Below are 72089 nucleotides of genomic sequence, written 5' to 3'. Positions count from 1 at the left end.
ATGTTTTGTTTTTCCACGTGGTAGAAGGACATGGTAGGGTACAAAAGGGCTCACACAAAACAGAGCTCCAAAGTGAAATGCCTTTGCCACGGCTAGATGGACTTACACAGAGCCTACGGGCTGTACTTGGAAAACCCTCACTGTATAAATCTACCAACCATCTCAAGGGCAGCAGAGAACACCAAGTAAGCTTGAGTTCCTGTTGAAGGTCACAAGAGATCTACTAATGGTCAGGGTGAGAGAAGGCTCGTCAACAAAATCCTTGTAGGTTTGATCAACCCTCTGAGCATTGATGGAAGGTGATTCTTTGTCTTTCCTGCACAGCTTCATGATGCCTGACTCCCTTGCACAGCTCCTACTCTTTCTAGACAGTGGGTTCTCTTCTGAGGCTGTAATCCAACAGTTCCCTTTCACTCCAGTGAGTCTATAGATTTCCTGGGTGGAACTTTGATCCAAGTTTAGTCCATGCCAGGAAGGGAGCTGACAATCAGTCTTCTCAGATGCACTGGTGCGTGTCTTGTATCCATTGTCGTGGGAATTCATGGCAAACCAAGCAAAGCATTTCTACAGTGTTTATTCTTAGGATGATCTGCCAGGTTCAAGTTTTGGAGGGCTCCGCCAGCCGGATATGATCAGGGCATGCTGGGGTCCCGGGCTGTCTCACACTCAGACTTGCAATAGAGACAAATTCCCCGGGCAACCTTTCTTTTCAAAATAAGCTAATCAATCTCCCATATAAACATCACTGTGGGGCTCAGAAGGTTATGTTTTTTAGAATATAATTGTATTCTTATTTTTAATATCGTGTACAATTTAATCAATTCTTTATCAAAATATTCACATTGATTTCATATCTACAGGCTGTCTGTCCTCAATATTCTCAATGCAGGTCTAATGAAAAACATACATATTAAATCTTAAAAACACTTCACGCCTCTAAACATTCATAAGTCATACCGAATACATCTTAAGACTTTTTATACATCCACACACAAACTAAAACAGATCTATATCAACATCGGTCTTGAGTGTGTTCATTATATGATTTCAGTCTTGAACATTCTTGAATTTTTATTTATACATATTTATTTCTCTTCTATGGCACGTTTCGGCTTGAAATGCCTTCTTCAGAAATGCCACCAATCAAGACCCCACTGTGCTTCCTTATTGTGAGCAGCCCGGTGGCAGTGGGCTTGCTTGCAGGAGCTGAGGGCTACGACTGAGCATTTTATGTTACTTTTAGCGCGTTGTCACGCTGATCAAAAGCGGCGACACGCATTAGCTTTTAAAATCGTATTTTTTTCTGTCTAACCTGTACTGAAATTCAACAGGTACCCCTAACCTCTTACCTTGTCTTTTAGGGGCCCAGCGGGGCTGGCTGGCAGCTGATTACACCTTAGGCGCCTAGCGGTAGTGGCCGCCATCTTGGATTGGGCTGGTTCGCCCGACCCCACCCACGCCACTCCCCCCACGCTGCTCCTCTATTTAGGAGTGATTCCCAGTCTCCCCGGCGATTGTGAGCAGCCCGGTGGCAGTGGGCTTGCTTGCAGGAGCTGAGGGCTGCGACTGAGCATTTTATGTTACTTTTAGCGCGTTGTCACGCTGATCAAAAGCGGCGACACGCATTAGCTTTTAAAATCGTATTTTTTTTGTGTCTAACCTGTACTGAAATTCGACAGGTACCCCTAACCTCTTACCTTGTCTTTTAGGGGCCCAGCGGGACTGGCTGGCAGCTGATTACACCTTAGGGGCCTAGCGGTAGTGGCCGCCATCTTGGATTGGGCTGGTTCGCCCGACCCCACCCACGCCACTCCCCCCACGCTGCTCAATCAATCAATCAATCAATCAATCATTGACACTTATAAAGCGCGCTACATACCCGTAGGGTCTCAAGGCGCTGGGGGGGGGGGGTGCCGCTACTGCTCGAACAGCCAGGTCTTCAGCTTCTTCCTGAAGGAGAGGTGGTCTTGGGTCAGGCGCAGGTCGGTCGGGAGGGAGTTCCAGGTCTTGGCGGCCAGGTAGGAGAAGGACCTTCCTCCTGTAGTCGCTCTTCGGATGCGGGGGACGGCGGCGAGGGCGTGGTTGGCTGATCGGAGGTGGCGTTTGGGAGCGTAGAAGTTGACTCGGCTGTTGAGGTAGCTCGGGCCTTGGTCGTGTAGGGCTTTGTGTGCGTGGGTGAGGAGGCGGAAGGTGATTCTTTTGTTGACGGGGAGCCAGTGAAGGTCTCTCAGATGTTCGGAGATGTGACTGGTTCGTGGGATATCGAGGATGAGTCTGGCTGAGGCGTTCTGGATCCGCTGGAGTCTCTTCTGGAGCTTGGGGGTGGTACCGGCGTAGAGGGCGTTGCCCTAGTCCAGTCTGCTGGTGACGAGGGCCTGGGTGACGGTCTTTCTGGTCTCGGTGGGGATCCACCAGAAGATCTTCCTTAGCATGCGTAGGATGTTGAAGCACGCCGAGGAGACGTTGTTGACCTGCCTGGTCATGGAGAGGGAGGAGTCCAGGATGACGCCCAGGTTTCGTGCATGGTCTGTCGGTTTGGGTGCGGTGCCCAGGGCGGGAGGCCACCAGGAGTCGTCCCAGGCGGAGGGTGAGGAGCCCAGGATGAGGACCTCCGTCTTGTCCGAGTTCAGTTTCAGGCGGCTGGTCGTCATCCACTCGGCTACCTCTTTCATCCCTTCGTGCAGGTTGGCTCTGGCGGCGGCGGGGTCGTTGGTCAGGGAGAGGATCAGCTGGGTGTCGTCGGCGTAGGAGATTATGCTGAGGTTGTGTTTGCGTACGATGGCCGCGAGGGGGCTCATGTAGACGTTGAAGAGGGTGGGGCTCAGAGATGATCCTTGGGGGACGCCGCAGATGACTTCGGAGGCCTCTGACTTGTACGGTGGTAGGCGGACTCTCTGTGTTCTTCCGTTGAGGAAGGAGACGATCCATTCCAGCGCCTTGTCCTGGATGCCGATGTTGCTGAGGCGCCGTACTAGGGTGCGGTGGCAGACCGTGTCGAATGCTGCGGAGAGGTCTAGGAGGATGAGGGCCGCTGTTTCTCCATTGTCCATCAGGGCTCGGATGTCATCGGTGGCGGCGATGAGGGCGGTCTCGGTGCTGTGGTTGGCTCGGAAGCCGGACTGTGAGGGGTCGAGGGATCCGTTCGTCTCGAGGAAGGCGGCCATCTGCTTGTTGACGGTCTTCTCGATGACTTTGGCTGGAAACGGGAGGAGCGAGATGGGGCGGTAATTCTTGAGTTCGGTGGGGTCCGCTGTGGGTTTTTTGAGAAGAGCGCTGAGTTCGGCGTGCTTCCAGCTCTCGGGGAAGGTGGCGGTGTCGAAGGATGTGTTGATGATGTCTCGCAGGTGGGGTGCGATGACAGCGTCGGCCTTGTTGAAGACGTGGTGAGGGCAGGGGTCGGTCGGTGATCCGGAGTGGATGGAGTTCATCGTGCGGATGGTGTCTTCGGTGCTGATCGGGGTCCAGGCGTGGAGGGTGGTGGTGGGGGATGGTTGTTCGGTCATGGTGTGCGTTGGTTGGTTGTTGAAGCTGTTGTGTATGTCCGCGATCTTGTTGTGGAAGTATGAAGCGAGGGAGTTGCAGAGGTCTTGCGATGGGGTGATGTCGTTGTTTCCTGCGCTGGGGTTGGAAAGCTCTTTCACGATGTTGAAGAGTTCCTTGCAGTTGTGTGCGTTGTTGTCCAACCGGTCCTTGAAAGCTGTTTTCTTGGCGGCGCGGATCAGCTGGTGGTGTTTCCGGGTGGCAAGTTTGAAGGAGGTCCTGTTGTCCGGTGTCGGTTCCCTTTTCCAGACTTTCTCGAGGGCTCGGCAGTTCTTCTTGGAGCTCTTGAGTTCGTCGGTGAACCATGGGGCCTTCTTGCTGCCGGGTCTGCTAAGCGGGGTCCTCAGTGGGGCGAGTTCGTCCGCGCAGTTGTTGATCCACTTCGTGAGGTTGTCTGCGGCCTGGCTGGGGTTCGCTGAGCTGGCAGGAGGGTGCTGGCTCAGGGAGGTGGCGAGCTGGTCTGCTGTGATCTTGTTCCAGCTTCTGCGGGCGGCCTGTTTCTGGTGGTGGTGGGTCGTCGTTCTCTTGAAGGTGAAGTGGACGCAGCTGTGGTCCGTCCATTGAAGCTCTGTGACGTGGCTGAAGTCGATGCTCCTCTATTTAGGAGTGATTCCCAGTCTCCCCGGCGATTGTGAGCAGCCCGGTGGCAGTGGGCTTGCTTGCAGGAGCTGAGGGCTGCGACTGAGCATTTTATGTTACTTTTAGCGCATTGTCACGCTGATCAAAAGCGGCGACACGCATTAGCTTTTAAAATCGTATTTTTTTCTGTCTAACCTGTACTGAAATTCAACAGGTACCCCTAACCTCTTACCTTGTCTTTTAGGGGCCCAGCGGGGCTGGCTGGCAGCTGATTACACCTTAGGCGCCTAGCGGTAGTGGCCGCCATCTTGGATTGGGCTGGTTCGACCGACCCCACCCACGCCACTCCCCCCACGCTGCTCCTCTATTTAAACGTCCCCCATGTGTCAGCGCAGCGGACGAGCGCAGCGGGCACGCCGTAGGCTCGCCGGAGTCAAGCCAGAGTCCTGCCCGTCTGCGCCCGTCCGCGGCAGGCCGGGGCAGGGGGCACCCCCCTATGTCCTCCCGCTGTCATACACTTCCTCTGACCTCCTCTCTCACTGGACCCCAGGCACCATTAGTCCTACTGTGTCTAACTCACTACAACACCTAAGTCTCCTTGTGAGCCCCCCCGTTACTCCACCCGCCGCTATTCAAAGTTGTCTCCCCCGGCCTTGTGCCGCTGATTCTATTCACTCCCTCTTGCCTGCCCCCCACACGCCGATTTATAACACCACTGCAGCGCTCCTTAACACCAGGTCTGTCGTCAGCCATCAGCATGAGCTATTCGATTATCTCGATACCCACAATCCGGATCTCTTGTTTCTAACAGAGACCTGGCTCAAGGCGGACTCCCTTCCCAACGTCTTAGCCGCACTCCCTCCCTCATACTCCATCATTCGAGCGGATCGCCCGGAGGGTAGGAGAGGCGGCGGAGTAGCCTTGATAACTCATACTGATTCCCACTTTCAAATCCTCCCCTCTCCCCCCATCCCTGAGGTAGACTGCTTAATAATTCGTGCTAGCTCCCACTCGACCCCCCTTACTGCCGTTCTCATTTATCGCCCCCCTCACGCAACTTCCAACTTTGTTTCCAGCCTTCAGGACATCCTTGCCACACTGGTTATTAACAACTCTTCAGTGTTGGTGTTGGGTGACTTCAATTTTCGGCCCAACGATCCTGCCGAAAGCCCCCTTTCTAAAGACTTCACCAGCCTTATGACCAGCCTTAACTTTTCACCCCTTGTTCATAGCCCCACCCATGTTCACGGCCACTCGCTAGACCAGGTTTGGACCCTAAATATCCCTACTACTCCCCCGGCCATCTCCCCCTGCCCCTGGTCGGACCATTTTTTAATCTCCTTTTCTCTCGCGTTAGCCCCAGTGCCCAAACCCCCTCTCCCTAAGAACACCTGGATCAGAAAATGGGGTAAGGCAGACATGCCATCTTTCTGCTCATCCCTAGCCAACTCCTGCCCTGACCTCTCAGGCCTCGCCGCCCCGGACCAGCTGACCACCATCGATGGCTGGCTGACCCGGGCAGGCGATGACTTTGCTCCCCTGAGACGGATCACGGTTAAGCGAGCCCATGCTGCTAACCGCTGGTTTACCCCTGACCTTAAGGAGAAGAAATTAGCTGCACGCAGAGCAGAGCGTGCATGGAGAAGAGAATACTGCCCCGCCAAAAAATCTACCTACCTTTCTGTGCTTAAAGTATATAAACAAAGCATACTTGATGCTAAGACCCTGTTTTATTCTAACAGGATACTGGCAGCTGAATCTCAATCCAGAGAGATTTTTGCTACAGTACACGAGCTCGCCTCTTCCAACAGGGCCTCGGCCTCGATTCCCCCTTCCCAACCGCTTTGCGACTCACTCAACGATTTTTTCGTTGATAAGGTCGCAAAGATCAAGGCTAATATCCCTTCCCCTTCCCCCACCTTCATCAATCCCTCCCCTCCCGCTATCACTTCCACATTCACTTCCTTCCCCCCTTTGACCACAGCCACACTTTCTCCCCTGCTCCAAAAGGTAAAGTCAGGCTCCCCCCTAGACTTTGCCCCTGCTCACATTTTGCGAGAAGCCTTCCTACACTGTCCCACCCCCCCCTCACACTTTTAAACGACTCACTCAACTCTGGAGTGGTCCCCACTGCCCACAAATTTGCGGCAGTCATCCCCATCCTAAAAAAACCCGGTGCTGACCCTTCATCCCCTTCTAATTACCGCCCCATCTCCCTTCTACCTTACCTGGCCAAGGTTCTAGAGACCCATGTAACCAGCACCCTGAGTACCTACGTGGAAACCAACCACTGCCTCTCCCCCCGGCAGGCGGGCTTTCGCCCCCTTCATTCCACGGAGAAGGTAGTGATCTCAGTGATGGACAGCCTACGCGAGGGCATTGATACCAACCTTCCCCAGGCCCTCATTCTCTTAGATCTATCCGCCGCTTTTGACACGGTGGACCACTCCATCCTTCTCACCCGTGTCAAGGCGGCGGGCATAGAGGGCCTGGCCTTCGCCTGGCTCAAGTCCTTCCTGAGTGATAGGGCTCAGGCTGTCCACCTTGCTGGTTTCACTGCTGCCCCTCGTAAGGTTGCATGTGGAGTCCCCCAAGGGTCCTCTCTTTCCCCTCTTTTGTTTAATTTATACATTTACCCCCTCATTTTTATGTTACAGCAGCCTGAGGTCACGGTGTTCAATTACGCCGATGACCTCCAGCTAATCTTCAACCTCTCCCACTCCTCCTCCTCCTCCTCCAACGTCCAATCCGTCATGTTGTTCATCCAGGATTGGATGAACTGCAACCACCTCAAACTCAATCCGGACAAGACGGAGTTAGTCTTGACCAGAGGTGGTTGCAGTCCTTGGTCCCCTTCCCACTGGCCCTCCTCACTTGGTGCTCCCCCGCTTCCAGTCCCCAAGGTCAAGACCCTTGGCATCTTCTTGAATCCTTCACTTTCCGTTCACTCTCAAGTTAATTCGGTTGTTTCCTCCTGTTTCTTTTCCCTCAGAATCATTAGGAAGATCTCTCGCTTCTTCTCCCTACCTGCCCTAAAAATTATAGTGATGGCCATGGTGCTCTCGCGCCTCGACTATGGGAACATCATCTATAATGGCGCTCCAGCTTACGCCATTCGCCGCCTGCAGCTAGTGCAGAACCAGGCTGCCCGCCTGATTCACGGCCTGCCTAAATACCATCGAGCTACCTCCCTATTGCAGGCCTTGCACTGGCTGCCGATGAAAGAACGTGCCTTGTTTAAGCTTGGTTGCACTACTTTTCAGGCTAAAATGGGCACCGCCCCGGAATTCATTTGTTCAGCCATCACTCCCTATACGCCAGGTAGAGAGCTTAGGTCCACTCATCAGGCCCTGTTAACCATCCCCCGCTTCAGCAAGAAAAAGACTGGCGGTACGAAATTCGCAGTGCTCGCTCCTGCGTTTTGGAATTCCCTTCCGACGGAACTCCGTATGTCATCCTCCTACATCGAGTTCCGGAAGGGTCTCAAAACTCTTCTCTTTTCCCGAGCCTACAATGCTTAAATCCCCCTCCGCTCTTTCCTGTTTCCTCACAACCCAACAGCGCCAAGAAACCGCATGGTAGAAGTACGCTATAGAAATGTTTTTAAATTCAAATTTAAATTCAAATTCAAATTCCTTAAACCTGCAAAATTCAACATCATACCTTGCTCAGCAACATCTTTTTAATTCAACGGTAAACACCACCTACCCTAAAGCTTTCACCAGACAATTCACCACCACCAGTAGCAAAAAATGATTGCAAACATATTTGAATTTTTTTTATAGAGATCATTCAACCTTATTTCCCAAAGTGCTCCAGATGCCCCCTCCAGTAGGCATGTTGTAAAGTGACTAGTTATAGCCCTTGTATTGGCTATCCACTTCAAATGTAATGGTATTGTCTACCATAATCAAGAGGATGCAATGTTGGTGGTCCTCAAAAAACAATTTACTGTAAGATATCCAAAGGGGAATGGAGGGACGTCCTTATTGTGGAACAAAGCAAAACAACCAAATAAATCAGACCCTTGCATTTCTTTTCCTTTCATAAATTGGAACTGGTGGTAACCTAATTTTTAATTTCATCCTCCTTACTCCCCCCATGTTCGCGTTGCCTGCACATTAATAGTAATTAACACGACTCATCACTTGGGTGAAATTCGCGCCGCCTCACTCCCGACCGCCATCTTGGGTGTGGGCTCAGAGACGCTCCCAAGACGCCTCTGGGGGTAGCGCTCTAGTCTTTCCGTGTGCTCTTTGGCAAATACTATTTAGGGGACTAGTTGGCTGCGCGCGGACAACTAATTGGATTGTCACGCTGCCGCTGCCGCTTTAGAATTACTGCTGCATTTTTAAACATTGTCGGAGCACTTTGCTCCTTTTTAAAATTGGACTTGTTGTGTTGTGAATTTCTTTTCATAAATTGGAACTGGTGGTAACCTAATTTTTAATTTCATCCTCCTTACTCCCCCTATGTTCGCATTGCCTGCACATTAATAGTAATTAACACGACTCACCACTTGGGTGAAATTCGCGCCGCCTCACTCCCGACCGCCATCTTGGGTGTGGGCTCAGAGACGCTCCCAAGATGCCTCTTGGGGTAACACTCTAGTCTTTCCGTGTGCTCTTTGCCAAATACTATTTAGGGGACTAGTTGGCTGCGCGCGGACAACGAATTGGATTGTCACGCTGCCGCTGCCGCTTTAAAATTACTGCTGCATTTTTAAACATTGTCGGAGCACTTTGCTCCTTTTTAAAATTGGACTTGTTGTGTTGTGAATTTCTTTTCATAAATTGGAACTGGTGGTAACCTCATTTTTAATTTCATCCTTCTTACTCCCCCCATGTTCGCATTGCCTGCACATTAATAGTAATTAACACGACTCACCATTTGGGTGAAATTCGCGCCGCCTCACTCCCGACCGCCACCTTGGGTGTGGGCTCAGAGACGCTCCCAAGACGCCTCTGGGGGTAGCGCTCTAGTCTTTCCGTGCGCTCTTTGCCATACACCATTTAAAGGACTAGAATGCAAGCGCGCAGCGGCGCGCCAGAGGAAAGCCCGTCTGCGCCCGTCCGCGCTAGGACGGGCCCAGGGGCCAGTACCCTTCGTCTGCCTCATATATACTCTGTGGATACCCTTCAGGCTCTTAGGACAGGTAATACGGGGCTAGACACTACAATACTAGCCAAGCTCCAGGAAGAAGCCTTGCTGCAGAGAGAAGGCAAACCCAGACGTTCTAGGAGTTCGCCACACCCCCTTAGGTCCCGAGGGCTAAAAATAGCGACGCTGAACACGCGTTCCTTGCAAAAGCACCAGTTGGAGGTCTTTTAACTCCTTGCTGATGGGGAGATTGATATCCTTGCCCTTACGGAGACCTGGCTAGGTTCTTCATCTACACCGGATATACTGGCGGCATTGCCTCCCGAATTTGACGCGCTATGGTATAATCGCCCCAATGACTGTTGAGGGGGGGGGTCGCCATTTTATTTTTAAAAAGTCTCAAGATGACACAGGTTGTAGCTGAAAACTGTGACTGTGCGGAGCTCCTGGGGATAAAAATCTCACTTAAATCCTCTTGTATCATGTTGCTGGTAGTGTACCGCCCAACACAGAGCTCGCCAGATTTTAATGACGCCTTCCTGGAGCTCTTGACGGATTTGGGCTCCAGGTATAAATCCCTTATGGTGGTAGGGGACTTCAACTACCACTGGGATAAGGTACCCAGAGACTTTTCAGAGGTAGAGTTCGAAAATAATCTTTCCTCGCTTAACTTACAGCAACTAGTAGTGGGACCTACGCATGTGAAGGGCCATTCACTAGACTTAATCTGGTCCCCCATATCCCAGACAGAAATAATTGAGGTTAGTCCCTGTATATGTTCAGACCATTTCCTGATCAAGTGCTGGGTTCCAGGAGACCCCTCACCTGCAGTGTCCAGTCAATTGTGGAGAAAGGTCCGGTCTTGGAAGAAGATAGAGGCAGACTCTTTACTTTCCACGCTGCTTTCCACTCCACGTCCCAAGATGAGGGAGACAAACCTAGACTCCGATACTACTGCCCTTATGGCCTGGATCCGTGCTGCTCTGGACAAATTGGCCCCTGAGCGATTGGAGAAGACCAGAGCAAAAGGAAAGGGAGCACCGTGGTTTGATGCCACACTCAGGGAAAAGAAACAAGCCCTCCGTAGGGCGGAAAGAAGGTGGAGACTCAGCTACAGCCCAGTGGAGTCAGAAACCTATAAAATGCTTCTCTCAACATACAAGGCGGATATCCTGGTGAGGAAGTCAGCCTTCTATGAGAATAGAATTAGAGGGGCCACAAACAAACAAAGGGAGACCTTTGCGATCCTAAGGGAATTAACGCAGCTGGATGGGAAGATTCCTGCTAGTGACCTACCCGACTGCGACACCTTTCAGAGGTTCTTTCTTCAGAAAGTACAGGAAATTATTAGGGATATCACGGAGATCCCAGCTGAACCTCTGCTGTCATCTTGTCCTGCTAATCAGGAGTCGATAGTGACGTTGAACAGTTTCCCATGTATTGATGAGGAGAGCTTGGCTGTGCTTGTCAGCCAAGTCAAGTCAGGTTCCAGCACAGATCCATGCCCTCCGAGAATCTTTTAAATGGCCCTGCCTGGTATTCAAACTCAGCTGTTGAGCCTACTGAACGATTCATTAGAGGCGGGCTATCTCCCAGTCCAGCTGAAGGAAGCTAGGGTCTCTCCACTCTTAAAGAAAGCAGAAGCAGACACCAAGGCTCTAAAGAACTATAGGCCTATCTCGCAACTGCCATTTCTGGGCAAAATCTTGGAAAAACATGCTCTAAACACACTGGCTAGCTACCTGGAGGAACATGGTTTACTCCATGCCAGGCAGGCGGGCTTTCGGCCTCAACACAGCACAGAACTAGCAATGGCCACTGTCACTGATAAGCTGAGAACCAGGGTGGACAATAAACAACCTTGTGCCCTAATTCTATTGGACTTGTCAGCGGCATTCGATACGGTCAGCCATACTATCTTGCTGGACTGTATCGCAAAGCTGGGAATAACAGGACAAGCGCTCAAGTGGCTTGAATCTTTTCTGACGGGTCGAACCCAGAGGGTGCAGCTGAGAGACCAGTTATCTGAGGCAAGTGATGTGACCTGGGGTGTACCCCAGGGGTCAGCACTTTCTCCCTTGCTCTTTAATATTTACTTACAACCCCTGGTGGAGGAGTTAATGCATAGGAATTGTCAAACTTTTAACTATGCTGATGATACCCAGCTATTGGTCCAGCTGGAAGATACAAGGGAAGCACAGGAATCGGTAAGGAATTTGCTCCGATTCACTGTAAATTGGATGACCAATAACCTTCTGAAAGTCAACGCTGAAAAAACAGAGGGGCTGGTCATCACAAACCCAGTCAATCCCTGGTGCGATCTGTTCTGGCCCCCAGAACTAGGTACAACACCTATTCCTGGTAGGGTGGTCAAAAGCCTGGGGCTAAAGATTGATGCAGACCTTTCCATGGCCCCTCAAGTCTCGGCGGTAGTGGGGTTCTGCACGGGGGTGCTGAGGCAACTGCGAAAGTTACCACCTATTCTATCAGCCCCCACTCTGCAGTCCATAGTGTCCGCCACAGCCATCCCGAGGCTGGATTATGGCAATGCTTTATACCTTGGCCTGCCGCAGAAGTTGTTGAGGAAACTGCAGGTGGTGCAGAACGATGCGGCCAGGCTGATCTATTCCCTACCTAGGAAATCGCATGCAACCCCACTTCTCCGGAAGCTGCACTGGCTGCCTGTTAAGTTCAGAGTGCAGTTTAAGTGTCTTTGCATGGCCCACAAGGCAATCTTCGGCAAAGCCCCAGAATATATTAAACAGCGCCTGAGGAAGTACATTCCAGGCAGAACCTTGCGTTCGGGTAAGGCCTCCAATCTGATTTCCAACCCAAGTAATTAAGGAGAGTATATCCACCCCACCCACTAGATACTGGAATCCAGCCACAGTGGGATGTCTGAGGATAGGTCAGAAATATTCCATGACCTGCTTTCAGGTCATAGAAAGGGCCTGGGCAGCTTCACCCCAGAGTCTCAATTCAGTAATGCCATCAACACAAAGGTATTCCAAGATGGATTCCAGTCAAGGACCTCATACATACAAATGTACACACACTCTACATCCATGTCTCAAAGGACACAATTGCATGAGACTTGCAGCAGGAGCCATTAAGTATCACTCTCCTGCAGATAACAGGCACAAATAGAATGAGCCTTCCACTATAAATAAATACTGCCAACACGCCCAGGCTCTCCCTGCCCAATTAGAGGACAGTAGTCACTTGCTCCTTGTGGTTGCACTTTGAGTAGAGCTCCCGACCTCAGATCCATGGTCTGAGATCTCAGTTCATTAACCGGGATGCCCTCAGTGAATATACTTGACTGTTATGTTTAGGCAAAAAAATCCTAAAGCTTGCAGGGACATACTGTGAATTGAGAGCTTTTTAATACTGGTCAGGGAAGGCTGCTCTCCGGAGCCATGTGGGGAACATTTATATTACTGATGAACATGGGTCAAGCCACTTATTCGTGTCTCCTGGAGTTAGGGGAGCGTATGTCATCATAACCTTGAGTTGTGCTGTAAAAGCCTTCATTTCTTGTCTTGTTTGAAATTACAAGATCAAAATGCCTATAAAAACACTGTATTTGGAACACTCATACTCTGTGTAAGGGAGATAACAGCGGAGAGGCTTCAGTACAGATTCCGCTGTGTCAACACAGCCTGTATTCTTGGCTGGGTGAAGTAGATGACTATCAGATTCCAAGTTTGTAGGCCCACTGAAAGCCCCTGCCATCCCTGAATTTCTAAGTAGGTAGCAATACTGAACTTAGTGCCGATAACAGGAATTTGGGGAAAATGGGATAGGATTGATAAACAGAAAGAAGAACCAGACTAGCGCTCACTCCCTGGCACCACAGCATCCCTATCAAGAGACAGCGCCTAACCTCAGAGAAGAGGTTAGTAGGATTTAACAGCTGCTTGATATTAGCCAAGGAAGTTTGTTTGGAAAACATACCGGTTTAGACAACGAGCATTGCATTGATGAGCATAAGCCAACCTGGAATCCAGCTGACAGCCCCAAGGTGCCGCCCACAATACGTAGTCAGATTCTAGGCGGTAAGCAGTACAAGGAGCATAAAAATGCAGAAGAAAGAGGAGGAGGCCTAATGGGAACCCAAGGGGATCTAGAAGAAATAAAAACACAACTTTGAGGGAACCAATGTAAATGTTAAAAAGCCAATGAAACTAACAACTCATCGCCAGGCCAAGTCCATGGGTGAATTGAGTTCCAAATATGGCACTGCCACCACTGACCTCAACCCAGGAAGTGAGTAACAGACTGTACTGCACTTAGCGGTCTAGTGATCCAACGCTTTTTAGTTTCCAGTGTCCTGTCTTCCACCCTCTCCAACCCTGAGTATCTTCCACCTGATTTTAATCCTGCCTTTTGCTTGAATCCTGACAATGATCAGACACACACACTGGGTTCGAGCTGATTGGCTAAAGCCCCACACAACATTTTCATGAGCACAAATTAGCAGGTTGCCTTTATTCTCATACAACACTGATTCATAACCTTACATAAGCAGGACAACCATTAATCTACTTTATAGTTTCCAATTCCTGATTTAGTTTTAGTTTGAGACCACAGTACAACATTCTTGTTTTTGCTTGCTTGAGGAGAAGTTGCAAGAGTGCAGCAATGGATTGATTCAGAGGAATTCAAACGTGTGTACTCTAAACCAAAGATTGGAACTTGAGTCTCCAAATCGCTTCAAATTGAGGGTTATGCACAGAACAATAACATTATTCAGCCAAGATGTTCACAGCACATTGGACTTAATTACATTCTTGTACATCTACACACGTCAAGCTCCTCTACTTGTAGGTGACAGATGTAACAGTGTGTTGAAGATGGAAGAAGTACTTGTACAACAAAGGAAGTATGACAACATAGGTTTATTGGCTCTTTAACAACTGTGAGGAACTCCCTGACTGCTTGGTCCTCCAACCATCCCGATCATGTTGTGTCTCTCGTGCATGCCCCGCATTCCAAGTTACCCACAACATCCCAAGACCACATTCCTCGGAGAACCAGAAGTGCATAGGTCAGAACAAATCTCCTTACTTTACAATGAAACAAACAAAGGAAGAAGGAAAATAACAAAAAAACATTAAAAAAACAGCACATGAAAAATATGCAAAAGGAACTAGGTTAAAAAAATATAGAAGATTGGTAAAGTACAAACCAGTTCAAATAAATTAGCAATACAAAAATGGCAATTTACCCCATAACAAAGTCATCAAATTTAGAAGGTGTACGTCATACCCGTGCTAGCCTCTTAGAAATATTACTCCCAGGATTTGTCTCAGCTCACTATACTCTTTGATACCTTACAAGCACCACCTGACATTCCACCACCACTATCACCATCCCTTCCCTTACCGACATCACACTTCTCACAGTACAAAGCCACTCTTCTTCTGCTCCATCTTTCCCCATTTGCTAACACTAAATGCCACCAGTGTACTTCTTTCATCTCCATCTGTGAGAAGAATTTGATCATACCTCCAATTTCTGTTTTCCCCTCTTACACGTAGTCCTCTCCCATTCTGATCACTCCACTCTCCATCAAGCACTGAGGCATCAATTTACTTTTGGGGACCCTGCCTCTTATCCTTCTGAACGGGATTTCACCCGTAAACCCATTCACAGTGGTATTGTAAGCCCACACCATGTCACCGGCACTCCTCACCACATCGTGTCTGCCTTGCATAGCCATTTGAAAGGTACCCTTTATGACTCTGTTCATACGTTCCGCCATACCATTCCCTTGCGGATTGTATAATGAGGTAAAAATATGTTTTATGACATTCCCTTGCAAAACAATCCGCATAGCATGGGATGTGAGCTGCATGCCATTATTTGTCACTATCATACCTGGATAGCCTTCTCTTCTAAAAATTGTACGTAACCTCTTGATGACATTGTTTGTGGTGATATTTCTCAAGAACTCCACCACCACCTAAATGTCTTCTAACACCATGGCATATCATTTGTCACCAGTTAAGATTTCCATTTGACCAATAAAATCAAGACACATCTTTTCCCATGCCTCTCCATCTTGACTTCCACCAAGCGATCCCATACCTTGTGTATCAACCTTGAGCCTTTTTCACTGTCTCTGCACAAGACACAATTCTCCAACCACACCTTAAAATCCGCATCTAAGCCTGGCCACCAGAACTTATCCTTGAGGCATCTCTTTGTAATAGTTTACCCCAAATGGCCCTCATGGGCCAACAAAAACAATCTCCTCCTCAACCCCTTAGGGCAGAGGTCTTCAATCTGTTTGGCGCGACCCCCAGGGGGGTCGTGGAGTCCTTGGAAGGGGGTCGCAGATTCTGTCAGAGTGCAGTTCCTGGCTTGGGCTGATCGAGGGTGTTCACGGTGGAGGCCTAATTCACACCGAGGTGTGAAAAACAGCAAAGCCTCATTAACAAGTAAAAGGTCTTCTAAAGACCTGTCAAGTACTCGGGTTTGGCTGTGTGTGTGTGTGTGTGTGTCCCTGAAGCCGTTTCGAACTGGGGAGGAGGGGAAGTGGGGGGGGTGGGGGGCGGACGGGGGCTGGGGGAGCAGGCTGTAGTGTAGCCCTTTGAGGTCAATGGATATTGCGCGCCTGGAGCTTTGGGTCCCGTGACACGTCCCCCGCCCCCAGCAGGGAGGCACAGAGATGCCCTCCCATGATCGGGAAAGAAGGAAGAAGACGCAGAGAGATAATGACCCCACCCACCCCCCCATGAGAGAGGCACAGAAGAGGTGGGTGGATGAATGATGGGTGGATGGATGGATGTAAGGATGAAGGATGGATGGATGTGTGAAAAGGTGGGTGGATGAATGATGAATGGATGGATGAAAGGGTGGATGGATGGATGAAAGAATGGATGGATGGATGAAATGGTGGATGGATGGAAGGATGAAAGGGTAGATGGATGAAGGATGTATAGATGGATAAAAGGTTGCATGGATGAATGATGGATGGATGGATGGATGTGTGAAAAGATGGGTGGATGAATGATGGGTGAATGGATGGATGAAAGGGTGGATGGATGTATGGATGGAAGGATGAAAGGGTGTATGGGTGAAGGATAGATGGATGAAGGATAGATGGATGGATGGAAGGATGAAAGGGTGGACAGATAAAGGATGGATGGATGAAAGGGTGGATGAATGGATGAAAGGGTGGGTGGATGGAAGGATGAAAGGGTGGACTGATGAAGGATGGATGGGTGTATGGATGGATAAAAGGTTGCATGGATGAATGATGGATGTGTGAAAAGGTGGGGGGATGAATGATGGGTGGATGGATGAAAGGGTGGATGGATAAAGGATGGATGGATGGAAGGATGAAAGGGTGGATGGATGTATGGATGGATAAACGATTGCATGGATGAATGATGCATGAATGGATGTGTGAAAAGGTGGGGGGATTAATGATGGGTGGATGGATGAAAGGGTGGGTGGATGGATGAAAGGGTGGATTGATGGATGAAAGGGTGGATTGATGATGGATAGATGTATGGATGGGAGGATGAAAGGGTGGATGGATGGATGAATGGATAAAAGGTTGCATGGATGAATGATGGATGGATGTGTGAAAAGGTGGGTGGATGACTGATGGGTGGATGGATGGAAGGGCGGATGGGTAAAGGATGGATGTATGGATGGAAGGATGAAAGGGTGGATATATGAACGACGGATGTATGGATGTAAGGATGAAAGGGTGGATGGGTGAAGGATAGATGGATGAAGGATAGATGTATGGATGTAAGGATGAAAGGGTGGACGGATGAAGGATGGATGGATGAAAGGATGGATGGATGGAAGGATGAAAGGGTGGACGGATGAAGGATGGATGGATGTATGGATGGATAAAAGTTGCATGGATGGATGTGTGAAAAGGTGGGGGGATGAATGATGGGTGGATGGATGGATGAATAGGAGGGTGGGTGGATGTATGGATGAAAGGGTGGATGGATGAAGGATGGATGGGAGGATGGGAGGATGAAAGGGTGGATGGATGTATGGATGGACAAAAGGTTGCATGGATGAATGATTGATTGATGGATGTGTGGAAAGGTGGGTGGATGAATGATGGGTGGATGGATGGAAGGGTGGATGGGTAAAGGATGGATGTATGGATGGAAAGATGAAAGGGTGGATGGATGAAGGATGGATGGAAGGATGAAAGGATGGATGGATGTGTGAAAGTGTGGGTGAATGAATGATGGATGGATGTGATGAGGTCTAACCGGCGCATTTACGGTTGGCAAAAGTTGATGATGAGGAGTACCAGTTTCTAGAAACTTTTGTCGGAAGGGGGTCCTTACCCCTAAAAAAGTTTTACATGGGGGTCTCGGCATCAAAAAGTTTGAAGACCTCTGCCTTAGGGGGATCATACTTCTCACCTCTCAGTACGAAGTCATCCATGGCTCCAAAACTAAATTATTCCTGTAACTAAATGTACCCCCTCAATTCCAGTTTTAAATCACCCTCACATCTCCACCCATTCCTGATACATACAACAAGATGTTTGATAACCTCATCATCTTTCGCTGCCGCTTGCCATTCCTCCTTGGTAATTAAATAGAGCTCATCTTCCAAAACATCATCAACTCCAGCAACAACGCATACTACTTCTTCATCTTCCAACTTACCATCCTTCTCGCATAGTGGTAACCTCGACAAGCAGTCAGCTTGGACATTTTTTCTAACTAGCCACATGTTCCAATCTGTAAGTATACTCTTGTAATCTAGCAGCAGTATGCATGAGGCGTGAGGAACCTTTGCACCCCCCCGGACTCAAAATCCTAATCAATGAACTGTGCACCCCTCTCAATCACTGCATAGTTGAGTTCTGATTTGTTGAGAGTGCGTGACGCAACAGGTTTTTCCACACCCATCTTTATTTGAGAAAGAACAGCAACCACTCCATGAACACTAGCATCCTCAGTAAGTAGTGTCCTCTTGCCAGGATCAAATGGAGTCAAAATGCCAGCCTTCACTATATCATTGTGATGTATTTAAATGCCTTACTCTGCACATCACCCCACTTAAATTGTAATTCTCTAAGAGGCTCAGTTTTGCCCACAAAGTTATGAACAAACTAAGAGTAATATTCGACAAGTCCCATGAACGACTTGAATTGATCTTTGCAGAAGGGAGTAGCTGTCAACTTGATGCCTCTCAATAAATCCTCTTTAGGCTCCACACCTCTCTCAGAAATAGTGTACCCAAGATAATCAATTTCTCATAACAAGAATCTGCACTTATCTTTCTTTAAAGTGAGGCCAGCATTAGTCAAAATCTCTGGAACCTTTTCAATAGTTTTATTGTGTTCTGCCTCACTCTTTCACTCTGTATCATGCCCTGAAAAACACTGTAAGCGGATGCCAGCCAAAACGGAAGCCTCTTAAATTGGAACTCCCCCTCCATAGTGACAAAAGCAGTGTACTTTTTTAAATTTGGATGTAACATAATCTGATGATGGCCGACCTTAGGTCTAAGTTCATAAAGAACTTAGCTTCATTCATCAACAGCACCATCTCAGAAATTCTGGGCAGGGGAAAACTGTCAGCAATATTTATTGGTTCAACGACCTGAGGTCTACACAAAACCTGAGTTTGCCATCCTATTTTTTAGTGATAACTACCGAAGATAGCCATTCAGACACCTGCACTGGCTCAATGATGTCCTGACTTTGTATGTCGTTGAACATTTCCTTTACATCATTCTGAATGACCAACGGTACTTCCTCACAATATGTCTCACAGGTCACGCTTCCTCTTTTAGCTTAATCTCATGCACATACCCCTCTAGTTTCCTTAAATCCTCTTTGAAGACATTTCCATATTTGTCCAAGATAAGTTCTGGACTACCCCCATTATGAACACTTAGAACTTGTTCTTCAGAACTGGGATTGAGAATAACATGCAAATCGTGTTATTGCACCCACCCCAAAATGGCTTCACTTTCATTTGATACATACATCTTTCCTTCTGCCTTTCTCCCCTGGAATTCATATTCAGCCTCAACAAAACCCTTGATGGATATTCTCTCTCTTCGTACCCTTTCGGTGAAATATCATTGTCGCGAAGCAACAATCCTGGCCAAGCATCTTTGAACAAACTGTAAGGTACAATAGTAAACATTGAACCCGGGTCAATCATTAGTACCACAATCATCACCATTGACATTGAAACTAGGTTTAGGTCTTTAAATTCTGCCCTTGTGCTCATACTCCACACAAAGCACTATGTCTGGTGAGGCAAAAGATTCATCCACAAAAGTAATTCAGTTCTTTGAAACATCTTTTGAAAAATCTTTGCAAACTCTCCCTACGGGCCCTTTCTTCCCACACTTTCTGCAAATTTTGTCTCTAGCATAGCATCCTACAAAATCGTCAGCATGACTCATGCTGCCACATCTATAGCATCAGTAAATATGCATTTGCTATCAGATGTCTGTCTTTGTTTAGGTTTACTAGATACAGATCTGTATTCATTATTTTGCTTTAACTTGTAGTCACTAGTTGCTAAATCTTTTTTATTGACCACATTCACTGTGTCCTATTTTTTCATTTGCACATTTTGCATTTCTCTCATACATGGGTCAGACTCTTCAACTATCTTAGCAATGAAAATTAGTTTAAAAAAAAGTAAAACTAAAAGTAGTCTCTCTTGCATCCTTTTGTTCTTGCATTGCACAATCATCTGATCTGTCATAGTAACAAAGTCACACTTCATTGCTAACTATCTTAACTGTGTGACCATCTGATCCACAGTTTCTCTTTCTTTTTGCAGTAATGAGTAAAACTTGTGATGCTGCATAACTATATTGACTTGTTTTCCATCATTTATTTATAGCCTGTTTTACGCTTACACATATGGATTGTCAATCGGCTCTCCATCAGCACCCATATCTTCCAGTAAAAAGTTGAAGACATGTTGACCTTCTTTACCTAAAGAATTCAACAGTAATGCCTTTTTCCTCTCTGCTGAGAATCTGAGGCAATCCATAGCCACAATGTAGTTCCCAAAAATAGCAACCCATTCTTCCCATTCTATGGAAGGGGATTCACCTTCTAATAAAAATATGGATGGTGGTGTAACCTTTGAGCAGTTGCCATGATGTTTGGGAATTAGTGAAACGATGTGACAATAAGGTGTGCAAGTCACCATAATGAGTGCCTGTACTGTGATAATGAAACTGTGCAAATCGCTGTAACAATATAAGTAAATCACATTAATAATCTGCAGCAACAAATATAGACAGTAAGGTGTGCAGATCACCGTGATGACAGCGTAACCATAATGTGTATGGCAACAGGTGTACAAATCACTGTGATGATCTGTTGATTTGACCAAATGAATATTTCCATCAAGCACCGGCAAGTATAAAATAATTTTGAGTATGGTGTGCAAATCACCGTGCTGATCTGCATATATATGGATAATAGATACAAGATGGCGTTACGTAAAGCGTCCAGCGAAAGCGTGAAATGACGACAGGTGCGCGAGCTAGCTGAAACGTCAAACACACGAGAGTGCTGGTAGGGCAAGTCTCTGCGCAGGATCATCCTTAACCGGTAAGCAAATAAAGAAAAACTGGAAACAGTACCTGAATTTTGTAGGATGAAGTACATGCGCTGAACAGCAATCCAATTAGACATGGCAGAGTATACCAGTAGAGTAGGGCGTTAACACTGACGAGCGTTGACCAGTGTGAACACTGGTGCTGTGTGGATCTGTTCCTCGAACAGGAGGAGGCCAGACAAATGGTCGCTAAATTGTTGTAGTTGGAAGAAGTACTTGTACGCTGAAGGTTTATTGGCTCCTTAACAAGGAAATCCCTGCCTGCTTGGTACACCAACCATCCCAGATCTTGTTGTGTGTCTCGTGAATGCCCCGTAGGGCATTCACGAGCCAGACACCAACATCCCAAGACTACATTCTATGGAAAACCAGCAGCCCTTAGGTCACAACACGGTGCCCTCCAATCGGCAGAGGTCATATTCGTATTTAAAGAGAACAGAATTGTTGTTAAAAGGACACAACTCACAGATGCACATGTTGAATACCAGTTCCCACTTCATGAGTAATATTATTGAGGAGCTAAATGTTTAAGCACTACATAAGATTTAGATGCTGAATTTGCAATCCCTAGCGTCATATCCTAGCTAAAAGTGTTGTTGTTAAATATATTCCAAACATAATACAATTACCATATTTTGTGATCAGCGCTTTTAGTACAAGTTTGAATATATTCTGAGGTTCTTATAGTAAGACTTGCCCTATACCAATACTTACGAGGTACTCCCCTGGACACAATATGTATAGCTGTGGATTAAAAAACACTGTTTTCATTTTTATTTTAGAAACTCTTTAATTCTCTATTCTATAAACTCTGATCATCCTTAGACATTCATTAGGGAATGTGCTAATTACTCTTTTCTATCAAGGCAAAAGTAAGATACGTTTAAGGTAAATTCATCAACAATGTTAATATTTGTATTACATAAATTCTATTTTAAGCTATTGAATGATTGTTTTTTTTTTCAAGGTACACCACCAGCTGACAAAAATGTGCTTTTTAATATATGTTTCATAATAAAAATAAGCATTTTATGTATTGACAAAAATTGGCATGTGTGAGATACCCTGTAATCCTTTGTATTATACGATGGTACACATGCCATGTGTTAGCGTTGAACATTCCTACCTGAGATTTAGTCTGAACTCCCCGGCCAATTAGGGATCTGTAGTCCGAGCATGGTGGGCTCTAGTAAGAGTAATATTCCTGAAGAATTGGTGAGTATGGCAACCAGGACACAGATGGGGATTGGGCAGTCAATGTCAGTTGTCAAGTTTTGCACTAATCGTGTGCAAAAGATCCAACAAAATCAATATCTCTCATGAAACAGAACATGAGACCCAGTGGTAGAAGCAGGAAAAAGGGATTGTGATAAGAGAGAAAATAGAGACACTGGACACTGCACTCTGCCTCATCACCTGTGGGATCAAGGAAGGATGCAGGCTGTAGTGAATCTTTACAAGGCAAAGAAACACCTAAAAGTACCTTGGCACTGAAACACTAACCATAACTGTAATTGTGAACTAAGTATATGTTGGTAATATCTCTGCATTACCAGTTCTCTGTTCTTTGAAAGGATACTGGGAACTCTTAAACGTTAAACATAAAAAACATAAGCATCTTGCTAGATACATATTTGTGCACACCTCTCCCTGTGTTACAATAACTACCTTAAAGTATATGGTCTTTTTGTGGAAGATAAATACACTTTCCACTTGACTGCTTGAAATTGAAAACATAAGAACATTATTAAATTCATATAGTTCCATGCACTTTGAAATATATGTGAATACTGGAATTCCACTATCCTATACACCAGTGCTTTACCACTTATATAAAAATGAATTGTCCTTTTAGAGACAGTCATAGGCCATCAAAGTAACTTTAGTAGAACATATAACCCAAGTCTGTAGAGTTCAAACAAATGCACAAAAATAGTTCAGAGTTTGTTTTCAAATCACGCACAACTTCAGAATTCTTATCTTAGAGAAAAAATGTCCATTATCAAACCATCGGGGAACTGGAGGGCTTGATGCTTGAAAACAAATATCCATGTAAAGGAGTCAGGCTGCAGCAAAATTGTAGCACAAATTTCCTGAAAAGGACGCCAAGCTCCATGAGGGAGATTTTACCCCAAGAATCAAGATGGCTGCTATCTCTCTAGATGTGCAAGAGTCAGTGGCCCAACGGAAATGTACTTTACTGCCGATGCTGTGCAGTAAAGCACGTTCCCAATGCAGGCACATTTTGAATCCAGTCAGAGGTCTGTACAGACCAGCTTGTACTTTGCTGGAAGGCCCTAACAATTGATGATCTCAAGGTACTTCTTAACTCCCACACAAACCTGGCATGATGGTAAGTGACATTTGCAGCCGGCATACTTACAGCGCCCCTTCCCAATGATGCTATCTCTGCAGTGGGGCTCCTGTTTATGATATCTTACATAGGTGTCTTGCAATAGTCATGGTGCATGAAGACCAGAAGCTGGTTACCATGATTTTTCTTCAGCACCAAAAGCCTTACAAACCACCAAATATTGCAGATCCCCTTGTACAGCTCTTTCATCTAAAATCATATGTACCTCATATGTATTTTCTGAATTAACCTCAAGTAACATAAGACATGAAACAATGCATGTTTTTGCAGAGCAAGGCGTTACCAAAGGCACATAAAAACAGGATGGATTTTTGTACACCAAGAAAGGTTCATTCTTTCAGTGATGGGATTCACAATTTACTCTGGTACAAATGGCCCACAAATTTAGGCTGTAATTTATAGGATTTTTCAAATGCAAATTATTCGTAAGCAACCACACTTTCTTCCCTACAACTTAGAGAGGTGAAGGGCAGCTTGTGTGATCAGCATAAAACCATTAAATGCCTTCTGTCTTTTGTGCAAATGTCTGCATCTCAAGTTAACTCAGTTAAATGTTTTTGTACAGCAGGAACAGAAGTTGACACAAACTGATCCAGAGGAAAAATATAAGGCTAATTACCACACAACCAAACGAAAGGTGGATCCCAATTGAAGAATATTACGTATTTGTATACGTTAACTCAGCTAACCACATCTTGCTCCAATCATCCTCTTGTGCTGATGCTTTATATCTTAGGTACAGGTTAACACATTGATTCAATTTTTCAGTCGTTCCATCTGCCTGAGGATGATAAGTAGTGGGCAGATGAAACTCCATATCCAACTCTTTCATTGGCCATACCAAAACATTCAAATGAACCGGGATAGTCTGCCTGTAATCAATACTTGCTAAACATCATGTAAACAAAGAAAATGTTGTGAAAATATCTGTTGTAATTCCTCAGATGTAGTGAAACGAGGCATAGATATAACTTCACTGGCCTTAGCCAAATGGTCTTCTGCCACTAAAATGATTGTACAACCATGACACTTGGGTAGTTATACAATAAAACCCATTTGTACTGTAAGTACTCATGTCCTTGAACCCTTCCAACCACTTCTCAGACCCTCTTCCTGCAAACTACCTAAAAGACTTCATACCGCTGCTACTGCCACTTTGGACAAAGATTATCAATGCCTCTCTACTCCAAGGAATTATTCCTGATATTCTGAAATCAGGACAAGTATTCCCCATCCTAAAGAAAACAATGGTGGACCCCTTAGACTTAAATAACTACTGACCAGTTTCTAACATCCCAACTCTGGCTAAACTCCTATAAAAATGTGCACTCATCCAGTTGAACAACCACATCGCCAATTTCAACCTGCTCAATAAATTCCAATCTGGCTTCCATGCAGGGCATAGTACTGAATCGGCTATGACCCACTTAGTAGATGACACACCACAAATTGCAGACCAGAATGAATCCTGCCTACTTATCCTGCTTGACTTATCCTCGGCCTTTGGTGCCGTCAAACATGATAATCTACTAGACCTCTTGAAATATAGAATGGGCTTATCAGGGTCAATACTAAAGTGGTTTACCTATTTTCTCCTAAATAGATCCCAAAGTTTCAAGGTCAATCAATCCTTGTCCATGGCCGTCCCAGTCACGTTAGGAGACCCACAGGGCTCCTCCCTCTCACCTACACTTTTCAACCTATTCATGGAGCCGATCACTGCTATCCTAAAAATATCAACTTTCACATGTATGCAGATGACACGCAACTATATTTAAAGATAAACTCTCCGGAGGACATCAAATCTATCAATCTAATGCTACAAAAAACTCAATCTTGGTTGACGGAAAACCACCTCAACCTAAACTCCCTCAAAACTGAATTCTTACTAATCGCTCCGCCTAAGCAATCAGCCATCATACAAGAATGTCTTAAACAACTTACAGCATTTAATTGCCAACCTCTTATAATTGAGTCAGCAAAATTACTGGGAGTAACTGTGGACAGTAATCTAACCATGCAGAAACATATCAGTGCTGCAGCAAAAGGATCAAACTTTTAGATAAACACCTTGAAAAAATTGAACACTTCCTTCCAGCAAACGACTTCCAAGCACTAGTAATCCCTAGACTAGAATATGGTAGTGCAGCTCTCTGTGGTCTCCCTAGATCTACAACTGCCCCTCTAAGAGCATCACTCAACTCAGCGGCTAGGCTCATCGCAGGTTCAAAAAGAAATTGCCACATTTCCCCCGACTTCAAAGCTCTCAGCTGGCTACCTGTCAAAGCAAGAATTCAATAAAAAATCACCTGCATGATGCACAAAGCCCTACATCACAACACCCTGAGCTATTTGGCCCAGAAACTTGAGCTCTCGTGCGGAAACAGATTCTCCAGGAGCGCCAGCAATCTTTTTCTGAAGCCACAAAGATTTGCCAAAAAGAAAAATATAATTGCGCCTTCTCTGGAATTGCTCCACGGATTTAGAAATTACCCCCAGAATCTCTCAACTGCCTCTTTCAAAAAAGATGTTAAATCTCTTCTCATGACGAAATTCACTTGATCATTGTATCTGACTCTCAGAACAACTAGCTGTAACGTAAGCCATTACTTTGAAATACAATGTTTCTTTTCTTCAACTAACTTACTTGTAAAGCACTCTGATACCCACAAGGATTATGTTTACGCTATATAAAAACTTCAAAACAAAATAAATTGATAACTATTTTACCAGATTGCGGGGACTGGTGCATCCAGCTATGGGCGTTTCGCAACATACTCCACTTGTAGTGTTTCCCTGTTTTCTCCAGAACATTCTGTTGGAGTGGTGTTTAACAAAGAGCGCTCTGGAGATTTTAGCTTCAAATAAGTTGAGGGTTTGCAGTTAAAAATCATTATCAACACTGGTGGTCATGACAGCCTAACAATTTGTAGTAGCAACATTCAGGAAAAAAATACAAATAACATGCACAAATCTATAACAATGCAATAGAATATTCAATTAGTTAACCAATTGGTTTGATAAACCTCTTTGTAGGAGACTGTATCACCCTACCCTTGAAAGAATTCCATCCATTCTCATTGGAGCAAAGGGTTACATTCAAACTATTTTATTGCTTCTAAAAAGCTTATGAGGAAAAATACCGGCAATATCTCATGAAATATATACTACCAAGCCATTGCCATCCAACCAAAATAAGCAAAGGAGAAGATCTCTATCAGAATTTGTTTGTTTGCATAATTTCTAGCTCCCTCATACACACATAAGTGTGTCTTGATGCTTTATAAAGCTGCTGAAGTAACCGTCAGAAACAGAGTTGAAATCGGGCATTTTAATACTGATAGTTATCAATAGCCATGTCTTAAGTTTAATCGATGTGAAATTGATGCTGGTTTCTCAAACAATCATTCTAGGCATTTGATTATGTAGAAGTCAAAGCAGAAAAGACATATTAATCTCTTCTCCCTATCCAAAATGTGGGTATTATGAGGACAATTTGATTTATTGAGACCTTTGTGGATAATACCATATCAACTTGTCTTGCTTTCAAGTTTGCTTCTTTATAGAGGTGTTCTCTAACTATTAGTTCCAAGGCTGCCCCTCTTCCCCCACACCGCGAAGAAAGGAATAGTCCCTACTTCAGGGACACTCTGAAGCCACATAGTCTATAGTGGGAAGAATATTACATGTTGGTTCTTATGATTGTTACAATGGCACACTCCACTCTTGTCCTAAGACACAATTGTTATCCACAGATTTTCCAAGCTATATAAAATGGCAACTATGTGACAAATTAATGCCCTATAAAAACAACCCAGTAAATGTGTAGACTCCGCAGTAACTGTGTAAAGGTTTCAACAACTCTTCCATAGCTCTAGAAATTATTCCCAGTGTCAAGGTGTATACCACAATATGCTGCATGGAGCATCAGTCTCCACGTAGGTGGTTGTTGAAGGTGAGTACAAAATTACTAAATATAAATGACTGAAGGTCAGTTATTCACAAATGTATTTTTCCCATTTGTTATACCCGTTATGCATAGTCAGTCATACATATAAGTGATACTTTTCCTTACTGGCCTCTTTTTGTATCTCTTCTAGGTCACAGGAAGGCACGCTATGCTCGAGGCAGCATCCCCTAGGGATAAAACAAATTGCACCAGGTGACTACAAGGAACAGCAGGAATCTCAAGATCTAAAGGCTCTTACTTTTCCTAAATTTCCATTATTTTTTCTCTTTCTCATCTCTTTTCTTTCACTAAAGAATAGGTATGGGGGAATAAATATTCACCATGTTTGTTGTTTTTCTTCCGTTCAAAAGTCTTCTGCTTTCTTTCTTTGTATTATACATGTGTTTCTTTCTGTTTTCCTTTCTCCTCTGACTGTACTTCATCTTTCAATCAGTCCCCTGAGGTTCCGTGAATTCTGAACCTGGGTCATAAAGGTCGTGGTTCTGTTACGATTTTGGTAACAGTGAACCGTAAACAGTGAGTTCAGCAAGTATGAGTGTTTTCATCATGTTACACCGATGGACTCACTGTGTATTTGAAGATTTAGTTCTGAACCATGGGTTCCATTTTGTGCATGGCAGCCATTTTGTAGTTGCCCTCACATAGGCTGATGACTTTAGCTGACTGCTGGATGACCTGAGTGAACTGACCCCGTTGCCTGAAGCTGACCTTGTTAGACCAGTTTCTTGCCCAGTAGCTGATCAAGATTAAGGATCAGAGCACAGGAGATTGTAAAGTTTGGTATGCACATACAAACCCCTTATCCTACCTCTCATCTGTTTCTGTTCCCTCTTTTTATGACCTGTTTACGATATGGGTTGTGCTGTTCTATTATGAGTTTGTCCAGCATTGTGCAAGAAGGAATGTTGGGTTTTTTGCATGCTTGCAAAAGCTAGGCCTGCCCCTTACTTTTGTGCTGAGTCATGTAACCCAAAACATATATAAGGCCTCTGTTATCTGTATTCCGCAGACTGCCTCATTCAATTGCTAAGGTAGCTGGGTGACGTAGCCTCACTTAATTAAGTTTAATAAAGATGTCTTTTTCATATTTCAGCTTCTGTGCCAAGTTCTTTATTGATATTAGTAAGACCCCTGAGAATGAAGATTTTTCGTTTTCCTCACCCAAAAAGTATAATTCCCATGAATATGTCAGATTTGAATGATGTATCAATTCCACATATAGAGCTCAAGTTCTTTATCTCTCTTTCTTGATGCATACGCAATTACACACAACCAAAGAAAAGTCCAATTATCTTGAACGTTTCTATTTCTGCCCCTCCATCACCCACCTGGCATGGCCACAGCCCTCTTCCACAGCCCTCTTATCCTGTGGCGGGATTATGGGTTTCACCGAGCCAAGATTCACATTTCACTCCTTGGTCAATGCGGATGGTTCCTCATTCTACGCCATCTTCCACTGGCTTCCACTCAGGCTGTTTCTCAAGGTCCTTGATTCTGCCCCATACCCTCTAACTTCTTCTGCTTTTTCCAAGTTTAACTCCTGGTGCGAGCGTCCTCTGTTCCCTTCGCCATTCCAATCACCTTTATTTTTCCTCTATGTCTTCTTGTCCACAACTCTCCTTTTTCCTCAGTGTCCACCCAGTCCGCTTATCAAGAGTATCCTTTTTATTAGTCCTTCCTCCCTTTCACGTATACATGTCCCCCTTTCTCTTTCCCTGCTTCTCTAGGGTTTTTTTTCTGTATGCTATTCTCATTATGTTGTCCTTTTATTTTAGGACTACTATTGGATCATCTATGGAGCCCTCGGGATGTGAGACCCAGCTGCCACTACATCTCTCCTCCTTTAGATTCTTCCTATCGGGAATACTTTGAGAACACAGGTATCTAGAAAGAAATCCACATTCCCTTGTTCTTTGCTCTGTTTATGACAAATCTGGAATTTAAATGGCTGTAAAGACAGGCACCACCTTTGCACTCTAGAAGTAATGCATTTATTCTTAGCCAACCATGTGAGGAGGGCACGGTCCCTATACAGAACACATAAGCGACTCACCAGCTGAGCATTTCATCTCCACAATTGAGTAATTTTTCTCATCAGGTGTAACTTCCTGCTAATATATAAGATGGGTTTTTCATTGACTTCTTTATCTTTTTTTTGTGAAAGAGCTTCACCAAACCTATTACTATTATCAGTCTGTAACAGAATGGTTCTAAAAAAATCAATAGACTGTAGAACTGATTTTGAGGAGATCAACTCTTTCAATTGCTCAAAAGTCTGAAGAATTACCGGGTGGGTTTAAAAGCTTATTAGTATTAATATTACTTTTAAAAAAACTGCTAACAGGGCTGCCTTGTTAGAACAATTTGGGATAAACCTGCAATATCCTATAGTCCCAGAAAGGCTTGCAGATCCTTCCTGAACTTGGAGAAAGAGACACTTTTTATGGCTGCCACTTTCCTAATCCTCAGTTTTCACACGTCCTTGTCTCCGAAGGAACCCCAGGTATTTGAACTGCCGAGAGGCTAATTTACTTTTTTTTTAAAGTATTGATTAACCCAGATAAGCCTAATGTGGAAAGAACCTTCACAAGATGTATATGTTGGGATCAAGAAGAGCTAAAGATAAATATGTCATTAATATAGGCATATTCCTCATGAGGTCTCAATAAAAAAAACTTATTAGTGACTGGAGCCCCATGTAGACTATGGGGTAATACTGTAAACTGAAATAACAAATCCGGGGTAGAGAAGATCATTTTTATCTTTATCTATGAGATGTAATGGGATTTGTCAATATCATCTACAGTTGTGATACATTGTTATGCTATGCAGATTAGCAGAATGCCCTATCACCCGGGAGGGTATCCTGATGCTGAGCAGGTGTGATCTAGTAGGATAACTCAAAAAACCAGTTTCAGCTTCTTACGGAAATCAAGAAGTGTGGAGGAAGCTCTAATGTGTAGCGGCAGGTCATTCCATGCTTTAGGACTGACGTAGGAGAAGGCTCAACCGTTGGATCTGGTTTTCCATATGCGTGGGATTTTTGCAAGTAGAAGTCTGGACGAGCAGAGGTGTCTAGAAGGTTTATGAAAACAGATACAATTTTTGAGGTATACTGGGCCAGTAAAATGTAGTGCATTATAAGTGTGGGTGAGGAGTGTGAATTGTGCTAGTTTGTCAATGGGAAGCCAGAGGAGCACCTTCAGGTAATTCTCCGAATCTCTCAATATTCTAATCTGTAAAAGGAAGTGGATAAGTATTGAATTTCAATGTCTGAATAACTCCTCTAAATTCAGTATAGACGTATATTGTTCCATAAGGTGTTTGGTACAAGAACAATGGGAGGATTCCAATTACTATTAGGGGTTTTCAAGTGCTCCTAATTCCAACATCTTCTTCACTTCCTCCCTGACATCTGCTCTTGAAGCCTCTGGAATTTGATTTGGTCCTTGTATAACAATATTGCCAGGTTCTGTAACTGCGGATTGTTGTTTAATCTGAGAATGTGTAGGATTTAAAGAAAAGAGTTTTGGAAACATCTTTAAACATAATTGCTTACTCTTAATTTTCCTTCACTCCTAAATGATCATCTGTGTTAACATGTTCATCTTTTAGGTCTGATAAATGCATTACCTCTGCATCTACCTACAATTTCTTTTTAACAAATTCAAAAGGCAAATTTGGGTTTCATTTTGTTTACCTTCCAAATCCAGTTGCTAGGTGACAGGAGTCACTCTTTTCATAACTTTGTAGGGACCCGCCACTAGACTTACCATGTTATTGCCTGAAGTAGGAAAAAAGGATTAATAGCCAGGCCCTTAGTTGGAATTCCCTCAGTTTTGCCTTTTTGCCATAACTACATGTATGTTTCTCCAGAGTTTTACCAATATTCTCCTCCAAAATCTCCTGCAACTTTACAATACAACTTCACATTTGACTCTCATATTCTAGACATGGTTTGATTCTTCCATACTACTTTCATTATATCCAAAAAGGTTCTAGGTTTATGGCCAAATAAAAGTTTGAAGAGTGAAAACCACATAATATTCTGTTCTTGGATTTGGATGGCAAATAGGGTTATGGGAAGCATTTTATCCCTATTTGTGTAAGTTTGAGGATCAAATTATAATGTTCGTTACACCAATCCATCTGTTTGTGGATGGTATACAGCTGTACAAATCTGTTTGATTCCTAATTGGGTAAAAATTGTAGCCATCAGTGTAGACATAAGAGCATTGCCTTGGTATGTGGGAACCTTACCTGGGAACAGACGTCTATAGTGGCATTAGCAATTTGAACAGGGTATTGCCTCTGAATATCTAATTGAATAGTCAAAGTAAGACCAGGACACATTTATATCCCTTTTTGGAAGGAAGAAATGATCCAATAAGGTCCATGCCAAATCACTTAAAAGGTTCATTTATAACAGGCATAGGACAAAGCTGTGCTTTGGAGAGTATATACCAACTGCATTTTTGACAAACAAAGCAATCCTTACAATATTGGTGAATATAAAAAATAAATACCTGGCCAGTAACATTTACGAAGTGTATTTTCTTTGTTTTGTCCCTCCCAAAATGGCCTGCTTATAAATGTGTGTGTGCTAAAAATAGCAGATTATCTATGAATTTATAGGGAACTGCCAACTGTAATTATTGCTTTTTAGTCCCTTTCCAATAGAATAGTAAATTAAGTTTCTGATGGGTCTTCTTCTTTAGCATTGGCCTAAGCTTCTTGGAAGACTGGATCTTCCCTCCAAATCATGGTCTCCTTCGCATATATTCTGTTTTAGAAAAACAGGCAATGAAGTAGTACCTTTTCTTTTCTCTTATCTTTATTCTTTCCTAGTCTTCCTTAAATTACTGGGTGATGTGCCTAGTTTTTCCAAGTCATATGGTGCTTCAACCCACCAATTGTGTGAGAATTTTCTCTCTAAGTAAAATATGGAGCCCTAGACAATTTGTAACTAAAATTTAAGTTTCAGGCAGTAACAGGATAATTCCCACCCAGACAGTCTTTTGAATATCCATTCCCTTTTTGATTTCTATTCCTGCCATTGTATACTCTTGTTGGCCTCCATGTACACATCGATGTCTATTGCGGTTCTCGGAATATTGGTCTCTGGTAACACCTACTGGAGATGGTTGTTTACACCCCGTATCAATTAATGCTTTGACTTCCATTCTATTAACTCGTATGGGGCAGTAAAATCTATGGGTCGGTTTCCCAGTATGATGAAAAGATTTATTAAAAACTCAAATTTTAATTGGTTCTTCTTCTCGTGTTTTTGAGCAGAACTGAACTATATGCCCCGTCCACCACAATCAAAGCATTGTGGTCCCTGACTAGGTGGTCCCTGTGTGGGGTGCGCCATTGAATGTAGTGGTCTCTTTTGCTTTTTATGGTAGGGAGTTTTCACTAGTTCTCCCAACTCCGCTTTCTTCTCTCTGATATTAATCTATTATTCATATATTCGTGCACCATAAACTCGGGCAAAGCAATTTCAATGGTCATAGGTAAAGTTATGTAACTCTGTTGCTTTAACAATTTTTGCACAAGGGGACTAATGGTATTTGAAAAGTAATCTAGGAGGCTGTCTCAGGTTTCAACCATTTGTCCTCCAAATGGTTGATGTGATAAAATCCAACCAGTTTTTCTTTCTCTCATCTCACTCTTTAAGTTTCTTTGTCAATTCATAACGTATCAAGAATGCTTCTTTTTATTTCCTCATAAATAGTTACGTCCTTTGGGATTTGCAGCTTGATATGCTGCTTGCCATTCTCCTGTTCTTTCTCTTCTTGCAGAGCTTTGTGCTAACTGCTTGAAGTTTGCAAAATAAAATTGGGATCTTCTCCAACACAATATGTTTGTAGTGCAATGAATGGTAAGTCCATGTGAACCCTTTTTGTCGTAACACTTCTGCCAGCTTCCCTATGGCCAAAGTCTGACCCTGAGAGACCTAACTGATTTGTTGAGTTTGTGTTTGCAAAGTATACTGCATTGTCTCTCTCTCTCTCTGTCTCTTGATGCAAAACACATATAAACCATTCTTGGCACCGAGGGGCATGGCTTGCCGTGGAGGAAAATGGCCACACTCTAGGTCGGCTCCGACTCCCTTTATCTATCCATGTATCTGCCCAAAGCAGCCCTCTTATGGTGACCCCGGTGTGAAGACGGCATATTTGAGGCAGAGGGCCCAACAAACGTGTGCTGGTTTGAAAGCAACGGTGCTTGCCCGACCGGCCCACGAGTGAGAGCGGTACAGCTGATGTTGCGGGGTCATGTGGGCACTTGAGCACCAGTCTGGCTTTGGTATTGGACCGGAGAGACTGTGAGGTATGTGGCTGGGAGACCCATACTGAGCACCGGCAGCCTTAACACGGGCCAAGAATAGGGGCCTGAGGAGCTTGAGTTTCGAGGACCTGGATGGCCCTCTTTCCGCCTTAGAATGACAGAGGAGGGGGCGAGGGAATCAGCCCTGTGAGGAAAACTCGGTGGGGCCAGTGATTGAAGTGGGAGAGCGTTGATCTCGCTAGGAGGCGGCGGTAGATCAGAGAGTGCAGCACGGGATACCGAGGAGGCCATGTCGGCGCCTAGAATCTAAGAAAGGCTGGGTGGGCCTTGATCCTGGTGTGTACTGCATGTAGGTCCCTCTGCACCCTGAAGGTGGCTGCGTGATATGGACTGAGGTGACAGTAACAGAGGATTCATAGGGTCCTCAACAACTAAGGCAGCTGAGGAATTGTTGGCAGAGTGTGTCTGAGTTGAACCCCTGAGGATGGTCAGAAGAAACGATCAAATCCTGGTGGTGGCAGACAGAACGTTCCCTGCGAAGAGACTGTAGTACTCGCACAGCCACCAACGCTTATGACAGATAAGTGAGTTATTGCTTGAGGGTACCTGAGATTGACTGAGTGAGTGCCTTATTCTTCAGCCAGATCGCCCTTCACTCTACTTCTCCACCCCCAGCTTAGCTCATATCCCTGATCATGTGGGCTAAGGACTCACCACAGTGCATAGTTGCATCTGGCGCAGCAATTGACCCTGCCATCTCCGTGAGGGGCCATAGGAGGTGGTGGTCATGCGAAGCTGGGACTGACAGGGGGTGTGAGGAAGGACATGGTTGTAGGAAGTGGCCCATGCCTAACGCTTCTTAATAAAATGGACAAGTATGCTGTTACACTTCTAACTCCAGTGGCTGGAGCTGGAGGGGGTACCACGAAGGACCAGCAGGAGAGAGGGGATAAGGCCAGCTGGGAACACTCTTTGGGACAGATAACGGCTGCCATACGAGACCGAAAAGGAAAGATAAAAGCCTACATGTGACTCAGTCGCAGTAGATGTTGCCCTCCTCAAGGCGGACTGTCAGAGAATAACAGATAAGGTGACAGCCTCGGCGACTGACGTTGCCTTCTAGTTGGTCTCCCCCAGCTCCCTCAAAGAGAGGGTGCAACGACTAGTAAAGGAGTATGTGCTTATGGTGGCTAAACTTGAGGATCAGGAGGGGAGAGCTAGACGGGAAAATATTTGGGTTGTCGGGGTCCCCGAAAAGAAGAAGGGCCTCAGTGTGGAGCCATTCTTAGAAGATCTTATAACAAAGCAACTCAGGCCGAAGAGACTCTATCAATTTTTCATGCTCAAATGACGCATGCTCCCCCCGTCAAAGCCCGAGGCCCCACGAGAACCATTATCAGAAGAGTGTTTAACCATGAAGATTGCGATGCCATCCTACAGACAGTCTTCACGATGGGCGTTGTACAATTTGAGAACACAATGATGAGCTTCTTTCCATACTTTACACTACAGGTGCAGAGGCAGTATTGCAGCTTTATGGAAGTGAAAAAAGCACTGCGTGCAGAGGAATAGAAATATATGATGCTGTTCCCATCCAGGCTTTGAGTCATTGCGGAGGGCAAAGCCTGGCCCTCTGTCACGTCAGAGGAGGCGGGGGCTGGCTAGAGGGCTGAAATGTCACAGAAGGCTGGAGGCAAGGGGTCAGAACACCTGGAGGAGACAGTGGATCAAGAGGAGCAGTAAGACAGTGGGGGTGCATACAGATTGCACACTGTACTGGATGCAGAGCGGCACTTGAGGCCACATGGTACAGCTGACTGTGAGCTGTTGTGAAACTACATGGAGGTGGCAGTGTGTGTCTCTTATGGGATGCAGATCTGCGACTTGGCTTGGGACAACATCTCCAACAACGGGCCGCTAATAATTTTGGTTCCAAAAAGTATGGGTATGTTTGTTTAATGATTCCTTTGAGAGGCAACTTCAAACCAACCTGTGATTTGAATATGTTGTGGAAGGGGTGACACGCATACTGTATATTGGGGTGGTGGACAGTTCGGAGCTTGCTTTGCAGGGGGTTAGAGTACTGTAGGCTTATGGTTTTTTGAACTTGCTGTTGTTTTGTTTCAGCTGTACTGCAGCGCAGATGCATGCAGAAGATCTTAAGGAGGCTAGGAAAGGAAAGGATGTGGATGTCCTGATAATTATTCTTCCCTGGGGCAGTATGGCACATGGTAGGAGTACAACTGGCCCCCTCTCTGTGCGAGCAATGCCGCAAGATAAAAACCTAAAGGTGATTACCTGGTATGTGAATGGGCTCAGGAGTAAGATCAAGAGAACTATGATACTGCAATATTTAAAGAGTCACTCCCCTGATATCATACTGCTGCAGGAGGCATGCCTTAAGGGCAATCACTATAAAGTGTTGGACAGATTGAACTTCACCATGGCGGCCCATGCAGGCTATACGGCAGACTCTAGGGCAGATGGGGATATTGTTAAAGAAATCTCTACCCTACACCCTGCACGGCACGTGATGTGACCCATCTGGAAGATTTGTGACACAGTCTGGCAGCTGGAAGGGACTTACATTGAACCTTTGCTCCACCTATATCCCACCAAGATTGCGCCTACAGATGTTTCTGGAATTGGGCTCCTAGGTTGTCAACATGCTGACTGGCATCCTTATTCTGGGGAGGTGCATGAATGCTGTGGCAGTCCCCGAGGCTGAAAGGGCGAGGCAAATCGGAGGTTAGGGGAAAGCTAGTCCCCTACCATTGCTTATGGAGACATTGGGCTTGGTGGACCTGTGGCGGGAAGATAAGCTTTGTGCACAGATTTCAACATGCGAACGCCAAGGCGTGGGGCATTTCAGACAATTGCTAGTGGAAGCCACATTCTATGTGTCGGCGTCTAGTGGAAATGCAATCCCGCGATTCCATCTATGGTATTTGAAAGATAAGACAGAGATGGCACAGCTTAGAGACATTGCTGAGCGGTATTTCCAAGAAAATAAGGTAAAAGTAGACTCCATTGGTGATCTCTGGGAGGCATTTAAGGCAATAATAAGGGGTCAGTCACTCTTCATGATTGCCAGAAGGAAGAAGGCTCAGTGAGACATCCATGAACTAGAATGCAGTTTACTTACACAAGATGATGTGGGCGATAGCAGAGTGAGTTTCGGGAAGTGGGGGAGAATGGCGTCCAGGTACACACCCTGGCCACCTAGTGTTGGTTATACGATGTGTGAAACAAGGTGGGTAAATTGCTGGCATGGCTTGAGAAAAGGGATCGGGTTAGAACTGGGTGCTGGAAATATGAGATAGTGCAGGTGAGGAAGACCAGTGTGGACATTGTGGATGCATTTGACCCCTGCTATGAAGAGGTCGACACCTCTACTTCCTCTACTTCCGCTGTAACGCCTGTGAACTGTGGTGAGTTCCTGAGAGATATACAGATCCAGCCTTTGGCCGATGAGGACAAGGTGGCCCTTGATGGCGATCTCACTGCAGTGAAAATTTTAACTGCACAGAGTGACCTGCCTTCCGGAAAGGCTATGAGCCCAAATGGGTTTCCTATCGAAATCTATAAAGGAATGGCCAATAATTTGTCTGTACATATGCTGGCGATGTTTCAATCAGCATTTCAGAGGTGGGAGTTACCACTAGTCCCGCATTTGGCAACCATTGTGGTGGTCGCCAAATAGGATAATCCGTTGCCTGACTGCACGTCTTATCTACCGCTCTCTCTGCTTAATGTTAAGGTCAAAGAACTAGCCAAAGTCCTGGCAACTTTACTCCACAGACTGATAACTACAGTAATTTACCCTGATCAGTCGGGCTTTATGCTATATAGAGGGACACAACTCAATCTGAGACTTCTGTGTGCTGTGCTTCATTTGATGCAAGAGGCCCACACAGAACCGGCGGCGGTGCTCTACCTTGACGCCAGGATGGCATTCAATAGCATAGAATGGAACTATCTGCTAGTGATCATGAACTGCCTATGTTTTGGCCCTACGTTCTGTGCTTAGGTTCAGCTCCTGTATATGGGCCTGGTAGCGAGGGTGAGCGTCAAAATGCTGTCACAAAGCTTCAGCTTGAGTAACTGTATGAGGCAGGGTTGCCCACTGTCACCAAATATCTTTGAACTTGTGCTGGAGCCATTGGCCGTCTGGGTTCATAGGGACACTCTCTTACGCAGGTGAACTGCAGCGGTGATTGTGAGGAGCGTATATCATTATACATGAATGATATGCTGCTGTACCTCTCACAAACAGCTATGTCCGTGTACAGGGTGCTACATTTCTTCCACATTTTCGGAGATCACTCTGGCTACTGCATCAAATGGAGTATGCCTTGCATTTACCAGCTGGTGGGTAAGGTGCCTGTCCAGCCACTAAGGAGTAACATACCCTTGGCGCTCGAGGACTTCACATATCTGGACATATATGTCAAATGGGATGCCACAGAGTTTCTGGGGTGGAACCTTTGTGAGCTTTTCAACAGGTTTCATCATGTGAGTCACTGGAGTACTCTGCCGTTGTCCTTAATGGGCAAGGCAGCCCTATACAAGATGATGCCCCTACCCCGATTTTTATATGTGCTCCAAAAAAACCCATTTCCGATGCAATTAAGATCACGAAGTCCACCTACTTCTGTGGGATAGAAAAAAAAGGTCCAAGGAAAACTTTTCACATGCTGCAGGGGGGTGTTTATGATAGTGGCCTAGCCGTTCCAGACATTCTCCAATACTACTGGGTCTCGCAGCTAATAGTACTAAACAATTGGGTTTAAGGGGATCTGCAGGAGCCGGCGATACGGCTGGACAGGGAAGTGATAGGTCCCAGAGACTACCCTGCACTGCTATATAGGTGAGTACGGAGAGAGGCCCTACTAGTCTATACTTGAATGGTTGTGGGAGTTTGGTCATAAGCCACGAAGTTCCTGGGATGGGCTGGCAAATTAACGGAACAGACGTCCTGTGGGACAGTGATTTACTCTCCGAGGTGAGCGCCCTGACGGGTTTCTCCAGGTTGGGGCTTCTGGGCATTGACCGCCTGGGAAACTTATGGAAGGGTCTGAGCCCCTTGCATTTGAGACACTACAAGTTGAATATAGCTTGGCGGACGTGGAATGGTATCGCTACCTACAGGTGATGCATGCCCTGAGGGTGCACTTTAATGGAGATGAGCAACTGGCGAAATCATCCCCATTGGAGGATAGGCTTTGGCTTGATTCTATGCTGGATAAGGCCATCTCACTAACATACAGGAAGATAATGGATACCACCCCTGATACACTGGGCACCCTGAGAGACAAGTGTGTGGCTGACTTGTGGGAGCTGGATGAAGATGAACGGGGTGGCACTGCAGGGCCCCTGAGTTATTGCAATAAGAGTGGGGGGTTTGATTGGTCCAGGTCCATATCCTGCACAGGTCCTATTACTCTAGAACACTGCTACACAGGATAGAGAAGAATGCAGTTGTCGAATCTTGAGAGGCTTCGAGCAAGAGGGTACCTTTATACATATTATGTGGGCATGCTCAGTTATCTAGACCTTCTGGGAGAGAGTGATATCCTGGGGTGTGGCAAAGGAGATCCTGATGGATGCCAAGTTGCTTCTCGTGAATGTACACAGGGAGTGTAACCTGCCAAAATACTCAAAGTTGTGGTTGGAGGTTGAGGCAGGGATGGCCAAAAGGAATGTGGCAAGATCGTCGGGCTCACTGACCCCCCAGGGATTCATGATGGATAGAAAACCATAGATTGGTGCCAACAGGTGAAAAAGTTGTGCACAAGAGCAGGGGGTGCCCCAAAAAGTTGGGAAAAGTATGGAGTGCCTATCGTGAATAAGGAGAACCCTAGGAGTAGGTGGGATGGAGTTGTTGCGATCAAAATGTATGTTGTGACGAGGGACGAGCATCTAGGATGAGCATTTGTTTAAGACCACCAGTTCCCAATGTGCCAATATGCTATATCAATGAATGCTATTTCAGTGTGCCTCACTCTTAAATCTGTTGACTACAATGCGTTTGCTACTGTATTCTAAAAAAAAATAAAAAAGAGGTTTAAAAAATATATAAATATTATCTTGGCCATCTGCTAACTGATGAACCAGAGCATCCATGTCCAGATAAAAATGTAATCCCACTTCTGACACCACTTTGTGGAAGGTGGGTAAATAAATCTTCCACATGAATGACTGAAGGTTGATTATTTGCAAATTTATTTTTCTCATTTTGTATACCTTTTGAGCATGTTCAGACATGCACATAAATGTTCCTTTTTGGTTTCTTTTCCTTTCTGTTGTAGGTTACAGGAAGACATACTCCTCTCCAAAGAGGTCAGTACAAGAAACCATGAGACTCTCAAGATCTAAAGGCCCCTTTTCCCCTACATTTCCTTTCATTTTTCTCTATCATCTCTTTCCTTTCACTAAAGTATAGGTTTGCGACAATAAATATTTATCATCTTTATTGACTTTCTAACAGTGTTTCTTTCTGTTTTCTTTTCCCGCAGGCTTCAGTCCTTGAAAGTACAATTACTATCAATATGTCAGATTTCATTGATGCATTAATTCCACATTGACACCCCAACTTATTTATCTCCCTTTCTTTGAGTATACTCTACCAAAAAAAAAGATCTGATTATCTTAAACTTTTCTGTCCTTACATCACCCACCTGCATGGCCACAATTTTTCTAGGCAGTGGTGGGATTATAGATTTCACTAAGCTCAAGAGGCAACCTCCTCTCCTCAGTCCCCTCTCAAATTCCTCCCCTCCGCCCTTGGTGTCTGTCTCCCACTCAATCCGTTTGGCGAAGTTCTTGAGCTCGAAATTCTGCATGGTACGAGTTCCACCTTCTTGCTCCAGGGTTCTCTGTTACTTCCTCAGTTCAATTAGCTTTTCTTTATCCTTACAGTCTGCTTTTCTTTATAGTCCTTCTTCCCATTTCTGTGTCTCTAGCCACCTTTTATCTTTTCCTGCTTCTGTCTTTCTTTTCTATGTTATTCTCATGCTGTTGCCCTTCTTTTATTTCTCTGCCTTTATTATCTGTAGACCCACACCGCTCTGCCTCGTCAGTAAACCTCACTGTATTGGGGAAAATGCTGCCCTGATCCTTCCAGATCCCGAACATCAGGCCAGATTTACTGTTACTTGGAGACAGATGAACTGCGTCATATGTTCAAAGAAATGGTGCAGTCCTGCTCTGCTGCACATTGCCTGCTTAGAGCCAATGCAGGGACCCTAGCACCATAGTACAAGAGTACATTGTGGTCAGGGTAGCTTTTGTGCAGGAATGCAGCCACATTCATAGAGGGTATAACAAGGAGGAATGAAGGTGTTAATCCTCATTATTCCAACCTCAGGGAGGCACAGAATGTTGGCACAAATCCATGTCTACACGTCTTTGTAGGAATAGATTTTTGTCAAAATCCATGGGTGGATGCACGGGAATGCCCATGCACCACCCATGGAACTTCACCTTGAAGCAAAGCAACACAAGGAAGCATAACACACTGTTATTTTATTTTACAACAACACAAACAGCTATTTGAGTTGCTTTGCAAATACCAAAAAGGATTTTGCGTCTGGTCTTCATTCAAAATGTAAAACAAACTTGAAGTAAAACGTTCCTAAATTTTTGCCATCATTTATAGAAAGATTAAAGGAATTGGGACACAATACATCCCTCTCCATAGACTGTTAAATCTATGCCAAGAAAAAAAGGAGTGTGCTGTGTGTTTCTGTAGTGAGTGATCTTGGAACATGTAAGGAATTCTTTTTTGGGATGACTATGCCAGAAATTAGAGGAGTTGGGAATGGTTTACCTAGTCTTTTGATAGAAAACAGGATTATACTGAAATTGTTATATTTATTTACTGATTCGACACATGGAATTAAGAAGCAAAATAGCTGTCAGTGTAAGGAATGGGTCCTCTCAAATTCTGACTTTGCCGTGGAATATGAAGTAATCAGTCCAGTAATTTAATTTGCAAACAAGGGATTTGGCAGAAAAGCAGATTGAGGGGTTTACGATGCACAAGAACGTTTATTGCTGTGAATGTATTTTTATATGGGGAACAATGTTTCAATGCTTGCGGGATATGAGATTTGATAGTTTTTAAAAGATTTTTTATTGAGTTCCTCAACAGTGTACATTATGCAGGTCTAGAACCATCGTCACTGCTTATTGCGAAGAATTACATCCTCATTTTCTACCCTCAGTTTCCCCCTCATTAACATAGCTTACGTGCAATCAAGACTTGCAGAGCAGTGCAACATGAAACAATTTTCTAAATCCCCCTAATTCTAGCTTGCCACTATAGAGTGCAGTGCCCTGGGCATTTTGGGATACACAGCAATTGTGAGGTGATGAGTGTGGTACTTTATTCACTAATATCAAATAATGATCTTCTATGGGCAGAACTAGGCTTCAGGTATATCCCGTCCCACATGGCTGTGTCTATGGGCTAGGCCAAGTTGTGTTTATTATTCAGTTGTATAGTGTTTCATATCGATTTAATGAAGTAATGGTTTTCTTTTAAGGAGTTCTATCCTCATTGTCTCTATTTTGCTTGAATGACTGGGTCAGTTCCTCCTACTGTCCACTATGGGGCGTTGTGCAGCCTTCTCTTTTCTTCCCGACTAAGGCCCTGGTTTATCAAGGGCTTGCCGCTGTCCTTGTTTCACACAAGGTGGTGCAAGTGCAACACAAGCCCTTAAGGGAGAATTGCTATGCCACCTTGTGCGGCTTTGCATGGCATAGTAAATCTGGAGTAACACAAAGCACTGCAAGTCGCTGTCTTCCGTTACTCTGCCCAGGAAAGGCGTTCAATGGGTGAAGCGTGGGTGTTCCCGTGTATTTTTAGAGCATTCCCAGATTTACTAACACAAGTAAACCAAGGAATGCGCCACATGGAATGCCTTCCAAGGGGAGGTGTATCATGGAGAAATGTATTTATTTATTCTTGTTTTTCCGTGTTTCTGTGTGTGCTGCAGCACACGTAGAAAGAGGAAAAAGTCTCAGAGAGCTTTTTTGTGCAGAAAGAGCCACCGTTGGTTGTTATATTGTCTGAGATAAGGCTTTCTGGCTGTCGGAGCCTTATAAAGCAGTTGGATACAATAAATTGATCGGTCACTGTAGGAAGGTAGGATCCTTATGCATGATTACCACCACTTTTTGCCTGGTGCTAAGCTGTTATTTACTAGTCTGACTGGGATCCTGTTAAACACCGTAAACTGTGTGGGAGGTATGATTCGAAGCACTGGAAAAGCCCTCTAATAGGCTCTCAGTGTACCCGGTACCAGCCTTTTTGATCAGACAGCACACAATTGTTGCTTCCGACCAGAGACACAATTCTGCCCTCCTGCTGCTGAAGCAAGCTCCAGCAGTGGAAGGCAGAGCAATAGGCATCCTGTCACAGGGAGGTGTGACCACCTCCCAGACAGGATTTAGTGTATTGGGGCAGGGTGGGTGTGCTTGCCGGCGCCACTCTGTCTGCATGTGGGTCACATTTGGTGTCTCCATGCATAGTCCAGGTTAAACCAGCTGTAGGAGCCGTTAGCTCCTGCTCTGGTGCGAAAGTGGACAAGGGACATAAATTGTCCCAACCCTTTCCTAAGTGAACTTAAGGGCTTACCTGTGGGTGAGTCCGTAGATTTGTCGTGGGACAAGATTCAGGTCAGACACCACTTCTTCTTCTACTGTCTGGGCACTTTGGAGTTCGCTGGGGCTCGACTACGTCTCCCTTCCAGTCTGCTGCATTGTTTGTGCCTGTGAAACATACAGGAACCTTCCAAGGCCTGTGGGCATCAAAGACACCTGAAAGAATCTCCCTTGGAGTGAAGTGTAGTGTAGTTCCTATATTCCCAATAGGCTCTGCGCATTGGAATAATATATCCTATAGATTAGACGTAGGTCTGAGGTCTACTAGGTCTCTATCGAATATATTAGACTTAATTGTGAGTGCCAGCTAGCTCAAGGGTCACTAGAAACTTTCTCGAATTCACAAGAAGGGATTAGTTTCTGACAACCGCATGAACATGACAACTTTGTTTGCCCAAGATAAAACGTATCTTCAGAGTCGTGGAAACAATAGATAGATATTTCACTCAGTCAATCGGGCATGCTTTGTTTCACCAGAGGTGTAGAGAAATAGATAGACGGGCGTTTTCAATAAAAAAGTTTTTATTGAACAGTCTTCTTTCTCAAGCATAAGAAATGAACTGCTACAATCGTAATACTGGTTGTAAAATATAATACGTACAGTAAGAAGAGTAGGATAAAATAATACTGTAAAAACATTGTGTGGATCCTAAACCATAGATAAATACATACATAAATAACAAAGGCTAAAAATACTCAACTGGTGCTTCTAAAATACGCCTACCCCGATGTACCTAACCTAAGCTTAGTACGAGTGAAGAAGTAAGGGAGGTGTAGCATAAATGTACTATTCTTTGCCAAGAATCTGTCCAAGATTTCTATCAGGGTCTAATCAGCTCCGTACCTTAGTTTGGAATGAAGAAGGTCAGGCTCAGGAATTGATTTCCCAGCAACCCGCAAGGGTAGCCTGGAAACAATGGAACTGGCTTTCTCTGCAGGAGAAAAGACAGCGTCTCTCTTAGTGTGTCTGCTGGAGGGTCGGCTTTCTTCGGCACTTGCAGTAGTTGGATGCGTCGGGTAAGTAGATAGTCAAACTGCTCCAAACCACTGTGTGTTTGCTAAGGCAAATGTGGGCATATTTATACCTTGAAGTTGCCGAGTTTGATGTAAAGGTGGACATAATAACGTCATTAAAGACTCTCAGTTCTTTGAAAACTCCATGAGTTTTTGGACAAGTCAGTTCTCGAGCAAGGGAAAGTCCCTCGCTGCTATAGCCGAGTTTTCCAAGAAATTGTTGTAGATTTTCGGAACTAGTGGAAGTAGCCCTACCGTATTTGGACTGCATGAGCTATGACTAAATATGGTTATGATTCATATGCCTATATAAGGACATAATGATTTATACCTATATAAGGGCATGAATTGGGAAATTTACAATAGTGTCCTAAAATGGTTCACAACAAAAGAAGTCCATCCCCTGCAACTAAGTCGACCGGTCTGCTGATCCTGAGCTCCTCCTGACTCTGTAGGGGTCTGCAACACAGGTGGTGTTTTTCCACAGCTCCCGAGGCCTTCCCTGCCCTCTCACCAAGTTTGAGGCCAGTATCCCTCATGGGGGTTGCAATAACCGAAACCCTGTGCACCGTGTCAACTTGCCATTAGAAAGGCTTGTTGGCTTCTTTTCAAGAATATCTTCGGGGTACAAGTATCCCTAAACTCAAGTACCTCAAGTGACCAGAATCTTCAGCCACACCACATTGTGTGCATTGTGGCCTGCTTCTTTTGGTGAACTGCTTGAGGTCCTCTTGCGACTCCAGTGCTTCCGGCCTTTGGGTCCAATTGAGGGTCACCTTTGTTTCTTTTGGGCTCCCCTGATTGCTCCGGCCTGCCCTGACTCCCCTGCTTGTGGTTAATCCCCTGGACCATGCTGGTCCAGACGTTGCTCCTTCAATTCCTTCGTTGGTTGCATTTGCCAAAGCTTGTTGGTGCTCCTGCCAACACTCAACATCCTTCGTGGGACAGCTCATGCATGGCTCCTAGCCCTCCTCAGCATCGCCTGGTCCTCACAGCTGTAGAGTCAAGGTCATCGTCACCCATCCTGCAACACCCGACATCAGAGGGCATTCGTTTTCCAAGTCTCCTGGTCACTCCAGAGTGGCATAGACTCTGTCCCCTCTGCTTGCAGGTACCTGTCATCTAGAATCCACCTTCGGATTTCAATGAACACTTTCTCCTTCTTCAGCAGCAACACTTTCCTGAAGTCCTCCATTGGGTTCGACTGCGGTTTCCAACACCACTTCACACGTATGCACCCGGATTCCCTGATGTAGGTAACGTGGGTACTAACGTATTCAGGGGTGGTGTGGCTCTCCAACCTTCTGTCTTCCATAGGGTGTCTTCAATGTCCACTGGGAAGGGTCCTTAATCCTTAAATATCCAACCGAGACTTACACGTAGAGTTGTACGGAGCACAAGGTCGTGTTCCTACACTGCGCACGCTCTCCGTGGGGTCCATATCTACTAACTATGGGTGGTTCCTTGGATCCCGAGCACTTCTATGTCCTCTCGACACTGTCTTGACCTGAGTTGTGGTTCTTATACCACTTACTAAGTATATGGTTTAGTCCCCGCCTGAGGTCCATTGTGTATTTTGTGCTATTTACTGTATTTCTATGCAATTTATTGTGTGAATTGTGTTTAACTCTGTGTAGGAGATATCTAAACGTGTAAGAGAGTATTATATAATAAATACATATTTTTATAAATACTTTGTGGTGTTCTTTTTTCACTTAATTTATACTATAAAAGTGCATGCTGGGAAAACAAGCTGCTTTGCACTCCTAGACTAAGCCTGAAGACTGCTCTCCCCATCTACCACGTAGAAAGCTTTCTAAGATTGTCTAAGACCTCTTAAATAAATACAAGGGTTGTCTGGACTGGTGAAAGGTGCCCCCTTATATTAATGGACCTCATATACCAGGCCAGCTTCTCACAGTCACCCAAATAACTGTGCCGCAACACTCTGTACATGCATTCCCATTTAACTCTGTTGAATGCATGTTCTAGGTCTATCACCAGGCAAGCAGATGCTGAGCCACTAGTTATCAGTTCCTCCTTAGGGCTTTTCGCGCCCTGTAGCCTCCTGACCTCTTTAACCCTCTGCTCCCGGAGGAGGCGAGCTTGAGACAGGACCCTGTGTGCCCGGGTTCGCCCTCCACCGCCCCCAGACACACAGCTGATCACTGCCTGCCACTATCCTCCGTCTCCCCCGGTCCCTTCTGCACTCCCTGCCCTCGCTGGGTTTTTGGTATATATACCGGCTTCAGCCAGTCTGCGGAGGGGTCCCTGAGCAGCGCGTGAGCCCGCAGCAGTCTGCACCATCGCTCCATAGATGGAAGGATGCGAGCGCCGCTCTCGGTGCGGATGCACGCTCAGGTGTTGCTTGACTCCCAGCCACATGATACAGCATGCTACAGTGCTGTGCTGTGATGTGTATAGAGACAATGCCAAAATTACAACTAAAGAAAGAAGCACTGTGGGGGAGAGGTCGGCGGCAGTGAAGGTGCCTGCGAGAGGCTAACGTGGTTTCACGAAAGTGAAAGCATGGGGGAGCGCGAGAACAGACGCTGCTAATGCCGCCATACACACTCACAACTCATGTCTCCAAAAGCGCGCATTCACACCTCATGTCTCCAATGCTCTCCAATGTCTTTTACAAGCTTGTGCACCTCTCCTGTCCCACTTCGCTAAGAAGTCAGTGACAATAGTATCGCTTAGCGAGAAGCTTCGCTGCATCGCTAGGCGAGACCTAAAAAGGTGATAATTTGAATTCATCTCAGTCACTGATAATGTCTTGGGACTGCATTCCAGTCTATCATTTTTTTGCCTACTTTTGGACTTGGCCCTGCTTGCAGGGTCATCCCGAATCTTTTTGGCCTTCCCCCTAGTCTTTTTCCTGACTGAGGTTGGTGGTTTCAGGACTCTGGGCACTTAAGCGCAGGTTAGCAGTGCAAAGTGCGTGTGCTTTCTGCCCTCCATAGGCTTACATTAGAACCCCCCGACCCCCCAATTATGGGATATCTCCCCGATGGTAGAAAATATGTATGCCATGTTTGGTGTGTGTGAGATGTAAATATTAAATGCTGCGCAATGGTGTGCACAGATTTATTTTCACCAGTGTGGAAATGCCACGTTTAAACCTTGGCATTTCGGTGTGCAGTGTGCCTGCCTTGTGGAAGGCTGGCTCCGTCCCTGGGGTGTGTCTGTCTCCCAGGCACCAGCTCATTAAGGGAGGAGGGAAGTCTGGCAGACGGGGTGCTCTACACCTCCCCCAAAACCAGTTGAGACCGGTTTCCCCAGAGACCCTTGTAGAAGCTTTTGGCCCTTTCTGGTAGATGGGGTAAGGGGTGTATATATAGCGGAGCTGAGGCTCCCTGTGGGTGTGCTTGCTTGGACTCTGATCTGGAGGGGACACTCTGCCAGGAGGTACCGCCGCAAGGGCCTGCGTTCTGGCCCCTGAGCCCATCTGTACCCCTCTGCTGTCCACAGGGCAAGGGAGAAACCTTTGCTGGAGTGAAGACGTCTTTGCCAGGAGGAGGGCCACATTAAGGGAGTTGACTGTTCCAAAGAACTGCTGTCCTGTTCTGGTGAGCTGCCCACTGCCTGCTGATCTTGCCCAACATTGACTGTCTGCTCCCCCTGGCCCCTAGCGCCTTGTGGGCGCTACTTCATTGTGTGGGATCCTGAAGCATTACCAGCTACCTAGCACCTCGTGAGCTCTGCATCTAACACCTTCCCAGGAGAAGAGGATCGGATGCCTGCAGCGTTGGGCTGCCGAAGCGCCACGAGGGAATCCCGGCGTGTGGGATTCCCCCTGTGCTAGGGATCAAGGAGCGGTGCCCACCCCGCGTTGCACCAGGAAAGAGCGGGTGCTCACTCTGCTTTATACTTCAACATAGCGGGAGCCTACCCCGCATTGCCATCCTTTGCGGGAGCCCACCCCGCGTTATTTCCCCAGCCGGTATTTATTTTAAGAGCGGAAGCCCACCCCGCTCTTATGTTGTATCCAGCAAGAGCCCACCCCGCATTGGCGTGGCCTTGACAGCGGGAGCCTAACCTGCACTCCAAAATCACTGAGGAAATCACTACTGGAGCCCGGGCGGAGGGACGCGCTGGAGGGAATCCCCAGCGAAGGCCGAGGAGCGCGTGCTGGGATAGGCGCGGCAGGGAGAGAGTGTCGCCTGGCAATGGGGGACGAGGGCTCCCCCCGAGATGTCACGGAAGCCGCACTGGGATTGGCGCCGGCAGGTGCGTGTTCCGGAAGCCGTTGCTATGTTGTGGGCATAACTCTTGGTTTCAGAGTCACAGAGTAGGGGCTCCCCAGGAGCAGTGGCGGAAGAGACTAAACTAAATGTCTCAAAAGAAGTTTCAGAAACTTTTCCAAAGATGCCCTGGCCCCTTACATTCAAGCCACTAGCATTTCATCCCTGACGGAGGTGGATGAGGCGGCACAAGAACTTGCTGACTCTATCACCAAGGCAGTTGAAGAGTTAGCAGTAAATATGTTCCCCCTTGACCTCAAAATTTATGACGGTATATATCCAACACTTTAATTTTAAGACTTTAGTACATGAGGGCAAACAACAAGAAAGAGTTTTTTTTATATAACTTTATCATTTTATTCTTTTTTTCTTTTTAGTTATATTTCTTAGTACAAAAATAGTTTTTCCATTTATCAATTTATCATATCAGTTCATATATATTGTCAAAAAAACACATAGTATAAAACACATCATTTTGTAATCTCATCAGTAAGAAAACTATTTTATGCAGGGAAAACAATATGCAAAACAAACAACACTCTCACAAATACAAACATCCCTTATTCATCATACATGCTGCATTCATTCTTAGATTCTGCGTCTGAGGGATCGCAGATGGACGTGCAATTGGTACGCAAGGTCGACGCGTTTCGGCAGTGTGGACCGCCTTCCTCAGGACCTGTATTGCAGAATGCTCAGACACAAACAATATTTTTATGGCCCCTGCATAATTAGATATCTTTTGTTTAGAAGAAGAAATTCCTGTCAAAATTGCAGCAAAAGGTCTTCAGGGTTTGTTTTTGTAGTACTACCTATTTTATCAGGAATTGTCTTTTTTTCTTTTTTCTAATTGTTAGTGCAAAGGCTTGTTTTTTGTGTATATTATGGATCCGGCGTTATACTTATTATCACAATATCTGGGACTTGGAGTGTAAGGTTGCTATCTTCATGAATAAAAACGCAAATAATCACTGTGTTGTTGTAGTGGAACCGATGAAAGTCTTATCTCTAAGTCAGACACATCTCTCTTTAGAAAAAACGGTCTTTAGCGGTAGAAAATATAGGCGATGTAAGGCAAGGCTCCTCCTTATTCGGTTTCAGGGAAACATTATTTTAAATCCTTTCGGTTCCTCTCTCGTCCGGTCCAAAACTTCCTCGCTCGCACTGAAGAGTTAGCCCCTACCTCACTGAGATATGTGGCACGACAGAAACCTACAGCCCCTTGGTTTTCTGAATCGCTGAGGCTTCTCAGACAAAAATGTAGAAGGGAAGAGAGAGGCTGGCGCAAATCCTGGGATCCTACAGAACGGGAGGTTTACAAATGCCAGTTACGAGAATATAAAAGCAGAGTTATCAAGGAGAAACAGGAATATTTTACCAACCTGACTAGCTCTCTTACTTCATCTAAAGAGCTTTTTAAGATCGTGGACTCCCTCTGCTCTCTTCAGGCACCGGACCCCGTGGTAGGTTCACAAGAGTTATGCGACAATATCTCGGACTTCTTCTATAAAAAAAATAGTTGACATCTATCTCGCTCTACAATCCCAGAGGAATTCTCTGAATGACAACGATTCCTCTGGAATTATGCATTTGGAATCTTGGACTGGAGACCCTTCTCAGACCTTCACTCACTTTCCAGTGCTTTCCCTGGAGGGTCTTAATCGATTGCTTGATAAAACTAAATCAGCCTCGCCTTTGGACCCTGTTCCTTTGAAAGTACTTAAGGAATGTAGGGAGATCATCCTACCCCCCCCTGTTGGAAATTATGAACGGGGCTATGGATCAGGGCACCTTTACTACGGCCTGGAAGAAGGCGATAGTGAAGCCTCTCCTCAAAAAGCCCTCATTGGACCCTGGTCTTCTTAAGAATTTCAGACCAATATCCCTTTTGCCAGCCCCTGCAAAGAAGCTGGAGGCTCACATGAATTCTCACCTATCCCACTTCCTGGACTCCTCTCGATTTTTGGACGGGTCCCAACATGGCTTCAGGAAGCTCCACAGCACGGAGTCTGCCCTGACCAAGGTGGTAGATAACATTCCCCGAAAAGTGGATCTAGGCCAAACCACCGTGTTGGTGCTGCTTGACCTTACGGCGGCGTTTGACACCCTGTCTCCCTCTACTCTAACATCTCGGTTAAGGGAGGCAGGGGTAACAGGGCCAGCCCTGAGTCTCGTCACCTCTTTTTTACAGCAGAGAGAACAGCGAGTGATGCTAGGAGATTTCCTCTCCCCTGTTAAATCGTTGCAATGTGGGGTGCCACAGGGGTCGGCTTTGAGCCCGACCCTTTTTAATATCTACGTGGCCCCCCTTGCGAGATTAGTAAGATCACAGGGGATGGAGGTGGTGTCGTACGCCGACGACACGCAGATTATGGTGTCCCTGGCCCACTCTGTGAGTACATCCGCGTCCAACTTTAGGTCGTGTATGCAGCGTGTTGCAGAGTGGATGATTCTTAACTCCCTAAAGTTGAACGGCGACAAAACAGAGGTCCTGGTCTTTGGCAAGGACCAGGACGTGTGGTCGGGCGAGTGGTGGCCCTCATCTCTTGGCACCTGCCCCACTCCCACCCAATCTGCCAGGAATCTCGGCGTCATCTTCAACACCTCACTCTCTATGGAGCTTCTGATAAACAGGACAGTTGCCACCTGTTGGGGTGTTATTAGGACCCTCAAAAGAATCCTTCATTACCTTTCCCCCAGGCACGCAAGCAGATTGTGACTGCCCTTGTTGGTTCCAGGCTGGATTATTGTAACTGTCTCTACGCCGGGGCCAACAAGTGTCTTCTGCAGCATCTGCAGGTTGTGCAGAACGCTGCTGCGCGTTTTGTGCTGGCCCTTCCTTGGCTTACATCTGCTACTGTGGCAAGGAAAAGCCTCCATTGGCTTCCTATTTCCTCTAGAGTGTCTTTTAAACTCCTCTGCCTCACTTATAGTGCCCTCATGGCAGGCCCTTCTGATGCTCTTGGGTCTCTGCTTACCCGCTATGTACCCAGCAGATGTCTTCGCTCTCTAAATCTGAATCAACTGGTAGTCCCTCGCTCTAGGAAGGCTAGATGGGGAAGTAGGGCATTCTCCATCTTGGCACCCCAATTATGGAACACTCTTCCTTTGGAGATTAAATCTCAGCCCTCACTAGATCTCTTTAGGAAAGCCCTGAAAACTTGGTGTTTCATTAAAGCCTACCAGTAAGTTTCCGCCATCTGGCTGTCTCAGCTATATATTGAGCTAGGCGCCTTGACGCCCACTGGGCTAAGTTGCGCGGTTACAAATCACATTTCATTCATTTATTCATTCATCTGCAGCAGTGGACATGTTTATTTTGTATGCCAGGTTGTGCCTCTGCCCTTTGGTGAGGATATTGTTCTAGGGGGCGCCCTGCTAATGTTGTTGATGCCAATAAGGTGCTAATGTTATTCATAATATGTTTTACACTTCATGCTCATGTGCCTATTGAAATACATCATGTATTATGCCCCATGTTGATGGTGCTGCATGCATGCCTAAGGTGAGGCTTAATGTCATACAATGATGTTTTCCTTCCATGCCTGAGCTAATGTGGGTACGCCTAAAGCTTTTATGCTGATGATACCGCGATGCTCACATGCTTATGTATAATGTGATTCAGGCTAATGAGGGATGCCCACTGTGTTGCTCATGCTTTTAGGCTAATGAGGTATGCCCAATGTGTTGCTCATGCTTTTAGGGTAATGAAGATGTCCTATGTTCACATGTTTATGCCAATGCTAATATGATTAGGCCTAAGGTTATGCAGAATATGTTTTATAATTTATGCCTACTGGTTCTATGCCTAATGCATTTATGCCAATGAGGTTTTTATGCCTAATGTTATGCACACCGTGTTGTTTAGGCCATAAGATGCTAATATGGTTATGCCCAATGCATTTCTATGCCTGACCAAATGTTTTCCTGTGATGTTCCAAGTTCATGCCTGATTACGCTTTTATGACTTATAACTAATGGAATGATGCCTTATGTTTATGCCTAATGCTTATTGCAATGTTGCTAAGAGCATGGTCGGGCCAGTAGGTACTGGCTGTTACACATTTATTGCTGATGGTCTTACATTTATCCCTTGTGCCTTGTGTTGGTTCTGGCAGCGGCCCGATTGGCCCTGCCTTGTACCTAGTCCCCTGTAAAAAGTTCTCCATCAGTGAGCTGAGGCTGTCTGTGTGGCATGTGGTGATTTTTTTCCCATGATCAGCAAGCTGAACGCTGCTGCAGATTTGCCACTGAATCACCCTTCATGTAATGCTGTGTAACAGTTACTCTGAACTGCTACCATCTCTACCAAAGAGATTTTTCAAGCCCAACTATCGAACGAGCGCAGTGGTAGGTTTTTCCCCACCCGCCATACCAGTGCTCCCTTTGTCCTGAAGAAGACCCCACCCCAAGGACCACAACCTATCCTGACGAGAGGGGTCGAAACGTTGACTACACTACTATACAAACTCTAGCGACAACATATAAACTATCTATGGGCGTTATCTAGTTATGTACAATATTGGGAACATTGTGATCATTCACAGAAACGTATACAACAAACTATGTTGATGTATATATGTCACTATCACCTTTCCCTGTCCCCCACCCACACGTCAACACTTTACCCCGATTCCTTCCTTCCTCACTTCCAGAGCACTGTATAATATTGGATATTTATTGTAATGAGCAATTTCGTGGCTCCACTGTCAATGCGTTGAAAACAATTGCAAGAGACAGACTGTATAAATACACAAATGCTTTGAAAATAATTGCATAAGATAGACTGTATGAATATACAAATACAATAGTGGACAATCAAGCCACCCTTATTTTGCGATGTGTTTTTGCTACTAGACAATAATATGTGAATTGTTGCTTGCTACCGTGACCACACGTGTTTTTACCGTATTGAATGACCCTGGTCAGGTAGTATATATAGGTTAACCCCTTTTATATACACTACAATGCATTTCTCTGCCTGACCAAATGTTTTCCTGTGATGTTCCAGGTTCATGCCTGATTACGCTTTTATGACTTATGACTAATGGGATGATGCCTTATGCTTAAGCCTAATGTTTATTGCAATGTTGCTAAGTGCATGGTCTGGCCAGTAGGTACTGGCTGTTACACATTTATTGCTGATGGTCTTACATTTATCCCATGTGCCTTGTGTTGGTTCTGGCAGTGGCCCGATTGGCCCTGCCTTGTACCTAGTCCCCTGTAAATTACTGCCCGGTGCCGGTTAGCACAGTGTATTTGTATCTGTGATGGTTCTATAAGTTGTTGTACCTAATGCACAAGTTATTTTTACCTATCCGGTGTGGAGACTCTTCTCTAGTGTGCCTAGTGTGTCGCCTGTCAGTGTGGGCTGCGCAGATGCTTTACACCTTGCTCCGGAGTTTAGCCTACCCACTCCACACCAAGTTACCCCGTTTCTAACACTATGACACCGTAGGTTATATGCAAATCAGCTTTGGTACTCCTCCAATAGGCAATGCCTATTCTGCAAGGTACCCTCCAGATGGAAACTCAAACAGCCATGTACAGTTTCTGTCTAGTTACACCTCATCAATGGGGTATAGATTACTAGCATTAACATTATACAAACTGAGAACCCATGGAACAAAAGTGTCAATGACAACCAAGGCCCTCAACCGCCCATGGTCAAACAAAATAACGACCCAGAGAGTGTTCAATATTGTCCAATTAAGAAATGACACACTTTTTTATTTTATTTTTTATTTCAACATGTTTTATTACATTTTTATACAAGAACACATTAGCAATTCTGTTACAGGATTTGCGATTAGTCCACTCACTTTCAGACTATATAATCCTTTGTATGCCCTACCTGTCTTAACAGTCAAGAAGGGAAAGAAAATCAGAAAGGAGCATGAAAGCAGGGGGTGAAAGAAGAGATAGAGGACAGGCACCTGAGATTTACATTGCTCATAAATGACGTCTGACATTGGTTGGGACCATCAGGGCCCAATTACATACTTGAGAGGGTGGAGCTTCACTTATGGTGCCAGGATGTGTCTCCCCGGCCTACCACGTTTTCATGGGGCTCAAAAGAGTCTAGGAACGTGTCCAGGGACCTCCACACCCTTCTGGAGGCCGGTTTCCGTAGTGTTAACATGAAACCTATCTTGTTCCTAGTGTATTCAGTCCAGAAATATGCATGTTGGGACAAAGGATTTTAAATCTAGAAATATATAGTGCACCTTTGTGATAATAAATCTCTAAACAGCATCAGTAGTTTGCCCAATCAGCATTTTGGGTTTTCCACAATATTACAGCCGAGTTGATATTGTTTTTAGGCTATAGTTACATTTTAACTAAAAAAGCTATTAGCAAAAAAAGTCTTAGCTGTAGGCCTCCCGAGTAAAACTTTAAACCTTAAACCTGCAACGATCATATCTCGTGTAATGAGAATGCCATATGCCTCAAACCTGCTGCGAACAAAACATGAATTGTTACAATATTTCGGCAGCATTTTCTGCATTATTTATTGCCCTGAATTTCACCGCCTGTGGAAGGCCCGAGCCGTCCCGCTGAAATCCGAAGAGTTCTGCAGAGGTAGACAGGGTGGCTGGGTTGGCAGCCAACTGGCTGACGGGGCAGCTCAGTGCATAGAAGCGCTCTCATTATATTCCAAGAGGGCCTTCCAAGCCAGTATATCATTTCATTAAGAAGCCAGGATAGCAAACAATTAGGGCAGCACCGAACCCCCTCGGAATCTGCAGCCAGGTGTTGATGGAGAGCCTTTCCTAGTGTCAACGCCAGGCAGCTGTTCTTGAATTGTGTACAACAGGCGGCCATTTTGTAGGCTGGGACATTCTTCATCAGTGTAAGGTCTTCATCAGTCCCTGGGAGATCACGATTTGTGTGCCGTGCACTTTGGTGACCAAAATCCAAAATCAGTTCACCAAGATATGCTGCTCCCATAAACAGGGTAAGCAGCTATCTGATGCAGATATGTAAAGGACATGCACACACCACTGAAGCCCACAGGAGATCAAGCAACTTCCATTGAAGATCAATAAATAGATCCATTGATGTCTAAAATTCGTTTCCCCACTACCCTAATCAGAAGACTAGTAAATCTGAAATAAATAGGGGACCTGTTAAACCCGTCTCGCACCACAGGCATCACATACCGTTTACTCTTGGGTTTTCTTTTTATAATTTTTTTTATTGGTAATTACATATTACAAAAGACACTGTAACAAGTAACATATAGCAGGTTTCGCAGACAATCTCACAGGGCAAAACGGTGGTTGTTTTTACAGTCTTTGCTTGACCGCCCCACAGTCTGGCTCACCTATAACATTGAACATTTAAGTTATTACGATTGGACGCGTATCTAGTTGGTACATAAAACATAGAAGTGATTGATGGTTATTTAGTGACAGAGCGGCGGGCCCACGTAGAGTTGCGTTAAGTTGGTTTGGCTCCTAAGGCATGTATTTGTTGTTTATGGAGGTTTGTAGGGGTTTAGAAATATTACTAGTTTTGACCACATCCCTCTGTTGGGGTTCCTCCATGGTGTGTGTCTTAGTGCAGTGTTGTTGGCTCCTCTGAGGAAATTCACCCAGTTAGGCCACCCCTTGAATATGGCTTTGGAGGTGTCCTTCCATTTGGTTAGTGCTGTTTTGACTGCTGTCATCAGGAGGAAGTCCAGGAGGTTTCTGTCCTGTCGTGTGGCGATGTCTGCTGTTATGTGTGCTGTGGTAGTTGTGGCAAACGTTTGTTTTAGATTGCAGCCTAGGGTTTTGTTGATGAAGCTGAGCACCTTGCCCCAGAAGTTGCTGACCTTAGTGCAGTGATAGATGAGGTGTGCGAGGTCTCCCCTTTCCGTGCCACAGTTCCAGCAGCTATCGCTGTCTCTTAGACCTATCGAAGCAAGGCGAGCTGGCGTCCAGTATGCTTGGTGTAATAGCCAGAATTTCGTCTGTGCCAGCACTGGGGATATCATATTTTTTTATGAGGCCGCCCAGAAGGTCTGTAGTTCTTGTTCCGTGAGTTTGGAGCCTAGCTGAGTTTCCCAGTAGCTGGTGTTTTTGGCGTTGAGTTTGGTGGAGACAGGCCGGAGGTGTTTATTTAGGAGTGACACTTGGTGACCTGTCATGTTTATGGTTTCCTTGTATTGAAAGATTGAGGGTTTGTGCTTGGCTAATTTTGACTTTGTTAAGGCTGTTTTGATTGCTAGGAAATTGTATAGTTCTATGTCTGGGAGGTCGTGTCGTGTTTTCAAGCTGTTGAAGGTGTGGGGCTTTCCCTCAGCTACCAGCTCAGCTGGATACAAGATTCCTAGCTTTTTCCATGACTCTATGTCGAGGGGCTTCCCCCTGTATTTAATCTTGGGGTTTGCCCAGAGTGTTTCCCATTGCGAGTTCTTGATGCTGTCTTCGAACTTCTGGTCTACTTTGAGCAGCGCGTACCTTGTGATCTTAAAGATCGGGGTGATCTTTTGTGCTTGCTTGTTGGCGGTGAGGAGAGATAGAGGGTCTGTATAATTTAGAATGGCTTTCTCTATAGAGAGACATGTCGGCGTGTATTGCTGTTTCGGAAGTACCCAGTGCATTCCCTGTCTGGCTATGAAGGATGTCTGGAATGTTCTCAGGTCCGCCGCGTTAAGACCCCCTAGCTTTTTCTCTAGTTTTAGTTTTGGGAGGCCTATTCTGGGTTTCTTATCCCGCCATATAAATTTGTTCAACATTTGGTCTATCTTTCTGTGGAATTCGTCCGTGAGGGCCAGGGGAAGCATACCTCAAGTTAATCCCACTGCCATCAATGGTTGGAAAATAGATGCTCCTGTGTGGATCTTCAGCTGTGATGGATTAGGGGGTGGCATTTGACACTGTTGCTGTGATCCTTATGCATTTTCCCAAACATAAATTTAGTTTAAAAAATGAGGGCTCCAGTGTATATATGGACGAAAAGTGATCCATACACTTCTTTTTCTTATACAGTAGGCAAAGGGACTGCTCTGCATGGAAGATTATTTTCCATGTTTATAAAGGGGGGAATATGTGTAATTTCACATGTCCCCTAACGCTAAAGCTGCAGATTTTCGGCCTTTGGCTCTTTGCATCAGTGAGGCTAAGGGAGATGGGTGTATGTGTGGAGATGAGTCGCAGATGTAAGTCCACAACAAAGAGATTTGTGAAGGTGGTTATGAATCAAGTTGCATCTGAAAATGGCATGATACATAAAAATGAAGCCCTATCCGGCCAGGCCCAACTATAAGGAGTAGTTAGGCAATCAGACCCCTGAAACAGACCATGGCTTATTCCCTCCCGCTATAAAACTGCATATTGTTTACTCTGTCCGGCTAAAAACGTTTACCTATGCTGGTGCACTTGGATAGAAAAAAAATAACACAAAAGAGGCGCTATAATGCGGACTCATTTTGTTTTGTAGGAATAAAGGTGTGAAGCCTTATGTGCCCAAATGTGTTGCTGCGTACGGAAGTGCTTATTAAATGATGTAGGAGTCTTTTTTTTATTTACTGATCCAAGGTAGATCACTAAATTAAAACAATGAAATTGAAGTAGCATAAAACTGCTATTTAGGGTGGGATCTGGCAACAATTTGCAGCCGGGCCCTCCCAAAAAATAAAATATTAAGGCAAAAAGAACGACAGAGTTGGGGGGGACTGGAGAAGTGGGTGGATGGAAGGAGGAGCGAGTGGGGGGCCCATTGAATAAGAAGCAAGTTAATGAAAGTGACAATAAAGCCAACAATGGTGGTCAACGAGCGGGCAATAAGTCCACTGAAAGATCCCAATATGTTGTTTGCAATCAGAAAGCATACACTGTGTAGTAGGTGAGACCTAAAAAAGGGCAGAGAATCTTCAGTATGGAAGTGAGATTACAAACCATGAGAGGAGCATTAGCTCAGTGGCCCTGGGAGCGACAAGTAATATGTAAGTCAGTGGTGGCAAAATCGAAACAGTAAATGAGTGCAATCAATTCCACCCAGGACATCAGTGAAACCTCTAAATGTATGCGAGTTTGAGTTCACAATAAACACTTTGTGCATGTCTTTGCGAAAGACAGTATGTTGGGGGACTAACGTGTGTAGTGTGCTCATCACCTGCCTCAGACATGCAGCAGTTCCACTGAAATCTGGTATCTGCCCGTAGTAAAAGAATGCAGCGCGGCAAGTAGTGTAAAGTGGGTCTAGGCCGCCTGGTGTCCAGCATTGGGCTCCAGTGCTCCATGAGGGCCATATCTGGTGGACAGGTCGTTAGGTGGTGAAATTGTGACATGCCGAAGGAGTTGAGCCCTGGCTTGGCAACTGTATTCCCCTCTGAAGAGGAAGTGGCCTTTTGCTCTGGGGAATTACTATGGCCACACTGGGGAACCAGAAGCAGTCCTGGCAAAAATGCTCAAACCAGCCCTGTTCCCTTTGTCTCCTCGCAGAATCTGTCTCTTTCCTTCCATTGTCGGTCTCCTCGCTCTCTGACCGATTTCTCCCTACCTTCCCCCTCCCTCCCTTACTCTCTGTTTTGAAGCCTCCCTCGTGCCTGGTACAGTTAACCTTAGGGAGCACGAGAAAGTGACAAAGGCTATAGATGCGGCCTGGGCTTTGAAAAGTGACATCCAAGGGCGCCAGCCCACCAGGGAAATGCACAGTGGAATGAAAGACCTGTCCGGCCCTGACTTTACTACACCACCAGAATAGCATGCTGCATGTGCAACTGTATCTTGTGACGCCTAAAGAAGCAATCAGTGTAAGGTGCATCTTCTGGGGTGCTTTTTGCACGCCTATGTGAGTGGGGCAGTGGAGAACACTGATACGCCTGTGGGCTCAGTTGGATTTGTATGCAGATTGTGTTCAGGGGATCAACGTTGCGGTATACAACTCGGTATTGCTCGATTGCACCAGAATTAATTTGATTTGAGGGGTTAGACTGTTATCTTATGTTTGTGTAGTTTTCATATGCTAATTCCTTTTTAACTTGACTTCAATGACTTACCACCTTCTTGGACATATAGGAGGTTTTCAGGGCATGTTACCTTTTATTAGCTGTTTTTAATTTCCTTGTAATAGGAGCAGCTTCATTTTTGCATTAGGCATTTACCTATGCGGAAAACAAAGGCATGCTGTAATTCCGCACAGGAGTAAACCTGACCAGTGCTTGGCAGCGCGGGATTCTTGCATGCTGCGCATTACAACTTGCAATTGCAAGCACGCAATCAACTTTACAGCGCAAAAAATGTAGGGGCAGATTTACAATAACTGGTGCATCCCTGCACATCAACAGGGATGCACCAGTTATTGTGAGCCACGACTCCACCACCATGGATGTGCCGCATTTACAATGCGGTGCACCATGGGGCAAAAACGGCACAGATGCGTGACGCATCTGTGCCGTAAAGGCGTTGCATTGCTGGAGTTGCGTCACAAGTGCAACGCAGCTCCAGCAATGCTCCGGGGGGCCCTATCTTTACAATGCTGCGTCAATCCTCACATCTGCTTTAAGCAGGCGCAGGGTTTTGACGCAGCATGGACTCAAAAGTGACTGAGTGAAATCTTGTAGATTTCACTCAGTCACTTTTGGAAGGCGTTCCTGCGCCAGAAAGTCACCCCCTGGGCAGAAACGCCTACTTCTGGCGCAGGGCTTTAGAACGTGACGCATCTCCCAGATGCGTCACATTGTAAATACCCCTCAGCATGGTGCATCTTTTGCGCTGCCGCTGCGTCACAAAAGTGACGCAACTGCAGCGTAAAAGAGGCACAAGGGGCAGAGTTACTACCCCGTAGTAACTCTGCATCCACACAACTCAGAATGAGGGCCTAAATACTGCACCCACTCTTTGCAGCAGAACATATTTGAGGTGGTTCACATTGTCATGTGGTAAATGTGTGCTTCTATAATTTCATTGACATAATATACACTAAACCTCTATGGGAGAAGCGTGCTACTCGCAGAAAAAGTGCTTTGACGCCTTGTCAATGGGGTAGTAAGCGCTATACAAATGCAATTACAATACAATAATATCACCTGACAAAAACATCTTGTCCTATATATTGTCTACAAATATATTGCCTCATTGGAGTTAATCATAGAAAATCTACACCCAGGGGGATGATATGTTTGCAAGTAATTCTCACGACACAGTACTTATATTAGATTATATTTATATATACGATAATCTGACATACACCCATCTACCCACAGTCTATCTACCCCAGTTGACACTTTGAAAAGGCACCTTAATTCCATTATTGATGTACATTTATGAACATATCCAACTGAACCGAATGAGAGTTACAAATTTCAAACACTGGGTAGTGAAACTTTATTTCATTTTTAATTTGCACTCCTGCTCTGTACTAAGGAAAGGGATATATACATAAAAATACATATTCTCATATTTAGTCATTCTTAACACCGTTTCTGGCTAGTGTGAGTTTATTTAAAAAGACTTTAGTTTTCCCACTTCCGGTTTAAGGAAATATTTGTTTTTCATTTAACTTGGAAATTTGATTAAGAATATAAAGAACAGCGAGCTTACTAGGGTCATTTTGCAGCCCTTGAACTGGATAGTTCAGGGTTTTTAGTGCTGTTGCAACTTTCACAAAATGCAATGTTGATCTATGCTGAAAAGTTTCTTTTTATGTTGACATAATGCATTTCAAGTAAATTGTGTTTGTTAATTACAATACAGTCTTGGAGTGATCTGGCACACTTACTCATGTCCTGCGACTTGTAGAAAATAGGAAAACACTACATATTCCAAGTTACACACATGTTCCATATCCACAAACAAAAAGAAAACAGATTATTAACATAGTATTGGATATATTCATTGAGTGCTCCTAGAAAAGCCTTTGCATTATAGTCGAGAAGCTTCAGGTCTCCACTTTCAGTTTCTCTGTGCTGTAACCAGCTTTCTAGTTCAGTATACTCTTTTATTCCAGTTTTTCCATCATTCCTTACCAGGAAAGTTCCATTCTTCTTCTAAGAGTCCAATTCTGCTCCATGTTCCTCTGCCAATCTTCCACGTCTAAGCCTGGCCTCTTTTTCCTACCTTTTGTCCCATCACATCAAGCCTGACAAGGTCCACTTGACCTGCAGACCTTCCATCGGTCTTGCTTGCTTTAGCTACATCCACTTTAGCGTTGAGTATTGGCTTTTTTGTCTTCTATATTATATATTTTCTAGCTACTTCTTCTTCTAGGTTCCTGTGGTCTCCCAGATTACCTCTATCCTAGTGGGGTGAGAGTACCAGGGTAATAGGTGTGCCTTTCAATGCTGTCTCCAAGACCCGATGAAACCACCCTCACAACCGAATGGCTCCACTGGCACCCTCACCTTTAAAACTTGCTACATTGTCTAGAAGATGGTGAACTGAAGTACAACACTATACCTAGCCAGGAAAATCAAGACCAGTGAATCTCACAATACCCGCATAAGCCGCATTGCCAATCTGGAGGTTAGAAAACCCAAGAAGAACAGTACAAGTTGATAGACCTGCTACTCACTTGCAATCTGAAACTCCATTTCCATCCAGTTTCAACATGTCCTTCGCTTTTCGACTTCACTTCTGGATGAAGTTGAAGAGTCTTCTCTTAAAGCAACAATCTTCCCTGAGGGCCCATCATGTTACCTGATTAACCTCTGAAAATAATCCACCCCTTCCATCTGTGAAATAAAAAATAGTTATGCTTGACTATACTAACTGATAGCCGCCTTGTTTTGTTTGCTCATGCTAACTCTGTTTACCAGATGTGCTCACCTCCGAGGCGAGGAAAGATGGGCTCTGGGACTTGAAAGATACATTTTGAAAAAAAGCTTGCTTAGCCAAACCAGTTCACACCTAAAGACCATCTAGCAGCTCTCTCAGAAGCTTATCTTGCACCTGCTCGTATCCTTGGTGAGGATTTAACCATACGACTAAAACTAGAAGATATATATACATATATATATATCAGAGAGCCTGTCTCCATTGCAGGTGTAGTGGGGATGTCATTGTCATTATGCTCTGTGACTCACAGACTGCTAATGTGTGCATAAATATTTTTCGGACTCACCCAAAAGTGAGATGGAATTTAATTTTTTGAGATTTAACGGGAAATCACCAGAAATTGAGTGGAGGCGGTGACCTGAGATGTACCGACCTCCGCTCGAAGAGCCCTGGTGTTTAATGTAAACAGGGGATTCTATGTAAAGGACCTTAGGTGGAGGACAGTCCGGCCCTTTACACACTACTCAAGTCAGATAGCCTTAATTTTAAACTTGAATAGAGAGTTTGCTGTCTATTTATTGATTGATTTAAGACTAAGAAGAGATGCAGAGCAGGGACGTAATGGAGGCCCCCACAGCACCTGCGGTGCAGGGGGGGAGCTAAGGTTCCTTGTTTTGGAGAGGAGCCCTTAAGCCTTGCCATTGCATTGGCAGAAAGCATGCAAGAGCATGGAATATGAAACAGTTAAGAGCTCAGGATAGCCACTCTGCTTTCCCCAGCAGAAACAATCTGAATTACAAATCTGGAAAGTAAATCTTGCTGGCAGACAGAGGACCAGCGGAAGTGCATGGCAGGGGGTGTAACACAGGCCTCTGCAGCCCCTGTGGGAACCTCAACCCTTTGTGGGGTGTGGGGTCCATTGAGCCCAAGGCAAATGATTATCTGTCCGGTTTGGGAGACTGCAGGTCACCACATCACAATCTGCATGGGGGCCCGTCATTTTGTGCTACGCCACCGATGCCAAGCATAGTAGTCCTTTTGGATACGTGCTGTTGAAGGTGGTACACTGCCTCAACAGCCTCAGACTTACTACGAACCTCAACGGGTTGTGACCAGAGGTGCAAGAAGGCTAGAGGACAAGTGCGGGTGCCATTTCCATTTATTTGTCTCTAGAATAAGCCGGAGGGGTAATGGATCACACCATCTCACCCTCAAACCTTTCGGCCCACCCTCTGTTGGAATGAGCAGCAGCGATGGGCAGCAGACTGTCAGACTACTCAACACCTTTACCCTTGTGAAGAATGTGAGTATTGTAGGTGAAAATGAGAACTGGCAAATCTAAGCAAACTAAGATTCCACCTGCAAGGACTCCCGCCCACATCAAGCACAAGAAGTATGGGGGAAGCATGTGCATGTTTATCACAAATTGATTCTCAGTGCAGTGGCGATGACATAAGTAAATATTTCCCTCGGTAGGGGGGGGTGTTTGTCAACAACCGACAACAAGGTGGGCGCATCTAAGTGAGGCTCCAGCGGTCCCTTATACACTGCTCATCGCTGCATTACCCTAATGCTGGGGTCCCCATGGCATACGAGGAGCGCTTTGGCTCGACGGGACACGAGCGATGTCCGTCCGAATCACCGTTAGCAGAGCTGAAGAAAATCTGGGGTTACGCCACGCCGCCGACACCACCTCGGAGGTCCTTTGGCAGCAGGGCCCGCGGGTGAGCCTGAGGTCGAGATCACCTGATCTTGTTGGTTGTTGGCACGTCCCCTCTTCTTCTACATGTGTGGGTTAAGGAGTGGTTGGCTCCTCATGACTGGGCGCGCTGCCCTGCTCCTGATCCTGGTGGTGCGAGGCAGCAGGCCGACTGTGAGGCCAGAGCGTGATAGACTTGCTGCCTGGGCCGGGCAGCTGTCCGAATGCAGCGAGCTGCGCTAACCACCAGCGGGTGACTGCACCGCGAGGCAGGGGCCCTGCGCCGGCCCACATACACTGCACATAGGAGGCTGCTGAGGGTGAGGAACGGTGAGTTCAACCTGTGGGTCTGGCCTTACTTGGTAAAAAATAATTCCTGGCACATGTAGGACAGTGCGAAGGAGTGGTACTGTGCCCACTTACCTGCATGACAGCCCCCTTAGAGAAAGTAGCAAAGACCATCTGCTACATAGCAGGGGTGCCTGAGATAGAAACCACTGTCTGGATAACCGGTGGGGGAAGAAATGAGGAGGCGGGAACGCTGAGCACTCTGCCCCCCCCCACCGGAACGGCCCCCTTATTATTCACCTACTGGCCCATTGGGCTGATGTAAGTAGACCCCGGGATCTGACCTGCTGCAATGCCTGGGTCTACCTGGAATCGGGTAGCTGAGATACGCTCCCTGCCTATTGAAGACCGCATAGTCGCAGTTGTTGTGACCCACCAACATCCCTGCACTCATAGGCTCTGGCACAACTCAGGGGGCCCCACTGGCAACACTTCATGCAATCTGCTGCTGGAGCCTTACAACCCTGGGACGCTCCCCAGCAAAGGTGGGACCACCCAGGGTGTTAAACCCCCGTGTGTTAAGCTCCACAATACTGATTAAAGCCTGTATGACAATTGTGGGGTGGGACTATCTGGGGGTGAGGAGTGAAGAAAACCTAAGTTCACACTGTCCCCCTGTACACTGGGTGTTAGCCAACTGAAAACACAACATGGAATGTCCGGACCCCAAGCAGCGAAGGCTTACATTTGACCGCACTGTCCCCGCTGGTCCCTGGGGCTCCCAGTCTGATTCAGAAGAGCCCTCGGGTCAAAGTGGTGCAGCTGACCCCCATGTGACATCTCAGCTGATATGGCTGAACTTAAGGCGGGCTTCGGAGCCATAGAGGCCCGCTTTGATACACTGGCGGATCGCAGGGTCAGTCTGTGTGAGCAGATGGACAGACAGGGCGCCCGGATTGGTGGCGCTGAAGAAAGGATGTACTCACTGGTTGATAACTATTCCTGAAAGAAAGAGATGTAACCTACTTTGTTACATGGAACAAATGTAAGAACATGGTCTCTATATGTGCTTCTAGTCTAATGAAGATGGGGGAATTTCTCTTTTAGAAAATAGTGCCCTCACTCACTCTTGCAAGTGTTGTGCTTCATCATCGGGCGTTGATCCTCGTGGGGGTGGCGCTGCTGTCCTCCACGGGCTGAAGAAAGGATCTCCAGCCTTGAGGATAACTCTGTCACAACGCAAAAGTGTCTAGATAAAATGGAGCGCCTTTTAAAACAAGTGGCAATTAAGAACGAAGACCTTGAGGCAAGATCTCGAAGAAACAACATTTGTATCACTGCAATTTGAGAGACTATCAACATGGGGCGTCCTGAGAAATTTGTTAACTGCTTCTGGCTCACTTTGAGCTCCATAGCTTCTCCAACACTTTTGCGGTCGACTGTGCACATCTCTCATTGGCCCAGCGACCTCCGGAAGACGCTCTACCGTGATTCCTTATAGCCCGTCTGTTTAATTATAGGGACAGAGACACAGCGCTTCGGCTGGCCCATGAAAAGGGTCCCCTTCAATACCAAGGTTCGAATATTTCCATTTCCCCTGATTTCACCCCAATGGTACAGGAAATTCAGCAGTGTCAAAAACGCATTCCGCAAATTGAACATTCGCCATTCCATGCTGTACCCGGCTGATTATGGATAGAACATAAGGGACGATCCAAAATCTTCGATACCCCTGCAGATGCTGAGGCCTACTACAAATCTATTGGTGCTAGATCTTCCACGACTGCACACGCGCCCCAGATAATAATGGGGCGCAGGGACATAGAAGTCTGCCCACTACATCTTGAAACAAACAATAGGGGGGTGGTTCGCTGCTGAGTTTGAGGTCTGTAGCCCTTGTTCCCATGATGTTATATATATCAGCAAATTATTCATATTGTATACCTCCTCGCTTGCACATCTGAATCTATGGTGGTGAGCACCATACACCAGCTCTGATAACATGCTCTTTGGGGACCGTCGGAGACCGGGTCGATCCCATGCCCCCATGATGAACGCTATTTTGGATTGTTGTGGGTTACGTTCCTCTTTCTTCTTTGGTGGGTTCAATGGGATTCACTGGATCATTTTAGATCTAGTGTGGGTGGGACCCCACTTTGGAACTGTTTTACTAGAATTGAAATGTTTTTTGCTGCTGCACATCACAACTTAGCATTCACCACCTACACTGTTGTATGTCAAATTGCTCTTGGGCCTAAGTATGATCACTTCATCCTAACTCCACAGCTGGTCAAGTCCATCGACCTAGGCGTAGTTACCTGGAATCTATGCGGTATTACCAATCCCCGCAAACGGAAACAGGTACTGACATATCTTAATAGACATTCCGCAAAAATTGTTTTTCTTCAGGAGACACATTTCTTCCTGCGTGCTGACCATGCATTTGCTAGGAATTGGGACAAACTTCACTATTTCTCGTGTTACAGTTCCTCCTATGGTGGTAACTGTATCTTAATTCATAAAACTGTACCTTTTCTTTATCTTTCACATTATTCAGAAACAGAAGGCCGATATTAGCTAGTACATGGAACACTGGGAGATAAAAGTACATTATTAGTCAAAATAAATGCCCCCAACACTGATGAGGCCGACTTTTTTTTTTAAAACTCCATTCCCGACTCGACAGTTTTGAGGTGGACCATTTTATTATTGGTGGGTATCTTAATTTACCACTGTTTGCACACACCCATCTGACAAATCCAAGGCCCAAGAGGCACTCCGCCACATTGTTGATGCTTATATGCTGCATGACGCATGGCGTACCCATCATCCTACACAATCAGGATACACTTTCTATTTGGCGCACCATTCTGTCTGGACCCAACTCGATTATTGGCTATTGTCGGCCACAGCTCACTCGTGGATATCCGAGGTCACAGTGCTCCCAAGAACACTATCAGATCACAATCCAATCTTACTGAAACGTTGGATTCAATATGGAAGTGGCCTCGAGTTCAGCTGGTGTTTCAACAGCAATTAGCTACGGGACCAAGTATTCCGTTGTGAGCTTCACAGCTCCATTCGCGAATATTTGGAGAACAATGGCGGAACGGTGTCCTCACAGGTGACCTTGTGGGAGGCCTTTAACGCCTTTATCAGAGGAGTGTGTATCTCCAAGCAGGTTGGTATTCTTAAAGATATCCACACGCAATTAAGCCAGACTGAAACCAAACTGCAGGAGATGGAGCATAGTGAAGAGACTGATCGAGCACCTAGACTGTCTCAATAGGTGACATTTTTGGCCGAATATTGCAAGTTGGCAGAACAGGAAACTGCATACATGAGCAAACACACGCAAGCTCGTCGCTATGGCAAGGACAAGCGACCTGGATGCACCCTTGCTCGCATTGTTTGCCCCAACAGATTGGTCAGTTATGTCGCGGAACTTGGAGCGGAGAATGGAGAGTCAATTACGGGCACAGAACGCATCATGGCCACGCTCTGTACCTATTACCAGAAAGTGTACTCTTCTCAGGTATCTCATGATCCTGAGGCACTCTCAACATACCTGGCAGATGTTGCCATGGTGTGCCTTGAAGACGGGCAGAGACAATTCCTCACTGAACCACGTCCTGTGGAGGAGGTGACCCAAGCTATCGATACTCTAGATGGTTCAAAAGCACCTTGGCTTGATGAACTAATGAGGGCATTTTATAAAACATATAAGCAACAACTTGCACCGAGTTTGTTGGCATTATACAACGAGGCCGTACAAATTGGCACCTTACCCCCTATGCTCCGAGAAGCAGTCCTCACTTTGCTGCTGTAACCCGGTAAAGATTCTGAAAACTGTGCGTCATATAGACCATTATAGCTGTTAAATTTAGATAATAAAATGTTGGCCTAGGTGCTACCAACCAGATTGGCTCTGCTAATGGAGCAACTCATCTCTTTGGCACGATCTGGGTTCGTTCCACACCAGTCTACTTCCTTGAATCTCCGTACTGTTTTTGCTGTACTCAAAAAATCTCCCCCGCCGTCCCTGCTGCAGTGGCCCTCTTCGACGCAGAGAAGGCATTTGACTCCCCAGGCTCAGCAAACTGGGTATTCCCCCCAGTTCATATCATTAAATATGTTACTATATTCCAATCCGACAACCTGCATTTGAGTGAACAGCACTATATTGAATGCTTTCCCGGTTCTGTGTGGTACTCGACAAGGGTGCCCATTGTCCCCCCTTTATTTATAATAGCAATGGATCCTCTGATCTGGGCGATGCTGGTGCCCCACCTACACCGCAGGCTCCAGCTCACTCATGGGCCTCAACTAATATCACTTTATTCAGACATTTTACTGTTCATCCGCAACCCCCACCTCAATCTCCCCCCTCTTATGCAGTAGATAGTCATATTCTGTGACTTCTCGGGCTTCCGTAAAAATTGGGCGAAATCAATGCTGTTCCTGTTAACAGATGTGACGCTGACTCCTCTGGCTGAGATCCCCCTAAAATGGTCACCAGATGGAACTTAATAGCTGGGCATCCACATCCATAGAGAAAAGGAGCAGGTTGTACAACTAAATTACAGCTGGGCGTTGACAGATCTCAATGCACAGGTGGAGCATTAGATAAAACTCCCCTTATCAATAGCTGGGCAAGTTGCCATAATAAAAAGGTTTGTCCTGCCTTGCTTTCTATACCTCTTCACAAATATCCCTATTCCCTTAACACAGCACTTTTTAATACACTATGGGGAAACCTCTTGCGATTATTATGGGCAGGACCTCATCCACGTATTCATGGGGATACACTTTTTGACGGAATCACACACATCCAGATCCTACACCAGGGAATCCCACTCAATGATACAGACATACAAATGGTGTCTGCTACCTGTTGGTGCATTCCGTCATATGCACCGCACATTGGGAGGTGGCCCCCTCTATTGTAACGCAATCCCGCTGCAAGACAACCCTTGGCTTCCACTCTCCAGGGAGAAACAAGTCCAACGCACCCTTCACAGCTATGATCTCGTTATCATGGGGGGCTTATTCCCGGATGGGCATGTTACAGACCTTTTGGAGGGTCCCCGAGACAGGGATATACCATATATGGACCAATTCATTTTCCATGAGGCTGCACAACACATTAAAATCGCTCCTCCCATCCTATCCCCTCCCCCCAGACGATTTTGCCCCACTGACTGACAGTATTGACTACTGAGGGAGGACGTATGAATTCTGGAATATATTGATCCTCCTCCGGACTGAAATCCGACACTACCACAAGAGTGTGCGAGAGGTTTGGGTGACAAATCAGGGTAGAAAAAACAGACAAAATGTGGGCATATTGTTGCACACAGATGCAACACATTCTATCTGTCAGTGCCACAAATTGCTACATTTTAAATTTATACAACGATATTATCTATCCCTATCATATATTGCTAAGTTTGACCATACCAGACCTGATGCTGTGCTAAGTGTCGCGATGTGGAAGCTGACTTCGCACACCTTGCCTGTTATATTCCATATAGGTACCCTACATAGGCAAAGTAACATTGTAACCCTTCACCTATATTCTTTCCTACATTACACATATACCAGTTTACAGGGATTGACCTTTTACCTGCATATGACACTGTATTCAGAACGTGGGTTTTCCCCAGTTCTAATCTCATACATTATGCATGAGGTTTCTTGGACACACTGCAGGACTACCATCTACTGTATAATATCTATGTATAAATTTCATGCCTGACGTCATACACAGACGTGAGTCCCAGGCTCTCCACACCACTGGAGTCAGGCTGATGAAGGCTGATAGCCAGAAACCGGTCCTTGGATGCTTGATTCCGGTCTGTGAAAGACATGGCTTGGTAGTTCGGACTGGACTGTTCCCATGAGGCACAGGGTCAGAGCTGATTTGCATATAGCCAGTGTCTAACCCAGGGTGGTGTGGAGTGCAAAAAAACGATGAATTTAGGCCCAGATCCTTGTACTGGGGTGAATGAATGACATTGTTCTACATTCTGTCCATCAACTGTGTTTTTTGCAATTTTCACCCCGAGTGGGCTGGGTATACTCAGACGTGACTCCCAGGCTCTCCACACCAATGGAGTCAAGCTATCCAGGCTGATGAAGGCTGATAGCCAGAAACCGGTCCTTGGATGCTTGATTCTGGTCTGGGAAAGACATGGCTTGGTAGTTCGGACTGGACTGTTCCCATGAGGCACAAGGTCAGAGCTGATTTGCATATAGCCAGTGTCTAACCCAGGGTGGTGTGGAGTGCAAAAAAACGATGGATTTAGGCCCAGATCCTTGTACTGGGGTGAATGAATGACATTGTTCTACATTCTGTCCATCAACTGTGTTTTTTGCAATTTTCACCCCGAGTGTGCTGGGTATACTCAGACGTGAGTCCCAGGCTCTCCACACCACTGGAGTCAAGCTATCCAGGCTGATGAAGGCTGATAGCCAGAAACCGGTCCTTCGATGCTTGATTCCGGTCTGGGAAAGACATGGCTTGGTAGTTCGGACTGGACTGTTCCCATGAGGCACAGGGTCAGAGCTGATTTGCATATAGCCAGTGTCTAACCCAGGGTGCCGTGGAGTGCAAAAATACGATGGATTTAGGCCCAGATCCTTGTACTGGGGTGAATGTATGACATTGTTCTACATTCTGTCCATCAACTGTGTTTTTTGCAATTTTCACCCCGAGTGTGCTGGGTATACTCAGACGCGAGTCCCAGGCTCTCCGCACCACTGGAGTCAAGCTATCCAGGCTGATGAAGGCTGATTGCCAGAAACCGGTCCTTGGATGCTTGATTCCGGTCTGGGAAAGACATGGCTTGGTAGTTTGGACTGGACTGTTCCCATGAGGCACAGGGTCAGAGCTGATTTGCATATAGCCAGTGTCTAACCCAGGGTGGTGTGGAGTGCAAAAAAACGATGGATTTAGGCCCAGATCCTTGTACTGAGGTGAATGTATGACATTGTTCTACATTCTGTCCATCAACTGTGTTTTTTGCAATTTTCACCCCGAGTGTGCTGGGTATACTCAGATGTGAGTCCCAGGCTCTCCACACCACTGGAGTCAAGCTATCCAGGCTGATGAAGGCTGATAGCCAGAAACCGGTCCTTGGATGCTTGATTCCGGTCTGGGAAAGACATGGCTTGGTAGTTCAGACTGGACTGTTCCGATGAGGCACAGGGTCAGAGCTGATTTGCATATAGCCAGTGTCTAACCCAGGGTGGTGTGGAGTGCTAAAAAAACGATGGATTTAGGCCCAGATCCTTGTACTGGGGTGAATGTATGACATTGTTCTACATTCTGTCCATCAACTTTGTTTTTTGACATCATCCTTAGGCTGACACAGTAACAAAGAAAGGTAGGACCCCTCGGGAGACCTCTGGGTATATATACATCACATCTTGCTAAGATAGACGGAGGAGACCGAGACTTCCCAGCCAACACACTGATCAGAGACGCTGAGGGATGTGCATGCAGACACTCCAGCTCCCAGTGGTCTAACATCCCTCGCATGGTGTCCAACTCGAGACCAGGACGGGGTCCCACAGTCTCTCACTTTTAGGTAATGGGGTTGACTAAATCCTAGAGGGATTCTTGGCTTCACACCTACACACATGCTAGGTACACTTAGGTATATCTAGTTAGGGAGGCATTGTAGGAGTACGCATCCTTTTATCATGTATTTTATATACTTGTATGTGTTCATGATTACTGCAAGATGGTAGACCTTTATCATCCGTTTACCTTTACAGTACTGCTAATCATCTATATCTTTCACTGTCTAACTGTTGTTGCAGTTCATCTATTTTACACCAGAATAACAACTTTTCAATAAATTCTTATTGAAAAGCCCAGCCTGTTTATTCTGTGTATCTCTCTGAGACAGACTGAGTGACTGAGCAAAAAGTAGTATATTGTTTCCACGGTCCTGCGGGATCAGGGTTGTCATGTTTGATGATTGCCAAAAACTATTCTCTCCTTG

Source organism: Lissotriton vulgaris, chromosome 2_1 (genome assembly GCF_964263255.1).
Source record: "Lissotriton vulgaris chromosome 2_1, aLisVul1.2, whole genome shotgun sequence".
In the NCBI taxonomy this organism is placed as follows: Eukaryota; Metazoa; Chordata; class Amphibia; order Caudata; family Salamandridae; genus Lissotriton; species Lissotriton vulgaris.
The sequence above is the reverse complement of the archived record's forward strand: the minus strand, read 5'-3'. Positions refer to the sequence as shown.